The 72089-nt window shown below is 38.2% G+C and overlaps 5 protein-coding genes across 6 annotated transcripts; 4 read left to right on the plus strand and 1 right to left on the minus strand.

Annotated features, from left to right (window-relative positions):
- The first annotated feature begins 8332 nt into the window (after nucleotides 1-8332).
- On the plus strand, nucleotides 8333-13265 carry LOC126790768 (beta-glucuronosyltransferase GlcAT14B). The gene is made up of 4 exons (XM_050517112.1): nucleotides 8333-9085; nucleotides 9178-9253; nucleotides 9368-9483; nucleotides 12411-13265. The coding sequence occupies exons 1-4, from the start codon at nucleotides 8395-8397 to the stop codon at nucleotides 12923-12925; spliced, it is 1398 nt and encodes a 465-aa protein (XP_050373069.1). The 5' UTR covers nucleotides 8333-8394; the 3' UTR covers nucleotides 12926-13265.
- Nucleotides 13266-14858: 1593 nt separating this feature from the next.
- Nucleotides 14859-19475, minus strand: LOC126790776 (protein PAM71-homolog, chloroplastic). Its single transcript, XM_050517121.1, has 10 exons — nucleotides 19047-19475; nucleotides 18493-18646; nucleotides 17696-17879; nucleotides 17367-17414; nucleotides 17162-17258; nucleotides 16102-16265; nucleotides 15833-15898; nucleotides 15489-15539; nucleotides 15295-15399; nucleotides 14859-15204 (listed from the first exon to the last, which is right to left on the minus strand). Exons 1-10 carry the CDS (start codon nucleotides 19165-19167, stop codon nucleotides 15139-15141), a joined length of 1056 nt encoding a protein of 351 aa, XP_050373078.1. The 5' UTR covers nucleotides 19168-19475; the 3' UTR covers nucleotides 14859-15138.
- An 8756-nt stretch (nucleotides 19476-28231) lies between these two features.
- LOC126790786 (GATA transcription factor 1) lies at nucleotides 28232-29850 on the plus strand. The gene is made up of 2 exons (XM_050517132.1): nucleotides 28232-28437; nucleotides 28991-29850. Exons 1-2 carry the CDS (start codon nucleotides 28324-28326, stop codon nucleotides 29570-29572), a joined length of 696 nt encoding a protein of 231 aa, XP_050373089.1. The 5' UTR covers nucleotides 28232-28323; the 3' UTR covers nucleotides 29573-29850.
- Nucleotides 29851-31501: 1651 nt separating this feature from the next.
- Nucleotides 31502-38097, plus strand: LOC126790757 (uncharacterized). 2 transcript variants are annotated; one of them, XM_050517100.1, is made up of 5 exons: nucleotides 31502-32677; nucleotides 33300-33833; nucleotides 34985-35620; nucleotides 36385-37099; nucleotides 37238-38097. In XM_050517100.1, the coding sequence occupies exons 1-5, from the start codon at nucleotides 32064-32066 to the stop codon at nucleotides 37913-37915; spliced, it is 3177 nt and encodes a 1058-aa protein (XP_050373057.1). In that variant the 5' UTR covers nucleotides 31502-32063; the 3' UTR covers nucleotides 37916-38097. The 2 variants fall into 2 exon arrangements, with proteins under 2 accessions (XP_050373057.1, XP_050373058.1); XM_050517101.1 differs by having other exon boundaries at nucleotides 34988-35620.
- Nucleotides 38098-42221: 4124 nt separating this feature from the next.
- Nucleotides 42222-47311, plus strand: LOC126790755 (probable leucine-rich repeat receptor-like protein kinase At5g63930). Its single transcript, XM_050517097.1, has 3 exons — nucleotides 42222-42795; nucleotides 43257-46249; nucleotides 46702-47311. Exons 2-3 carry the CDS (start codon nucleotides 43312-43314, stop codon nucleotides 47103-47105), a joined length of 3342 nt encoding a protein of 1113 aa, XP_050373054.1. The 5' UTR covers nucleotides 42222-42795; nucleotides 43257-43311; the 3' UTR covers nucleotides 47106-47311.
- The last annotated feature ends 24778 nt before the right edge of the window (nucleotides 47312-72089 follow it).

Below are 72089 nucleotides of genomic sequence, written 5' to 3' on the forward strand. Positions count from 1 at the left end.
CCTAAATATTGAATTGCTTATGGTGAAAAAAATTGACCGAAAGTGTGCCAATATGAAATTTCACTATTTAATTTCAGAGTGAAGCTTCACTCTGGATAAAGAGTGTATATATATAGGAGAATTTTCAGGTGTTGACGACTGTACCTTACATAAGGTACGAATTCGCCGATTCCGGCGATGGCAGGCCGCAACAGCGGGGCGGACCACAACAACTGCATCCCTCATCTCTCGGCGGTCCCATCTGTGCCGGTCGAAGCTCCATCGGCGACCGGAATTGCGAAATCGCCGGAATCTGCCAAGAAACTTGATTTTTGCAGATTCTGGCCGCCGTGGGTCGCTGATGGAGCTCCAGTCGGCACAGACGGGATCGTTGGGAGGTGGGTAGTGCGGCTGTGCTGGTCCGCCGCGCCGTTGTGGCCTGCATCGCCAGAATCTGGACGTCTGCACTTGAAGATGCATGTATGTATATATATATATATATAGGTCATTACATTGAGTGATACTTTTTTGGTCTTTTAAAGGGATATGTCACTTGACCAACTTCTCGATCACATTTCAACATCTCTACCGTTTAACTTCTAGAGTTTAATATGTAGATCAACTTTGTAAAATTTCAACAAAATTTGTGATTGTTAAGGTATCTAACTTGGTGAAAGCAATAGACAAGAAACATTTGTCAAACCTGAACCGTTCATGCTTATACGGTTAAATCTCAATTTTGAATGTTTTAAACATCTCCATTTTTGCTGAAATTTTACATAGGTGATTTACACATTAAACTCTCTAGAAATTAAACGGTGGAGATGTTGAAATGTGATCGAGAAGTTGATCAAGTAACATATCCCTTTATAATACCCAAAAAGGATTCCTTAGTGGAATGACCTGATATGTATATATAAGAACAGCTTTGGTGACCATCCACCAAATATCTCAAGCAAGATACATAGCAGTATGGCTTTGTTCATCAGAAATGCTCTATTGTCAATGGTGTTTGCCTTGTCCCTAAGTAGCTGCAATGCAATACCCTTGATGATCCGCAAAGCGCATGTTAAGATCTTTAACAATATGAGTACAGAGCTCGGTGTCCAAGTCCTACCTAATTACGGGAGCATGCACGAGTTTCAATTTCGTCCGAGCGTATGGTGTACTACTATGTTCTCTTGTGGCTTCGCCTGGCAAGGTGCATTTCACTATTTTGATATATACGTGCAAAAGAGAGACCTGCCATTGTGTCATATTTGTCAATGGACTATAAAATCAAATGGTATGTGCATGTTCAATTATAAAACCGATCAGTATGACATTTGTAAGGAGTGGAACAAGGATGTACTACTCTGAAATCACATATATGCATGCCTCAACATGTATGAGAATGAACTTGTAAGGAATAAGGGGGGATGGAGCTAACTTTATTAATGTAATACATAAGGTCATGTAATGTACTTAAGTTGGGTCATTATGTATTACTAATGCACAATGTATTAACTATTAAAGCAAAATAAATTATATGATTACATTCCTTTATATTGCGAAGTGAAACGGATAGAATCAGGCTCGTTCAAATCAAGTTACGATTCATTTGATTGCAATGCATTGTATCAGATCGAATATATGTAGCAAATATGTTCCCTGTTTAATGATATTGCTAAAAGAATTATTGACCAAACAAAACTGTCATTCAATTTTATTGCAGAAAAATCATTCCAATTGGTTCTGTGTGTTAGCATGAGTCAACATACAACAACACAATCTCACCAACCAAATCCCTAGCCGTATAAATTGACAAATCAATCTTTGTGTTCATACTTGATAATTGATAGTTTAGAATGTTATAAATACCTTGTAAGTACTCAATTCAATATATAAGATTGTAGCATATTCTACTTGGTATCAGAGCATTGCTCTGTCTTTTTTCTGGGTTTTATTTTTGGTTGTTTACCTTTTTTTTTGGCAGAGCTCGGCAACGCAACGTGAAGTGCTCCTCCGCTGCTCCACTGCCGTGCTACTCAGCTGCCGTGCCCCTCCGCTGCCGTGCTGCTCCGCTGCCGTGCTCCTCCGCTCCTCCACTGCCGTGCTGCTCCGCTGTCGTGCTCCTCCGCTCCTCCACTGCCGTGCTCCTCCGCTGCTCCACTCCTCATCTAAACCCGACCGGACTCCCGCTGTCGTGCTCCTCATCCAAACCCGGCCCTCCGCGCGCCTCCGACGTCGCCATCGCCATCATCTAGCGCTCCTCACCAAGCACCGGCGTATCGAGATCCATACCTACCGGCGCTGCAAGCTGCTTGCTGCTCCGCCCCTTTCACCGCCACTGTGACCTCGTCGCCGTCGTACGCCTGGCGCCGCTCTCTGGACCCCGGCACCGCTCCCTCAGGCCAAGCCTGCCGCAACACGCTCGCCCTCTTCCTTCTGCTTCTTCCATCGCTCCGTCCTTATATCTGCCCCGCTCCCTCAGCCTCGACCCGCCCGGCCCGCAATCAATTTCAACCCGACCCGGACTGTGACCCGACCCGGACTACGACCCGACCCGGACTACGACCCGACCCGGATTTCAACCCTACCCGGATTGTGACCCGACCCGGATTGTGACCCGACCCGGATTTCATATTCTTTTTCAATGGGTTCTGGAGACGAAGCTGATGTTCCGAAATTTGAGGTATCTGTCAAGAGTTCTGATAGTGGGTCATTTGGGGGAACTAAACTCAATGGGACCAATTACCGCAAATGGAAGCGACTTATGACGGCTCACCTTCGAGGCATGCACAAGATGGGGCATGTAACCGGAATAACTAAGGCTCCTAGTGCAGATGATATTATTGCCTACACTAAATGGGACGACAATGATGGCCTTGTGATGTCCGTCTTGTGGAAAGCTATGAATGAAGAAATAATTGATTTGGTGGAGGCATGTGACACTGCGCAGGCAATATGGCTCACACTTGAAGGCTTATATACTAATGACTCTGATTTCATACAGGTTCATGAGTTAATGTGCACCGCTTTGGCGATGCAACAAGATGGGCAACCGGTGGCGCAATATTTCACCAAACTAAGAAATATTTGGGCTGAGATTGATGTGAAACGTCTTTGCATGATCAAACATCAGGAGGATATTATTTGGTACCAACGTGAGAAGGAGTTTGAGCGAGTTCACCATTTTCTGAAAGGTCTTGATACTAAACATAACAATGCGAAAGGGGAATTGCTCCGCCAGACCGAGCCACCTAGCTTAACTGCAGCTTTCACATATATCCGTAAGGATGAATCTCAGCAGAACAGCCTTCATCACACACAAGTTGAAGTTTCCAGCCTTACTATCCGTGCTCGATCTTCAGCACCGCCCCTTCAGCAGGCCATTTCATCCTCACTTCATCACCGAGGACCACCACCAGGCTTCGGGAATCAGCCCCGCCCTCCTTGCTCTTATTGTCAAGATACCAACCATGCTCGTGCAACCTGTTGGAAGTTGTATCCACACCTTAGGCCCCAAAGGCCTAATTATCGTCCTAAAGCAAAAGCAGCTATTCAACTGATCCAGGAACCAGATATTTATGGTGTAGTTGGACACGATCATCATACAGCAGGAGGAGTAACACCCACAGCATCAATAGCTGGTCGTGGTAAGATTGGTATAACTTTACATATTTCTCACTTTGGTAGTTTTGATACATGGATTATTGATTCTGGTGCATCCGATCATATGACTTATGACAAATCTTATTTTACTATATTATCTCCTCCACCAGTACCATATGTTACTAATGCTAATGGTGAGGCATTCCCCGTATTAGGTAAAGGGTCAGTTCGTATTACTCCCACAATAGAGCTTCACAATGTGTTATATGTACCTGCTTTATCTCATCATTTGATATCGGTCCCACAATTAAACACTGAAGCTAAGTGCTCTGTGACATTTTTTCCCATGTATGTGATATTTCAGGATCTTCTCACCGGGGAGTTAATTGGTCGGGGGTATCTACGGGGCAGGTTGTTTCATCTGGATCAGACATATGCGGGAGAAAAACCAGGGGCACAGTCCCGGATCGCTTTACTCTCCACTTCTGATAAGCTAAGTGAAGTTTGGTTATGGCATCGTCGCTTGGGGCATCCTTCATTTAGTATAATGAAAAAATCCATGCCTACTTTGTTTATTGGTGTGGATGAGTCAGTTTTTCGTTGTGAAACATGTGTTTTAGGCAAGAGTCATCGGTCTACCTATTCCCCTAGTATTTCTAATAAAAGTATCATTCCTTTTGAATTAATTCATTCTGATGTTTGGGGACCCTCCAAAGAGTCTACTATTTCGGGAATGCAGTATTATGTGTCATTTATTGATGATTGCACACGTCTTTCATGGATTGTCCTTCTGAAAACCAAAAATGAGGTTTTTTCGGCTTTTCAAGCCTTCTATACCACTGTCCAAACACAATATAATGCCACAATAAAAATTTTTCGTTCTGATAATGGGGGGGGAATATGTGAATCGTGTCTTTCAGGAGTTCTTTAACGCACATGGCATTGTTCATCAAACAACGTGTCCTTACACACCTGAGCAGAATGGAGTTTCCGAAAGAAAAAATCGTCATTTACTTGAAATGGCCCGGTGTATTCTCTTTAGTGCCCATATGCCTAAATACCTTTGGGGTGATGCTGTCATAACTTCTGCTCACCTCATTAATCGTCTTCCATCTCGTGTCCTTGAAGGCAAAGTTCCATATGAGGTGCTTGCATCCCATGTTTCCTTACCCTCTTTTCATAATCTTCCCGCCCGTGTTTTTGGTTGTGTTGTTTTTGTCCATCTTCCAAAACATCAGAGGTCTAAGTTGGATGCCCGAGCGGTTAAATGTGTGTTTGTTGGATACGGAGGGCATCAGAAAGGGTACAGGTGCTATCATCCACCTACCAGAAAGTATTATGTCACTATGGATGTTACTTTCTTTGAGGACATGAGCTATTTCACGTCTTCTGATACTGCCCTTCAGGGGGAGATTTCATATTTTGAAGAGCTGTATCATGGAAAGGGGGAGACAAGTCAGCCAGGAGATATGGTGACAAGTTCGGTTGAGATTACTGATGATTCTGGTATAGTCACTCCAGAGATTCAGGTACCAGAAGCTGAGAGTACAACTGCCCCTCCTGCCTCCCCTACTGTTGTTTATACCCCTGACCAACGTTCCCCTGGTACAGAAGATCACTCATCTGAGGTTAGTAATTCTATTGGGGCTAATACTAGTGAAGCTAATAGTAGACAATATGTCTTGCCAAATAGGTCTACTCGAGGTCAGCCAACAAAAACATATGAACCTACCCTTCAGGCTAAAGCTAAGTATCCTGTGGCAAATTTTATGTCTACCAAAAGATTGTCTAAGTCATATGAATCATTTGTGAATCAAATTTCTGCTGTATCAATACCTAACAAAGTGCAGGATGCATTGGGAGATCCAAAATGGAGAAAAGCGATGGAAGAAGAGATGGAAGCATTACAGAAGAACAACACTTGGGAGCTTGTAGCTCCACCACATGGCAAGAAGGCAGTGGGATGTCGTTGGGTGTTTACAGTAAAACATAATCAAGATGGGTCAGTAAGCCGGTATAAAGCACGCCTAGTAGCAAAAGGGTTCACCCAAACATATGGCATAGACTATGATGAGACATTTGCACCTGTTGCAAAGATGAACACTATTCGGGTATTGCTCTCTTTTGCTGCTACTTTAAACTGGTCACTTAGACAATTTGATGTTAAGAATGCATTCCTTCATGGAGAACTTACAGAAGAAGTGTATATGGATCTTCCTCCTGGATATGTGGCAGCTTCTCCAGATAACTTTGTATGCAGATTAAGAAAGTCTTTGTATGGTCTTAAACAGTCTCCTCGTGCTTGGTTTGGAAGATTTTCACAATTCATGAAGAAAATTGGCTACAAGCAGAGTAATTCAGACCACACATTATTTCTCAGACACCAACAAGGGAAGGTAACAGTCCTAATTATATATGTTGACGATATGGTAGTTACTGGTAATGATACTATTGAGATGGATAGTTTACAGAAGCAACTAGCTACAGAGTTTGAGATGAAAGACTTAGGAACACTCAAGTACTTCTTGGGCATTGAGGTAGCCCGAGGAAGTGATGGTATCTATCTATGTCAGAGAAAGTACATCCTTGATCTACTAACAGAGACATGTATGTTGGATTGTACTCCAATTGATACTCCTATTGAGCAGAACCATCGGTTAGCAGAGTACCCAGATCAGGTGCCTACTGACAAGACTCGTTATCAGAGGATAGTTGGACGCCTGATTTATTTATCACATACCAGACCAGATCTTGCATATGCAATAAGTGTAGTGAGTCAGTTCATGCATAATCCCAGTATGGATCACATGGATGTTGTTGTGAGGATTTTGAGGTACTTGAAGTCAGCTCCAGGGAGAGGAGTGATGTTTTCTAAACACAACAATATCATTGAGGTTTGTGGTTTCACAGATGCAGACTGGGCTGGAAATATTACAGATCGGAGATCCACATTAGGGTATTTTACCTTTGTTGGGGGTAATCTTGTTACTTGGAAGAGTAAGAAACAAAAGGTGGTAGCTCGATCAAGTGCTGAAGCAGAATACAGAGGTATGGCTCAGGGAGTGTGCGAGTTGTTATGGCTTAGAAATTTGCTACAAGATTTGGGTGTTAAGCCTAAGTGTGCTATGCAGCTGTACTGTGACAACAAGGCAGCTATTGATATTTCACAGAATCCTGTACAACATGATCGTACAAAGCATGTGGAGGTTGATCGTCACTTTATAAAGGAGAAGCTAGATGCTGAGACCATTAGCTTTCCTTTTGTTCCTTCAGAAGATCAACTTGCAGATATACTCACAAAATGAGTGTCTAAAAAGGTTTTTTATGACTCACTTAGCAAGTTGGGCATGGTCGATGTGTATGCACCAACTTGAGGGGGAGTGTTAGCATGAGTCAACATACAACAACACAATCTCACCAACCAAATCCCTAGCCGTATAAATTGACAAATCAATCTTTGTGTTCATACTTGATAATTGATAGTTTAGAATGTTATAAATACCTTGTAAGTACTCAATTCAATATATAAGATTGTAGCATATTCTACTCTGTGAACCTCATGCAATCTAGTATATAAGAGAACCTCATTGTCCCTAAGTACCTGCAATGCTATCACAGAAGGCATGTATTCTTTCGCCGGCAGGCGTATTCCCGTTACCATTGAAACTGTGGTTAGCATTTCGGAGTGTTAACGCGCACGGGCCCTTAGGATCATTAACAATTTCGGTACAAAGCTAACGGTCCACTGTAAATCCAAAGACGACGATCTCGGCTTCCAAGTCCTCCCTGAAAATGGTAGCTCCTACGAATTTCATTTCCGACCCAACATTTGGAAGTCTACACGTACTTTTCTATTGCAGCTTCGGGCGCTTGGCAAAATAAATTTTACCATTATATATATACAAGCAAGATAGTCCTTATGATTTCTGTAGTACTTGTTCCTGGATGATAAACCCAGATGGTCCCTGCTTGTTCAATTATGTAACCAACGAGTTCGACCTCTGTAATGAGTGGAAAGAAAATAAATCAGTCTGATCTGATGCGCACATACATGTGTGCTCCTATGTGTTATGACACTTTTTTTTTAAGGGAATGAATTAACTTCATTAGTCAAAAGTCTTTCCACGACTACAAATGATCAAATATAAGAGATAACGGACAATCTCTTATACATGTTAATCTAGACATTGCAGGGTTTTTTGCAAACAAGCCAAGCAATATGGTGCAATTCAGTGTTTCCTTTTATATGGGAGCATGAGGACACTGAGATCGTCGTGTACAATGCATAGCAAATCAAACTTATAGCTAGATATATCATGCACCGTTATACTGTAAATACGATGTTAGTATTTAATCCCCATGCTCGTTCCTACTATGCTTTTAGTTTTTATTTATGAATTAAGATAGCTTCTGGAACTACTCTAATCTATCCTATTTTTACTTCTCGAGTTTAGGACGTGAATAACTATTGTGTTTTTACTTCTCAAATTTAGGACGTGAATCTCACTTTGATGGACATACCACACCAATACAACAACAGTAAGCAACAATCATCGCAAGGAGTATTTTCCCTCGCCGATCTCAATACTAAAAAATTGCGTCGTATATATACACACACCGTGCATACAAAATTTTCTTACCACTTCCACCGTTATGCATACGAGAACTAGAGCCAAAATTATTTTACTCACAACAGACGCATAGAAAGTCCATAGAAAATCTGAGAGAGAGAGAGAGAGAGAGAGAGAGAGAGCTGACAAAAAAATGAAACACAAGTCATATTGAGAAACCAAACTCAAACCCCCGGCGGTAAGGAAATCAATGTTGTCGCCGTCGTCTTCCACCATCAACCATCACACTCACAGACTCACTCTCCAAGAAGCCATGCAACACTCCGATCCCCCACCACAACCACCACCACAACAACCACCACTACTTTCTTCCTCCTCCTCCTTCTCCTCCTCATTATTCAAAGACCACCCCACCATCTTCGCCTCCTCCCTCTTCGCCCTCCTCCTCCTCTTCATCACCCTCTCCTCCTCCCCTTACTCCTCCTCTCCTCTTCCCTCTCTCTCCTCCGCCACCCGCCCACCCGACCCTTTCCTCTTCCCTACGCGCCAGTCCCACCGCGTCGTCTACCACGACAACAACTCCTCCGATCCGACACCGCCCTCCTTAGCTTACCTCATCTCCGGCTCCAAAGGCGACTTGGGCCCCATCGTCCGCCTCCTCCACGCCACCTACCACCCCAGAAACCAGTACCTCCTCCACCTCGATCGCTTTGCTTCCGACTCTGACCGTGACAAGTTGGCCCTCAAGGTCATATCAGAACCCATCTTCAGAGCCGCTCAGAATGTCCACCTCATCGGTAAAGCTGACATTGTCTACCCCAAAGGCTCTTCTCCCATCTCGTTCACTCTCCACGGCGCGTCGATCTTGCTAAGGTTGTCGGCCAACTGGGACTGGTTCATTAGCCTCACTGTTAATGACTACCCACTTCTCAACCAAGACGGTAATGGCTTCATTTGGTTGGAGTTAGTTTGTTGATTTTGTTGTGTTTTCTAAGGTTGTTTATCTGATGTTGGTGTTTCTGGGTTTGTGTAGATCTTCTTCACATTATGTCGTTTCTGCCTAAGGATCTCAACTTCGTGAACCATTCGAGTTACATTGGCTGGAAAGAGTAAGTGGTATTTTGTGTTTATTGATGTTGTATATGTTGTTTTTGTGTTTTGTTGGGTTATTGGAATGTTGTGGTGGATTGGATGATCAAGTGTGTGGGGGTGGTGGTTTACAGGGCTAAGAGATTGAAGCCGGTTATTGTTGATCCGGGGCTGTATCGGTCTGAACCAAATGTGATGTTCTATGCAGCACAGAAGAGGGTGTTGCCTAATGCTTACCGATTGTTTACAGGTTGGTTTGTTTTTATTGCTTAGTTGCTGCTCAATTTTATTGGTTTACTTCGATTGGCTTAGAAATAGTGGTACTTTGGATGTAATATTGCCTAGTTTGTAACTACCAATTGCGTATGTCACGTAGTGAGCAAACGTCACTGTTTAATCTAAGTTATCCATGCCGAAAGTTACAAGGGATTTAGTCATCTATGATTCAATTACTTGATTAATTAGTAGCCTAATTTGGTTTGTTGAACACATTTAAATGGACATTGAAATGATGATGCTATTGCGTATGCTGTAAATTGGTAGACTTTTAGAATTTGTGTGATTAGACTACATTAGCAGTCCCAGTGATCTTATTATCCTCATGTAGTCTCTTTCCCTTTGTTGATGAGTAGTATCACTATGTAGTGGAGACATAAACCAGCCCAAGAGGGTCAGGCCGTATAGGGTGGTTCAGTTAACTAAATATCAACTGATAAGACCTTTTTTTTTTAACATGAACCTCATCAAGCATTATTTGATTTCTGCAATTGTTTAGGCTTGTGCTTTTAATGTGGTTCTGTACCGGCTACTATGACAACTGTTGGTGGCAAAGTGGAAAGTTACCACCTTTCATGTTTGTTTTTACACACTCAATAATAGTGCCAACATTGTTGAGGAAAGTGTTCTCAGTCTAGTGGTTTAAGAGCCAATGTAATCTTAAGTAATCTTAATCACTCTAACAGAATTCTGGAGTGCCCGTCGTCTGAACCATGCAGTGTGGAGTGTCTGAGTTTTCGCCCTGGTTATATCCATCAATGATACATGTGCGGATGCAGACCTAAAACTAGTCTAGTTATGAGTTACAGCATCTCATTTGTCACTTTTAACTGCTAGTGTAGTAATTTATCTTTGAAATTATAAACAATTCCAACAAACCTGATATAAGCTCTAGCTGCTGATACATTTCTTCCAGAGTAAATTAGTCTGTGTTCTAGATATAAAGGATTTTGTATTCTTTCTCTTTAGGGGAGGGGATCTAAGTATGCATTGTTGTCCTGCAAGAAAAAGCTGCTCTGCACATTATGTCATTATGGGTCAACTGCTAAGAGTCTAAAATGTCTTTAACTATAGAGTGATGGAAATAATCACAATACAATTTTTGTTGTTGGAAATGATTATTGTTAGCATAATCTTTTCAGTTTGATCCATTAAAATGAAATTTGAAAGTGTAAACTATTAGACTGTGATTAGACTACATCATGTTTATGACAAAGCTGGAAAGGAAACCCCTTTCATATTGTTTTTCATATGTCATTAGTGCCAATTATATCGAGGAAAATGTCTTAGTCTAGTCGTTCAAATCCAAAGTAACCTCAAGGGAGGAGGAACAAAAGTGTTAGTTCTGGATAACCAATCATCTGAATTATGAAGAGTAGAATTCCGAGTATTTGGTTGTGAAATACTTTTATATCAATCAATTAAATATGTGCAGATGAAGACCTAAAACCACTCTAATTGTAGTTCCCTTATAGCATACCCTATATGCCACTACTGCTAGTTTAGTAACTTGAGTTGATATTTGCTTAGAAGTTTATTTAAAAATACCAATTGAGTATGTTACACAATGAAATTAATTAGTGAGCGAACATCAATAACAAACCTGGATTATCTGGTCAAGTGTTTCTAGGGATTTATTTATCTATTGTTCTATATTTCTTGAGTAGTGAGCAGCTTAATCTTGTAATCTGGTCATCTTAACACATTAAGTTGACCTTTGAAATGATGTTGCTACTGAGTAAGCTCTAATGCTGTAGACTTTTAGAATTGTGTGATTAGACTACATTATGTTTGTGGCGAAGTAGAAGGGAAGGACCTTTTCTGTTTGTTTTCCAGTGTCATTAGTGCTAACAATGTTGAGGGAGATGTTAGTGTCTAGCTGTTTAGGAACCAAAATAATCTTGAGGAACAAATGCTTACCTTTGGGATGCCAGTCTGAGTTTTTGTTTCTGGATTATTTGTTATATCCATTGATGATACATGTGCTGATGCAGACCTAAAAGAAATCTAGTTCTAAGTTCCCTTATAGCGTATCCCATATGCTACTTTAAGTGCTAGTTTGGCAACTTATGTTTGAAATAATAAAAAATTGCAACGAACCCTGATATAATACCTAGCTGTTGATAGCTTATTCATACTTCTGATATGCTTGTGCGCTCCTCTCATTAATGTAAGTTAGTCTATGGTCTAGAAGAGGGATTCTGGATTCTCTATTTCTAAGGGAGGCAATCTAAGCATTGTTGTACTGCAACAAAAAGCTGCTTTGCACAGTTTGTTATTATGATTCTAACTATAAGAGTGATGGAATTGATTACCATATAATTTCTCGATGTACTGATGATTTTTGCACAAAATGTCTACTTGGTGTCCATTGTCTTTCAGTTGATCATCCACATTTGGCATTGAAGATTGTTCTGGCATTATTACTACTTTTCTGTGCCTTGGAGAGTGGATTGACTTTTGATCTTGATAAATTTTGTGATTGAAGTATAACCTAAGCAGTGTGGTTGATGTAAGTATCTAATATTCTTTAACTAACTATATGCTTTTCTACAGAAGAGTGTTGCCTATATGAGTTGCATGCCACTATTTGGAGTTTGATAGATACAAAATTACTTGTCTATATAGTGATTAATACACTCGTTTGACTTCACTGACTGGTATTCAACCTTTGGGCCTTGAACCAATTGATATATTCCAGTTGTGGGTACCATGAGCTATCCCCATGTAGTAATTGTTATGATATACAGTTGACTAGTAATTGCTCTGCGAAACTTGCATGCTATTTTCCTTGTTCTCCTTATCATATGGGTTTGATTTTGATATATTGGTGGTTGCACTTGCTCATGGACAGATAAAATTTTGCCAAACTAATTCTTTTTGATGATCTTTTTTGTGTAGGTGCTTCATTTAATATATTAAGTCGTAACTTTATGGAGTTTTGCATTGTTGGCATTGATAACCTCCCACGGACTCTGTTGATGTATTTTGCAAACACAGCGTCGTCCCTTTCTGACTACTTCCCTACCGTTATTTGCAACTCCCGGCAGTTCAATAAAACAATCTTAAACCATAATTTACTATATGCCAATGGTGACACACCCCTTAAAGAGAAGCCACCGCCACACAATTCCAATGATTTTGATGTTATGGTTCAGAATGGAGCTGCCTTTGCCACAGGATTTCGATCAGATGATCCAATACTTGACCGTATAGACAGAGAAATTTTGAAACGCCATTGGGGAAAAGTTGTGCCTGGTGGTTGGTGTTTAGGTGGGTTTGGAAATGACACTTGCTCAGTTTGGGGAGATGCTGATATTTTGAGGCCTAGTCCTAGAGCAAGATCACTTGAGAAACTGTTAGTTGGTTTGCTCTCAAATGGTACATTTCATTCCCGCCAATGTATATACGAGTAATCTTGGTTCAGTAGGTTGCCCTTTCACCATTTGGAATATCTTGGCAGAAGATTACCTGCTATGGGCATATGCTTTCTAGAACACTAGGTCTATTTAGTTCAGTTTAAGATTGTTGTAAAATGTATCATTGTGCCGCTAGAGTTGACCAACTTCCAGTTGTACGAGTGATCTTTCATTCTTTTCCACTTGCCCTCCACCCCATTGTTTACAGGAATAACAGGATCATACTGTGTTGAGAAACGGATGATTTGAGGAAGTTTGCATTTCTCTTGCACACGTCAGAGTTGAAATAAATGACATAACACCTTTTGAACTTGATGTGAGCTCAGAGCTCCAAGTCTGCTGTACTTGGTGGTGTAACGGAAGTGCCAGTGCTTAGAGTTGTGTGTTCTGAATAATTGTTAACAAGACTTTTTGCATACGTCAATATAGCCTTTGTGTTGGTTCTTTTTTTTTTTTTTGAATAGGTTATTGGTTCTAGTTCTATACATAACTTCAAGAATTAAGGTCATGAAGACTTGAAGTTTCCCCCATTTGTCCTATTCCACTTAGCACTGTTGCTGCCCGTGATAGACCTTGTGGTGAGCGAGGTTGTCCTTAATAATAACTGGAGATGGCCTTCTCTATCTCTGAGTTGTTGGAGATTCGAATTTCTTAGACCCAAATCATTCCTAATTGTGAGGTTGCTGATGTAGAAATTGGACTGATCAAATGGGCTATCTTCAACCTCTTCCATTTGGAACGCTCTTCGCTCTTCTAGGCATAGGTTCATTGGTATGGTGTAGTTTGATTTGGTAGTTGTGTTCCCATATGGAACTTCATAGATTAGAGAAGATTATCAACCAAGGACCATATTAGCCTTTTATTTCATTTCATGCTATCCCTGACTATCTTTTTGCCGTCCGTGACTCGCGACCATAATCTGTGTTTATTCTTCTAGCATTTGGACTCCACATTTGTTCCAACTGTGATGTGAATTCTCTCGGAATGATTTCATCCCAGGGGGTGCAAACTGGAGAGGTAATCCTATACCTGTTGCGATCAGAAATTTAGCTTTGGAAGCTGTGGTGTAGGCTATTTGGCACGAGGGAAATAACCGCGGGTTCACTCATCCTCGCGTAATACTAGAATCCTGATTAACTTCTCAGTTGTGCATTCTTTAGGAGGTTTTGCTTTCTGTTCTAGTTTTGTTCCCTCTTGAGGTTGGGGTTGTTACTTTGTAAGCTTTGTTGCTACTGCCTCTCGTTGTTTGCCTAAGCTTGTTTAGAGCCCGGGCCCTTCTATACATTCACTCATTTACATAAACAAAATGTTGCAGCTGATACACTAGTTTGGCTATATACATCCTATGATTTTGGGTGGTTTTACACAGTATTTTATCTGGTTCTTACCCCAATGTACTCTGGACTGCCTCTATTAGTTAAGGTTCATGTCTAGAAATCTTGTTCTTTTATACTTCAAACTACTCAGTAACGCAATCGTAGAGGTTTGGTTGGGAGGGTCGTCTGCTTTGGAGTTCAGGTAAGGAAACCCCATCCGACCATCTCATTGAAACAGGGAAGGCAGGCACCGTTCTAGATTGGCTTGCTTCATGCAAGTCCATAGTCTCATTCTCATTTTGCTAATGTTGATGTGGAGTCTAAAAAGAAGGAAGCTAGTAAACTTGCCTGTACGCTGATAGAGGATCACTGCTCGGCACTTCTAATCTTGGGATTAGATTGTTTGCAATTGGTTCAGGCCATGAATGGCATTGGTGAGGATCTGAGGATACATCAGACTTCAGAGATACGTAGAATGGTTGATGAGATCTTTTCTATTTTCTCTTAGCTGGTTTTATTCTCCCATGTTCATAAAGAATCTAATATGAGAGCTCAGAAGCTCGCTGAATACGCACTAGTTTCAGGTTTCTTGGAGTGGAATGCACCTCCTGAGCTTGGAAATCTTTGATGTTTTATCTAGTTCTGAATGAATGAATGATGACGCCGTCTCTTTCAAAAACATAGCATTATAACTTGAGAAACATCATAGTACAAAGGATCCCCAAAAGCCAGTGGGGATGATACTGATGACTGAACATAGCCACTTTTATACATTTAATTTGTTGAATATGAGCAAGTTCCTACAAACAATGCTCCACTTGTACATGCTTATCCCATATCTACCTCTCCAGTAACTAATACTTTGCCGTCTCGACTCATGGGCTAACCAGATTGTCAGAACACCCCAAAAAATGTAGCTACTGCGAAAACTAGAAACAAAGCACCACCAATGTAGCCAACCTGATTCAAGATTTCAAATATGAGAACTATGAGACATAACTGCAAGTTTCCGAGATTAATAATAGCATTGAGAAGTGTTGTGCTTCTTACCAATTTCTCAGAAATGTATTTGGCAAGAAATGCACCTCCTAGGACGGCAATGAAAGTAGCAAGTGCGTGTCCAGCAATTGCTCCACCCGCCACACCCCATGGAGACTGCAGTCAACAAGTATTAGAGGAAACCATTCACCAAGATAATAAACTTAATAGATATATGCGCTGACTGAAACTAAAAAAGGTTGCACCTGTGCAGCACCCAGAGCGATTGTCGCAAGCATTGAACGATCTCCCCATTCCTAGAAGAAATCACATTATATTCCAATATTATTGTCCTTCATATTACCAAATGACATGCTGATAGTATTCTAAAATTCCTTATTAACATATAAGAAGCCAGGGCTGTAACATTTAGCAAAGGGTTTTCTTGGGTACTTAAAGTGCATAATTACTCCATCGATGCCAATGGCATGGTGCCCAATGGAGTTGGTTTTGTTATTGCACACACCCCCCCCCCCCCCCAAAAAAAAAAAAGAATTTAGCATCAAACATGTCATGTCTCTCCAGATAGGTACACAGATTATACACTTACAGCAACAAATACAAGGCTGAACGATTTCCAGATAATTTCAAGTGGATTGGTGAGCCGCTTTGATGCCTGAAAAGAAAAAATTATAATATACATAAAAAGTGCATAATAACAGAATCGGCTAATATTGATTTTGGAAAATATGCATTACTCCTCACACATACAGTTATGGAGTTGTAAACAAAAGCTGAATACTGCACATGCCCTAAATTTTTTACAACAGTGTTAGTTTTTACATGCACAAAGGCTCAGAGCATGAATTACAAGACTACCTTCTGTTTTACAAGCTCCTCAGCTTCAGCATATTCATCAAGTTCAGGGCTGCTTTTATCACCACTCTGAACATCATTTGATGGAAGGTCCCAAGCATCTTTGATTGATTTGAGACCGAAGAATAGTAAAAGAGTTACAGCAGCATATTCTCCAATTGGCAAGGCTGTTAACATGACCACAAAATGAGGAAAAATCAGGATAACAAAATATATCTAAATATTCAAACTGTTGGAATAAAACATTAAACACAAATATTGACTGTTCTTTTGCTCTTTCTAGACATCTGCTGAAAACACGTGGCCATGGACGGAGTTTGGAATGAAAACTTGAGGACTAATTATCATTTTGCACAGTGACATACAAAACCATATAAAGTAATTTTAATAACTAATTGATTCAAAACTTCAAAAATACAGGAATATGAAGATCGGATGTGCAAGATCTTTCTCAATATATAAAGGTGGCCGTGAAGGTTTAGTATAGGCTGTGAGGCACCTTGACAATTTCAAACATGGGTGTCTGTTCTGGTGGTTTGGTACTAAAATTATCCACTAGCGGGGAAGGTATAAATCGAACCTGGTGTAGATGATGATCATTTGGCCTTTTCTTAACCCATGAAATTCTATTGAAATCCATCTTGTGTATGCAAGATAAACTTCTCTCAAAACGATCGTTTTTCATGAACAGATAGCCCCTAAGATTATGTCTATTGAAATGGTCAAGCAAGTGAAAATGCATTTGTTTTGGGAGCCACACCCAATGTTGACGATCAACCAGCTAGATACATTTCAAAAATAATCATAAAGATGAGAAAGATCAATACGATAATGATTTTAGGGTTTGGCTTGGGTTGGGGGCGGGAGTCCTTTAGACTAACTTCTACCCTTGACAAAAACCATTGTTGACCAGTTTACTGACTGGTGTTAAAAGACTACTTACCATATCTACCATCATCTAAAATCTACACATTATTTAACTGATAGTGTTGAGAACTTCTTACTGAAATGTGCAAATTAATATGAATATGATGAGTGAGACATGCCGAGAGTTACTACTTACTTGTTTGGAACTGAGCAGGCACTGAATTAAATATACGCCCAATAATGACAGACAGAATTGTCATAAGTGCAAGAGCGCTGATTGACCCCAATAGAACCTATTCAAATTGAGTTAATCAACACATGCAACCCTCAATTTATAAAGCAAAAGCATATTTGGAGAGAGAGAGAGAGAGAGAGAGAGAGAGAGAGAGAGAGTTTCATACCAGTCCTTTCTCATACTGCATGGCCAAGAGTGCGGCAATGAAGAATGTCTGCTCCACAGAGAGAAAGAGTCAGTATGGTCCCTTTTGAATTCTTTAAGTGTAGTTAGACAAAATTCTGGATAACTCCTGGTCTAAGAAACTAGCTTTATCATATAGTTGTCAGATTTCATATTTAACGAATTTCAAATGCTACTCCCAATGAAGAGCTCATATCAATTACTAATTTCCTATTTCAGTAAACACAATGATCAAAGGTTTACTGAAAATATGAGAGGAACATATAGAGAAAATAGCTGAAATAAAGAGAATAAGCTTCTGATTTTAGTTACCTTGTCACCAATTTCTGATACAAATATTAAAGAGAATGCAGCTGTGAAGCCTGTTTTTGCAATTGCTGCTAAAATTGTTGAAGGTCCTCCTCTCACAAAGGCAATCAAAGAAAACAGTAACCCACATCCAAGTAGAACAAGAGCTACAGAAAGAGGATAAGGGATTTGAAGTGGAGGCTTCTCACTGCCAAACCAAGAAAGTATGGTACATGAGAATGGTGAAGGTAGCCCGTGTGCAATATTATCTGTCTAACTTTTGATGACTCAGAGAAGATAAATAGATGAACAGAAAGATACTCAATACGATGGCAGCACTCCAACCAATAAGGATCATGAATATCTCTTCTAGATTGTTAAAAAAAACCAATTAAATTAAATTGAGTTATACAATTGCTTGTACAGATAAGTTCACTTAGCTGACCATTGCTTACAAACGAAATTTTCAAAATATATAATAGATGACATAATCCTTTTAAAAGAAAGAGATACAAAAAAATGAGAATAAGAAATCCCCTGGATCCTTACTGTTATTGAGAAGTCAAATATTCCATATAATCTAAATTTGTCTGATGTCATATGGAGAACCTACTGACATAAAACACAATTTTAAAACCAAAATTTATTTGTACCAACAGTGAAAATGTTGTAAACCTTCAATATTATCTGCTATACCAATTTATATTGACGGGTACTATGAAGGTTTAGTTTTCTCTCATATTATCTCTCATAATAACAATAGTAGCAATGGCATTTTAAACTTTAACATTCTATCATCAATGTAATATAATGTAACTCACACTTCCGATGGACTGTCGTTGTTTGCATCACTGGAAACAATTTTATGGTTCTTACTTTCCTCCCCGCCTTCATAGCCTCCAGATCCAACACTAACATTTGATGCTTGGACTCGGACTTTGCTGCCCGCCAATCGTGATATCTCTCTATATCTTACTGTAAACAGATTGGCACTTTGTTACTTCTTAGAACATGCTTAATCACAAGAATGATGGTGAATCCTATAACTGATTATTATAGCTTTAGATTTCTTTACAACTTGCTCGATTTAGTACCTTGGCATTCATGTCCACTACCACCACTAACTGAATCAACCATCCAAAACCAGAATCCCACACTAGTTATACACAAATAGTTACATTTACAGTTAAATTATGCAGGAGGTATCTTATTGAGTACCTGAATCTAAATTATCAAAACAAATTATATCTCAAATCCCAAAACTACTATTTAACACTTAACACCCAACACTACAAATCTTAAACTAACCATTATGCAAGAAGGATCCAAGTTCAAGCTTTTCAAGCAAAAATTGGATAAGATGTTAGAAGCTTACTTGAGGGTGTGATGGGCTTTCTAAACAGAGTAGTACAAGATGGTAGAGAATCCACCAAAGCCAACAAAGGAAGCTTCTTTCTGGGAATCAATGGTGTATGAACAAGCACCAACCCCTCCATTCTTTCCTTCCTAAAAGACCCACTTTCACAGTCTCATCTCCTTCCACTACAAAACCCAAAGACTCCTCCTTTTTGTGTTTTGGGTCTTCAAAAAGCAGAACAAGTTTGGGATAGAGCTGAGAAACCGTTGCCCAGTTGAAGAAGCTTGTGTCTTATAAGTGTTGGTTCTTCTCTCAAATGTTCCTAGTTTTGTGGGTGGGGTTTTCATATGCCGCCACGTGTTCTTCAGGGAGAGATAAAATTGGGAACTTTTCCAATGGGAGTGTGGCTGGCTGCCTGGCTTCTTCTTCTATCCAAACTACACACAGGTCGCTAAGAGTAAGAGAGTTGGATTATTAGGTCCTAAACAAGGTTTGGATGATATTAGTTAAACACTTTTAGGATGATATCAGAATCAGATCATGAATAGTTCCACAATCCACACCAATGTGACTATTTTTCTTCACAAAGTCGAGTAGCAATCGGGTGGTGCTGAGAATCTAAATGACTAAACTAATTCATTAACTTCATGCCAAATTTGAATCGGATAACTTTTTCCACATCATGTTCTACACACCAACTTGGTTGTTCATAAGGTTTTGCGTCACATTCTAGTTGGTGTTAAAATTGATCGATCTTAACTTCAACTATAGTTTTGACTAATTAAGGAAGAATTAGGCTTGTTCAGTGAAAGAAATATAAAAGAAATGGATTAAGGAGGTAAAATGGAGAATAGTGATTGACCGGTTAACAATTAGGAGCTAGTGTGTATGGATGTACATCCTGCATCAAATTTATCTTAAAATTATAAAGTACAGTAGCAATAATAACTATAATTAAAAATTTAAATGTTTCCTAAACAGTTGAGTTATCATTAAAAAAACTAAATGCTCTCTCCCAAAAGCGTCGTCTAGCAGCAATTGCCATAATCCTCCCGTCCGGTGGTGCTCCACGCCGGTGAGGCTTGTCTCATCGTTGCCAGGAGGCCACCTGATGGGTGTTGTTAATTTGAAGTTTTTTGGCTTCGTGGATCTGTGAGGCCTGAGAGTGTGATTGCTTGACCTGGCTTTCGTTGATTTGCCACGTCTTCGAGTTTGTACGAGTGTGGGTTTGGGTTAGGGTGCGGCCAAGAGGGTGCTATGCTATTCCCGGCGACGGATGCGCTATTTTTCTTCTTCGGAGCCATGGTGTTACTCTTGGGGCGCAAGTTATCTTTTTTGTGGAGTGCTTATGCTGCTCTTCGAGTCTCTTCTGTCTCTTTCAGGTGGGAAGGCATGCAACTTGTTCACCGAGATGGATGGCTTCTTTTGGACAGTCGGGGACATGGACGTGTGCGGTGGTGGTGCAGCAGTGGTTTGTGCTCGGAGAAGTAGTGTTGGGAACAAGCTTGGGTCAACTGTTGGGCTTAGGGTTTTGTTTTTCTGTGGACCTATAGATTTCATGTATTATGCTAGCACCTGGTTTTTTGTTTTCTCCAATAATGCTCCTCACTTCGGGTGGGTGTAATGTACCGGGTCTTGACCCTATATTTTTTTCTGATTTATTGTCTAGTTGTTAGTGTCTGCTTATGGGTGGCTTGTCACCCGTATGCATGATCCTTGCTCTCAGATTGGCTTTATGTCAAGTGAATTTGTTGCACTGTTTAAAAAAAACTATAATTAAAGTCTTAAAGTTGTAAATTTTATTTCTAGACGACAATTTGTGTAATTAATCACTTAAACTTAATAAAAAATGAAATGCAACAATAAAGAATCTATCGACTAATTGAAATCAGTCGTATATTTATATAAGAAAATGTGGTAGCTGATATAATTATCAATTTAGGCTTCACCAATGACACTTTTGATTGGTATGATAGTCCCCCTAATGCGCTGATTTAGTTCTTACAACATTATTACTTTTTTTAAAAAGAACCTAATTACCTGGAAATTTCTAAATTATCAGTTTTCATAGTATGATGATCTATTTTATGTTTCTTTTATCTTTAGGTTTTTTCTCCGGACAAAGTTTTAGTTTGATCCCCTTAGTTATGTATTTTATTTTATTTTTATTGATAAATAAAACTGGACGTGGGCTTAAACTCTAAGCTTGACAGGGATCCAAACCCCTTTACAAAAATTTATCGACTAATTGATGGGCGTTTTAGTAAGTCGATTAATTCAATGACCTAAAATTAACAACTCTCTGTCCACCCCTTTGCAAAATTTATTTATATCTAATAATATCTGCGGCACCTAATTTTCTCCAGTTGTTCAGCCTTCAAAAAACAATTAACAACTCTGCCCCGAGGGCAGTCAGCCAGTCACACTCACATGGGTTTCAACTTTCAACCATTCATTAATATAGATAGTACAATGCATAGTATCATCAATTCACTACCTGATTTTACATGATTTATGATAAGTTTCCTTAAAATGATGATTGATAGAGCATTAATTAAAACGTCTATAATAAACCCTGTAAAACATCATCGTTAGTATAGAATAAGCATGGATCGTTTTTTCCGGGGAATTGAAGGGAACTCTAAACTTTTAGTGTTGACAAATAATGGGGGATTTGTGATTGATTATTAACTACTAAAATAAAACCTAAATTACTATTTATATGATCGATTTCTATTTAACAAACTTAAACCAAATTTACCATTACACCACATAATTACAAGTTCGAACCTATTATGCATTCTAATTCGACCAATTACATGTTTTTTAGACACCAATACAATTAGAGCCTTAGGGGATCATCTAATCATGCAAGATTTCAATTAACATTTAGATTGACTTAGGGCCTAATCTAAATTTGCATGCAATCAAATTCAATAACACTTAGAGTAGAAATCAAACAAGATTACATTTAAGCACCAAATCTTTATTGGAGACATGTTTCATGTGTGGCGTCACCCACCATGGTTTCACATGCAAATTTTCAGAATGTTTACCACTTTTAATCAACACAAACTGAACCTACTTAGGGCATGATTCGATTTTGTGTCAATATGGTTGATGAAACTAGCACTCAAATACAATCTTAAGAACTGCATCCAAGCACTAAATTCATATGCACATATCTAAAAATTATCTAAAAATATGAGAAAGATAATTAGAACACAACAATAGAAATACAAACTCATTAATTATAGGAAATCATCAATTCGGCAAAGATCCAAAAATCCAATAAAACAATCTGAAAATTTTGATTCTTAATACAAAACAATAATCTCACACAAACATCATACTACAATCTTTATAGACAAAATATTGTAGAAAATCAAAAACGAACAAACTTGTGGAGAAGGGTTGCGAGAATCACACGTTGTAGGAACCGCAGAAGTGTGTCTTGATTTCGGTGGAGATGGAACTTGTATATGGGGGAGAATGACTTGCTGTTTTGGTGAAAAATGTTTGAGGTAGTATTTTAGTAGAGTTTTGGCTCTTGAATGTAAAGGAGAAGTGATGTTATTTGAGAGGTGAAACAATGTATATATAGAGGAAAGATGGAGGGTATGCTTGGTTTGAACTTACCTCTTTCTTCTTATTATAATGTCATGTTTTAATCTCCTTAAATCATGTCATATTTTATTCCATAAATCATGTCATGTTTTATGCCTTTAATGATCATATTCTATTTAATTTGTTGCATGACTTGGCTTCATCTCTTTTTCTTTAATTATCTCTTCAATCCAATCTGAAAATAATAAAATAAAATCATAAGTAAGAAATAATTAGTTTCAAAACCTAACAAGAATTCCTAGTCAAACTAGGACTCTAGATCAATTATGCGTTTTTAACTCATATAAGCACAAAAATGCATCTAATACCGCTCAAGACTCTTACTACGACTCAATGACTCAATAGTACAACAATAAGGGCTAAGCAAATTACAAATTGAGGTAAAAACATGTTAAGAACGTCGCACAAAGTGCTCATATCAACTACCCCACACTTGACTTTTGCTAGTCCCTTAGCAAAACAAAACTAAATAAGACACTATTGCCCCTAGATGATTGTCTCAAATTCTCAAAACACATAGCTTTCAAGTTTAAGCATTTGAATGTAAGCACATAAATTCCAAGTTTCATAAACATGCTTCATAGTATGAATAAGTCAGATATGAGACAATAAGCATTTAACATGTTTAGTCAATCAAATCCTCCTCACAATGCATACTCTCTTCTTTTCACTCAGATTCATGGTTATCATTCACACACAAGTGTATGCAAGAGAAATGATATTAAGACATCAAATAAGTTGCATATTTCAACAAATGAAAACACTTTGTGAATAACATAGGAAAACCTCATTTAGCAACTAAGTGCACAAATGGACCAAAACCATATGCTCAACTCTTGTTATCATCTCCACAAACCAAAATTTGCTCGTTTTAAGAATCATTAGGATCATTAGATAAGGTAACTGTTTAGACTTAGCTAAAGGAATGGAATATCACGGAATCACAAAGGTAATCTATAGACTTAGTAGAGTAAATATCATCCTAATGATACCACAGATCATCAGTGGCCGAATATAATAAGTTGGGCACAATCATCATTCTAACCACAAAGTGAACATGGGCAAAGGTCAAGTAAAATTTTTTAGATTTTCAATTACAACTCAACTCCAAATCACAAATGGAAGACAACACAGCATTTTTCTTTTCTTTTTCATTTCTTGCCGAGTTCATCATTCATTTTTTTTCTTTTTCTTGTTTTTTTTTTCTTTTTCGGAAATGCTTGCTTAGAAGCTTGTTTATTCTTTTTTCAAATGTCTTCCACCCCACACTTATTTCATGCATCATCACAACATCATCTCTATAGGACAAGGTAGATGTAATTATACTAAGCATAGAGATAACATAGGTGATGAAGAAAATGCTCAATATAGACTCAAATGAGGTTCAACAAAGGGGTCTCAAACATGGCACATATAGGGATACATGGTTGTTTGGCTAAAGTGTTGGTATTCCTAGAAATGATCCATAAATCCTTTTCAAAATCAGAGTATTTTATGACTTAAAAGTTTCAACAATCACAAAAGTGAGTTCTAGTAAATTCTAGAGTCCATTAAAAGCTATGACACATAGTTATTGAATATGCAAAGAATAGTGAGGTTCATGAACAACCACGAAATTTCATATTACATCTCATGAAGAAAGTACATATAGGCTCAAAAACTCACAGGTTGTTATGGAACTCACACACACGCGCGTACAAATATATATATATATATATATATATATATATATCTTGCATGCGCACATACATACACATATATATCTATATATTTCAAGCATACTTTCTATATATCATTTTTATTACATTTTAAAAGCATTTTGAAAAAAATAAATGATATAAAAAAGAACTACAAATTTTTTTACAATAATCTAGTGCCATTGGATTAACAAGGATAATATTGTATTTTCATTCAAAATGACATTTTATGATTATTGTAATTGCTGACATAACAAGGTGATATGACATGTCACGTGGGATTGCGGCGCCGGATCTGGCGCCATATTATGGCGCTAGAACATTTTCCTTTAAATTTTAACACATACATAGTTTAGCTAGAATTATTTTATCTCTATTTTCTAGCTATATATAGCTAGAGTTTCTATCTAAATATAAATCTAACATATAAATAACTAGTTTGATGAAGATCAAAATTATTATAAATTTTGTCAAAAAACTAAATTTTTTCATAATAGTTAGTCTCTTGGAGATGCCCTTATGTAGAGGATTTGGGATAAACCGATCAGTGAGATATCAACAACTGAGAACTATTTTTTGTTTGTTTTGTTTCTCTAACAGTTTTTTACGGCTATCTGTTAGGTCATTGAAGTTCGAGTAGTATAGATAGTTACTTAGTAACAGCAATCTCTTGTATGTTTGGGGTTGATAAAACCAGATTCTATTTTCTTCTGATCAGTTTTAAGCATTTGGATGCAGCTTAAGTGTATCCAGGCCATATGGATATCCCCATATTAAGTTGATTTCCTTAATTTGGTAACCTTACTAATATGCATGGCATGAAATATTTAACTGGATTGCTGGAGCACGGGAGACGCTAGTTCTCTAGCTTCTATGGGCGTTGTTTTTACCTGTTTAATATCAATGCATAAAGTCTAGTAGATGCATATAGTTAGTATTTTTAGTGGCAACTTCAAATGACTAATATATTGTGTAGTAGTTGTTTTTGACTATGGTAGGAGATTATCGAGTAATTTAAAGAGCATTACGTAACTAACCGCATAAAACCTAAATTTGCTTCTTATGTTGAAGAATTAGTGAAGTGATTGTTCATTAATAAAATAGTTTTTAAAATAATGTACATTTTATCCAACTCCAGGTAAATAAGTATAACTTACTAATATACAGAAAAATTGAGAACGCGCTTACGCGTGCTTGGGCATAAAGTAAGGATTTCGATATCCTGTCCAACGGCGAGCTCTATCGTCGTGGTTGGATGGGCAGTGTGGGTTTAGTGTGGGCCAGTCCTCTCGTTCTGAGGATGGATTGAATTGTTAGAGGTTGCTAGCAAGGGAGGAAGATCAGATTGGGGGTTGTGTTTGATTTCTTGCCTTGTTGAGCCGATCGCTGGAGGGAGTATGCAATGCTTGTACGGGGGCATCTTGGTCATGTTGAATCCATGGAGGTGTGATATGGATTGGATCGTTTTGATCCGATTTAGGTTATGTGATATGGGATCGGTTAGCGATGGGGCGGCGAGTATCTTTGTAGCGGCATGGATGACATTACGAGGATGGTGGCGACCCAGCAAAAGAATGTGGACGATGCTAATAATGGTTCACCGGTGGTGGTTGCAGCGGGGAAGGATCAGGCGTGGCTACCGGCGCAGTCTTCTGGTGTCTGAGAATAAGGTTAGGGTTTGGGCCCATTTGGGCCTTGACCCAAGTTCTTTATCTAATGTTTTTTGTTTTGTTGTTAATTGGCGCCTTTTGTGCGTAATAAGTTCCTACAATAGTGATGTAGGAGTAGTTGGGTTACGAGTTTGTGTGTGCATTCAATATGCCTTGTCTGCTCTAGGTAGGGGTAAGTTCCTTAGATCGTCAAATGGTCGTTGCCGCCTAATGGCAAGATGAGACTAAGTGTCGTCGGATTGACTTCCGGCCGCAGCATAGTTGGAGAGTTGATTTATTAGACATTAAGATATGTAACTGCTGCTTCATTATTGTTAAGGTCTCATATCTATTGCTCTTTTTCAGTATGTCACCATTTTTCAAAACAAATAGAGTCATCATTAGAGTAATACTCTTTGTTAGGTGGTGCTTTATTGAGTACTTATTTGTAGAGATCTCTGATTTCAAATTTTTGTAATTATGAGTTTAGCCTTCACGTCCCCCCTTGTATTCGGTAGTTTCATTAACGAGGCTTGAGGATAGCCGCACAAACCATCCATTTAAAAAATAATAATAATGTATATTTTAGTAATTATACAACTCCAAAACACTTTTAACATATAACTTATCAAACACTCAAAATTAATTTACGGTCTCACATCAATTTTTAAAATAATTTACCAAACATGAAAATCATCTTACAAAAGTTTCAAAAGTAATTTTGATTTAAGTGCCAAACTAAAACTAAGCCTTAATCCGGCTTGGAAGCTTCCAACGTTGGCGAAACCATAAGTTGCTCTACGCTGCAATTGCGGAGGTTTTTAATCACATACGAGATCTCCCGGGAGAGTCACGTGCGACGTGTGAGAGAGCAGAGATTCCCACAAATTCAAAAATAGTAAAAACTAATTGTACCAGGTGGTGCTCTCACATTGGTTTCATGACGTGTCCTTCTTGAATTGGGAGATTAGGCTTTGGTCACGTCGTCGGCAACCCCAACTACGTCTCACAAGTTACACCCACCTCCTTTCCTCTCTCCTATCATCCATTTATTCTCGTCAAGCTTCATATCCATACTTGCCCCAATTTTCATTTTTCCTAATAGTTATGGATTTGCTTCATCAACTATTTTTTTCTTCTTCTATAAAGCATCATAATATTTTCACTAGGCATTCTAGGTTAGACTCGACTCACGTAACAATTCAACTTTATAACATTGAAATAAAACACTCAATATATAATGTTTACAGTATTTTGATAAGAGTATTGTTAAATATACCAAATAAATTTCTATGTATACTCAACAAAATTTAATAAAGTAGAAAAAATATAATTAAATCAGTAAGTTGCCCAACTATCCATTTACTTGAACCTAGCAAATTGAACGTTGTCAAAAAAATTCCAACGTTAGGGTCTTGTTCTCAAACTTAACTTATGTGTTTTTCTTTTCGATATAAGATCTCGACTTCACTTGGACCTCTCATCTCCGCATAAATTCAATTTGTGGGATACAATGATGATAAGAAGGGAGGAATTCATGCAATTGAAATATTGTTGTTGCATGCAAAAAATATGATGAGGTTCAAAAGTAAGTAATGGTATATAATGATAGAATATAGGGTTATCTTCCCCTTTGATCTTCCAATCGAGCCAAGAATATAATAAGAAAATCTAATTTGTCGCCTGGTTTGGAGTTCGTTGCTAAGTTTGCCGAGTCAAAAATAAGGATACTTTGAGAACTTAATTAATTTAATTTAATTTATTTATATATAAATAAATTTATGAAGTATAGGTAAAAATTTATTGGATACATTTAGCGGCAATCATTCGATAAAACTTGAATATTGTAACCCACGACTTTAGAAAGATACGTACTTTCCACGTCTCTACTATTTACCATACAACGCTACATTCTCACCCATCACCGTACAATCAATTCATTGCATCAGCCCACGTTTCCAGGATACATGTTACGGATTCCAAACAATCTTAAGTACGAGCTACCATCTAAATTCACGTTCCCCGATGAATTTGTTTCCCTTTTTCACTCTAGTACGTTACCATACATGTGAAAATATAAAATATAAAATATAAGCAAAAAAGGGGAATTATTGAAAAAGGTTGAGAGACAGAGGAAATTTCCCAGCCCCTCATTCCCATCAAACTGCTCGAATTCGAAAGCCACCATCCCCATCGTGAATACGATAATACAGGAAAAACTCACACTCTTTTTCCCTTCCCTTCTCTCTCTCTCTCTCTCTCTCTCTCTCTCTCTCTCTCTCTAAAACCCCCAAACCCCTCCTTCACTTTCTCTCTCTAGAAATGGTACCACTTGACCCCTCGGCCTGCCTCGTCGACGACCTCCGCCACTTCCTCTCCGACGTCGCCGACCACGACGCCCGCCCCGAAGATCCCTCCCGCCCTCTAATCCCAACTGTAAGTCCCCCACCCCTTTTTTGTCCGGTTTTGCTTTCAGGGTTTTAGATACCCGAACCGGGTCGGGCTCTTAAACCCGGCCGGCGTATGTTTCGTGGCTGCCGGCGCGGTCGGGTTCGGGCCGATTGACTGTTGGGTCCAAAGTCCTGGTGTTGTTCTGGTCGCCGGCTTTTCCTGATTGGTGCAGGCCGTGCGTCTGCGGAACTGGTTTTCCTAATGACGGTTTTGCCCCCATTGAAATCGGGTGGTGTGGTATAGGAGACAGGGGTAGTTATGGTAATAAAAAAAATCGTGCGGATTGGTCTTTATCATAGTGAGCTGGTGCCGTTACAGATTCCACCCAAATGACCCAATTTGCTAACGCCCACCTCAGGGGTGTGAAAAGACAGTCTTATCCCAATTTAGATATTATTTGTCTGAACACCTGCCCACGCAGACGTGGCGGCTTTTTAGTAATTTTGTCCTCTTTTGTTTTTGCTGTTGCCGCCGCTGAACACTGAGTTAACTCTAAAACCCCGCACCGAGTTGACTCACTGGGCTCATATTTCTGTAGGAGGAAGCAGAAGAAGAGCTGGAGTGGATATCGAACAAGGACGCATTCCCGGCGGTGGAGACGTTCATCCTTTCGGAGCAGGTAAGCGGCATTGCGAAGAACCAGAGCCCGGTGTCGGTGCTGGAGAACAGCAGCACAAACAGCAGCAGCGCCTGTCTTATGAGCTCGTGCGGGGGGCTAAAACCGCCGCACCGAGCGCGAACCAAAGGCCGACGCAGGCGGAGCGAGATTCCGCCGCAGCAGCTCTTTTGGAACCAGGCTCCCATTGAGAGCAGCAAACCCAGCAGCAGGAGTGGTGGCAGTGGCAGTGGCAGTGCCAGCAAGCTGGATATGGGGAGGAAATGCATGCATTGCGGGACGGATCAGACCCCGCAGTGGCGGATGGGTCCACACGGGCCTAAAACGTTGTGTAATGCGTGTGGGGTGAGGTACAAGTCGGGGCGGCTGTGCCCCGAGTACCGCCCTGCGAGTAGCCCGACGTTCTTGAGCGAGATGCATTCGAATTCCCACAGGAAGGTGTTGGAGATGAGGAAGCAGAAGTATGGTGTGGGGATGGTTGTGAAGCCTGAGGACAAAGGTTAGGCTCTTGTGTAATAGTTATTTTCCGTTTTTTTGCTTGTTTAGTTTTTACTGCTAATTTTAGTGTAGTTGTAGGAGGTAGTAGGATTGTTGTAGCGGTGGGGGGTTAGGATTACTTAGATTGTTAGAAGAAGAACTTTGTTTTGTTGAATAGATCACTGCTAGAGGGTTTTTTTTTTGAAGTTATTGTGTTTTTGTTGTTATGTAGACCTAACCATATCTTTGAATTTTTCGCCAAATTTTGATTCTTTTTGCTCTGTTTCCTGAATTTGGATGTGATGGATTTGAGAAGAATGTGGATCAATAGATTAACGGGATTGGGGAACTTGGTCGTTTTGCTTTTCGACAATGCTTAGATCTTTCTTTACTAACAGCTCAACCCAAATGTATAGTGCTTGAAGTGAAAGCTGAATATGATGACACATTTTCTTTTAGTTACATATATAAAATTACAAAGAAATCTCCCTGGAATGTCATACGGTAGTTTGTCAATGATGTAACAGAGCTCATAGTTAGTTAATATATCAAACACAATTCTGATCATAATTGCTTCATAGTGATGCAACTTATCTGTAAGGTGCTTCTCGATAAACATGAGAATAAAAGGGATGGATCAACTTAGCTTCGAGGTGATGCCTAACTAATTTTTATGGACAAGTGCAATAAGCTATCTTGCTGTAGAACTTGTACAAATTTGATTCAGAATCCCCCTAAAATAACTTTAAGAATGGGGAAGAAGTGATGGCAAGGTGATAGTTTAGCTAAGCAGGGTTCATCGCTTCAAGCTATTATTACAGCACACAATTTCAGAATTGAAATCCATCTATAAAATTATTAGAGCTGGTGCAGGTAACACAATTAAAGAGAGAGAGGAAGATGTAGATGATAAGAGGGAGTCCAATGTATTGAACTTCTGCAGCTCAGGATGGCACAATTGCTGTGGACTCGACCTTCATATAGGGGTGTGTCAGTTCACCTTTTCATTGCAGCGCAGCATACCAACTGATATTGGTTTTCTTTCTTTTCGAAGAAACTCTTGATATTGGTTAGTTTTTCAAAACCATCCATGCCGACTCTTCTTGCATTAGTGGGCAACCCCTGAAAGGTTCAGGAAGTACCGTCTTTTGAACCCCATTCCAACTACGGCGTTGCTCCTCGTCGACATAATTTTTACCGCATTTCTTGAGCAACTGCACAAGCTACAAAAGTCTACATTACATTGCTCCAGATGCAGCAATTCAAATGAAACTGAAACTGGAATAACTCTTTAAGATTAAGTGGCAGCAATTTGGTTGGATTGCGACAGGCCTGAAGCAGATTTATCAACATACCATCCCTTAACCTCGAATTTGTTGACCTTGAACAAAAAAATTCAAGGTTTAAAAGTTTCTGGATTCCACTCTTCGTGAACGGGTCATCATGACTCCAAGCTCTTGCAGCAGTTCAACAATTCAAATCCAACGCCTTTGATTCCGGACCTGTTCTGCAAGACTGTCCATTCTTTGAAGACAAACATCATACAGGTAGCTGTCATTGCCAATGTGTTGAAAGAACTGCACAAACAATTTGGATAGAAGACAACAAATGCAATGCTATTGCAGCACACCGGACTCTTCCCAATTTAGATACTAGTCCAATCAGAAATCACATCACACAATTTTTTTTGACTGGTAAAAGTAATCAGACATAGATATAGCAAAGGCAACAAGCAACAAGCAGCAACCATAATAGTGAATAGTCTAACCAGTATCCCTAATTCACACAACAATATCATCAAGACATCAGAAACATTCCAATTCCATCTCAAGTTTCAAACTCCGCAACACTAGTTCAATCTTGCTCAACCAATCCTTCTCCAAACCCACAAACTAAACTAAGCAAGACATAACCACCCTCTCCAATCACATAATCAAGTTCTAAACTTCCAACACCAATATCACTAAAGATTTAACCTTTCCTCAACTGCTTAAGTTCCCATTACACTTGGAAGTCTGCTTCTGATTCTCACTTGGAGGAAAACAAACCACGTGCTCGTCACGTGAGAGTAGAAGATAAAACCCCAGCCTGAGTTTCATTCTCTCCAACCATAAACCCTTCCTTCCTCATTTGCTCTCTCTCTCTCTGGATTCTGGAAATGGTGTCACTTGACCCAGATGACTTCTTGGCCGACCTCGCCGACCTCTCGGACCATCCCAGCCGTCCGTTTCCCGTAAGTTCATCTCCACCACCGTTATGGGTTTTACTTAGGGTTTTAGCCACCCCCTTGTTCACTACTTGGCTGTACTTGAGTCTCTGTTTTTCATTTTGTTAAATTACAAAGAAATAGCCTCTTTCCTCTTTTGGGTTTGTCTAACTCGACTGAAATTATGTACTACAATCCAAAGTTGGGAACTTTTTTGGTTTTTGAATTTTTGTGGTGCAGGAGAAGCTTCCTGAGGAAGAAGAGCTTGAATGGATATCCAATATAGACGCTTTTCCGGCCGTAGAAACCTGCATGCTGCCGGAGGACCCGCTGGCGCAGCAGAAGACTGTTCCCAATGCCATGCAGGGGAATGGAGCTCTGTCATTGCCGCCAATGCCGGGCAGGAAACCAAATGAGGACAGTGGCAAAGGCAAGAGTATGAGAGGTTGCGCATTTTGCGGGGTTATGCAGGGCAAGGAGGGTCCCTCGGGGATGTGTAATGCGTGCGGGTTTAGCTACAAGGCTGGTAGGCATTGCGCTGAAGAAGTAGAGGATCCTGAAGAGCCGAGCATTAAGAGTGACAAGGTGAAGAAGAGAACTAAGAGTGATAAGGTGAAGAAGAGCATTAAGGGTGATGAGGTGAAGAAGAGCATTGAGAGTGGTGAGGTGAAGAAAATTGGGAGACAGTGTACACATTGTGGGATTACAAAGACTCCGCAGTGGCGGATGGGTCCTCTTGGACTTCAAACCCTGTGTAATGCTTGTGGGGTTAGGTACAAGTCAGGGCGCCTTTGCCCCGAGTACCGCCCTGCAAATAGCCCTACGTTCTTGCCGGAGTTGCATTCGAATTTGCACAGGAAGGTAATTCAGATGAGGAATCAAACATATGGGATTGAGGGAACGATGGCAAAACCTGTGGATAATTGGTAGGCATTTTTCTGCTTTTTCCATCTTATGTTTTATGTTGGTTAGGACTAGGAGCAGAGTAGGATAGGGTAGTGGGCGTTAAGATAATCGGATGGGAATGGAATTGATAGCTTTGATGAGAATGTGGATTGGTGGATTGATGATGATATTGGTCCTTTCATTGTTGTTACAAATTTTCATAAGGCATTTCTTTTTCAATTGACTAAGAATTTGATAATATTTCTTTTTTCCAATGTATTATCTTTCTTGACTAACTTGAGCCAAATCGATAGTATGTTTGGAGTTATAAACTGAAAATCATTGTCCTGTTTCTTGAATTTGGATTTGATGGACTACAAATGACTTAGGATTACTTGATGGAAAATTTCTGTATTGTTTAATGTTCTGCATCATCTCTGTTGATAATTTTTCTCTAACGCACAGTGTTTATAAAAATGTAGTTCTTTCTTCTTAAATTTGGATTGATTTACATATTTAGATAAATAATGATAATGGGGGTTCTAGGAATTTCTTTTCATAATATTTTGTAGATTATCGTACTATGCATCTTCCTAACTGATCTTAACCTCATTTGATTGTTATAATGGATTATCATAAATCCTATATCGTTCTGTGAAACAGCACAAACAGTGCTGCGACCACGGCAATAGTGAATATTTTGGAGCGGCCAAGAAGAAAGGTCATTGCTGAGAAGCAGAGCCCTGTTTCTGTGCTTGAAGACAACACAAAAAGCAGCTCCACCCTGGAGTCCCACCAACCCCCAAGCAAATTTTTGGGGCAGCAGCAGCAGTTGGTCAGTAACCAACTTAACAACAAGCACAACCCAGAAGACACTGCCAAAGTGGAAGTTGAGACAAACACCACCACCCTCATGAATTCCCATGGGACCATCAAGCTGTCCTATAAAGTGCCAAGCAGAATTTTAGAGCAGCAGCAGCTGTTTAGTTGCCAACCTACCAACAAACGCAGAAAGAAAAACACTGTCAAATTGAAGAATGAGGGAGCCGTTGCTACTCTCACGAGTTCTTGTGCGAACCTTGAGTCGCCAAATGAATTTCTGGAGCGGCAACAGCTGTTTAATGATCAACCTAACAATAACTGCAACAAGAAGCATACTGCCATAGTGGAGGTGACCGTGAAAGCTGTGGATATATGGTATGTTTTTTTTTGTCTTTGCCTGGTTACTTTAGTGTGGTTAGGAGTTAGCAAGGTTGTTGTAATGGGCCTAGGATTGATCAGATGGTAAAGGACTAAAGGTAACTTCTTTGTTTGGTCAGTAAGCCAATGGAATTTTAAACTTGGCATGCAATGCTTTATACTTGAAATTCATGTTGTTCTGTGATTCAAATCTTAATTTTACTCCTCTGCTGCTTGAAATTGGATTTGAGGGATATGAGGAAAGATAATTTATATTAATGCATTGAATGATGTGGTCTTCTTTTGTCCTTTGAAATATATTATACTGTGCATAATCTTTCTTGACTAAAGGTAATTTCTTTGTTTTGGCCAGTAAGCCAATGAAATTTTAAACATGGCATGCAATGCTTTATACTTGAAATTCATGTTGTTTTGTGATTCAAGTCTTAATTTTATTCCTCTGCTGCTTGAAATTGGATTTGAGGGATATGAGGAAAGATAATTTATATTAATGCATTGAATGATGTGGTCTTCTTTTGTCCTTTGAAAATATTATACTGTTTATAATCTTTCTCGACTAGCAACAGCTCAACTGAATAGCGTTTGGATATGGTCCAAGACTCTAACTTTAAGTTTCTGCTGCCTGAAATTGGACTTGATGGATTTGGGAGAATGTGGATCGACTTATTTATTTATTTCTTTCTTTCTTTTGTATGGGTTTTTCTGCTGACAAGCTTAGTTCTTTGCTATCTTGAATGTACACTTGAGTATGGAGATTTAAGGAGATTATGCATAGATGGATTTTGGGTTCTGGTAGTTCTTAATTGAGAGAATTGTTTCATGTGCATTATCTTTCTTGACCAAATTCATTCCTAGTAGATAGTATTTTCGTAGAATTGTTTATGTTTCTGTGACTCCGTTTATCGTCCATTTTGAATATTATTACTTGATCAACTTTACACGTAATGGAAAGTATACATGAGATTCAGAGATTCTAGTTTTTTCTTCTGTTTCTTGAATTTGGATTGATAACTTTGAATATATTCTTGAATTCAATAATTGTGGGATATTATAATGTTTTTGAATATATTGACGAGGGATTTGGGAGTTCATGTTTTATGCATCTTTTTTTTTACTGAACTGATCCTTACTGATAACTATATTGACAGCAGCCCCACTCTCATGAAGTCTAAGAAAGATTCATTGCCTGCTGTTGAAACATCAAATATCTTGGATCATTCAAGAGGCCATATTATTGCTGAACAGCGGATCCCTGTCTTGGTGCTTCAAAACAACACTAACAACAGTGCCACCCTCATGAGGGGTGCCTGTGAGACTGTTGAGCTGCCCCACCAGTCCTCAAGCAAAATTTTCAGGGAGCAGATGCTGTTTTATAACCCAGCTAACGACAACCCTGACAAAATAGACACTGCCACAGTGGAGATCGAGGGAAACATCACTTCCACAATGAGCTCCTGTACAACACCCACGCTGGCCAGCCAAGCGCCAAACGAATTCTCCAGTCAGCAGGAGCTGTTCTTTAACTATCCTAATATCAACTGCAACAAGAAAGACACTGCCATAGTGGAGATTGAGACAAAATGCCAGAACTGTGGGGCTAAACAGAGCTCCCAACAGTGGGAGGGTCCCATTGGACCCAAAATCTTGTGTCTTTCATGTGGGCTAGCCGGCATGGCCCAGAACACTGCTAGGCGGAAAAGAAGTACGCCTTTAGCTTCTTACAAAAGGTGCAAAAAGGAAGACATTGCCAAAGTGAAGATGGCAGTGAAACTTGGTGATAAATGGTATGTTTTTCTTTGTCTTTGCCTTGCCGTGTCATAAGTGTGGTCAGGAGCTAGTAGGATTGTTGTAATGGGATCTAGGATAGTCAAGCTATGGATGAGTTCTTTGTTTTGTTAAATAAGTTCATGCTATGCTTATTGAACACTTTTGTATTGATATTATTAGATTTTCTTTTGTTGATTTTTGCAAATCTGAATTCTTTGCTGTACTGTGTTTCTGTTGTGACCTTGTTATCCAAAGATTGAATCATCTGTCTTGAACAACTGTAGTTCAACAGTTGCATTCATTATGGTCATACATTAACTTTCTGCTTTGTTACTTGAATTGGATTTGATGGTTTAGTGGACTGTTGATTTGGTCTTTCAGTAGGATATCCTTAGTAGTTAAGGTTTTGTTTCTAACTTACTGTTTGCTATTTTTATTTTCCATTTGAGGATGATTATGGAGGATTTTGAAATCACAGGATCGAGTGTTTGCAGTTTTTTTTTTTAAAAAAACTTCCCTGAGATAATCTCTTTATCTTTTCTGGATACTGCATTTGAAGATATTAAATATATACTTTGTTTCCCTCTTGCTTGAGTTTTCATTTGGTGGACTCAAGGTGATTGGGTTAATGGATTAATGTTCTATCTTTTAATCATCTCTCTTAGTTCTAATTCCCTTTTTTTTTATCTGTATCACTAAATGTGGCAAAGCATGTCAGTATATGGATGGGTTTTGGTTCTTTTTATTGACTCTAGCTCTGACAGTTGTTTGTGATTTCCAGCACAAACGGCACTGCTGCCCTCATGAACTCCAAGAAAGACCCCTTTATCGATACATTAAATATCTCAGAGAAACCAAATGTCGTTGTCATTGCCGAGGAGCAGACCCCTGCCTCTGTGTTTGGATACAGCAGCATGCCCCTCATGAGCTCTACTCCGACCATCAACCCCCTCAACCAAGCCCCAAGCGAATTTCTGGGCCAGCAGAACCAGTTATGTGACCATAAGAATCACAAAGAGAAAGATGCTGCCACTGTGGAGACTGAGGGAAACAGCTCTACCCTCATGAGGTCCTCTGGGACCCTTGAGTTGCCCAACCAAGACCTAAACGAAATTTTGGAGCAGCAGCAGCTGCTCTGTAAGAAAGCTAAGAACATCCCCAACAAGAAAGACACTGCTAGAGTGGAGATCAAGGAAAACAGCACCACCCTCATGATCCCTTGTGGGACTTCCAAGGCGCCCTACCAATCACTGAGTGAATTTCTGGGACAACAACAGCTTATTTGTAACCGAGATAACAATGATACAAACAAGGAAAATGCTGTCAATATGGAGAATGAGGGTAAGTGCCAAAATTGTGGGGAAGAACAGAACCCACGATGGTTGGGAAGTTGCCTTGGACCAAAAACCCTATGTCATGTCTGTGGGCTGGCTAAGTTCACAGCCCTGCAGCAAAGCAGTATTGCTATGGAAATGCCCTGTCCATTACCTGCCACTGTAAGTTTTGGACAAACATGTATGGTCTTATGAATTAAGAGTTTGGAGTTACCTATTCGGCTTATGTGTTTGTGACTTAAGCTTATTCGGGTTCATTTACTGATTCCACTGACATTTTTCAATATCTGTATGTCGCAGAAACCAAGTGTTATAGCCAATGGCGAGCACCAAAAACTTTTCTCAGCTCAGGAAAATAGCACAAAGAACAGCACAGACCTCATGAGCTCCTGCAGGATAACGATACCCCACCGCGCCCGAAGCAAGGGTCACTGTAGAAGAAGAAGCACAATTCCAAGCCAGCAAGTTGGGATTGGAGAAAAATGTGTGCAATGCGGAAAACAGACAAATAGGTGGCGGATGGGTCCCCTCGGACCCACAACCCTGTGTAATGCCTGTGGAAATAAGTACCTGCCCTTGTGGGGAATAAGCGAAGTGACAGTGGACATCACCAAGTGTCAGCATTGCGGGTCTAGAGAGGCGACACAATTGCTAATGAGTGCCCTTGGAGCCAAAACCCTATGTGCTGTATGTTATCATTGGATTAAGTATGGGCGGCAGCAGTTATGTAACCAAACTAACAACAATTCAGACAGGAAAGCCATTAGTAAAGTGGTTACTGGAAGAAAATGCCATCATTGCGGAGTTGAGGAAACCGCACTTTGGCGGTCAGGTCCTATGGGTTCCAAAACACTATGTAATGCATGTGGGCTCCGGTGGTACAAATTCGGGGATTTTTGCCGTGACTGCTGTGCTAGTATATCAATGCCTTCGATTTGTCACAGGAAAGTGCCGACATGTAGAAGCAAGAAATTGTAGGAATGGGAGTAAGAGCCTGCAAATAGAAACAACACTATTGGTGAGTAACCATTTCCTTTTTCTCTGCAGTGTAGTTAGTAGCTAGTAGGATTAGCGGAACTGTTGATATATGGTAGTTGGCTTGGCTGCTTGAATTTGCATTTGATCAATGAATCAAGGGTGAATATGGAATTGTGGATTAAGATTTGAATTGTCCTTTCTCGACTTACTTACCCCTGATTAATAGCGGTAGAAGTGAATATTAGTTCATTGCAAGTAGCATCACTCTTTAGGTTGCATCTTCTGGTGAAAATCTCCTATGAATATATATGAATTACAGCAAGGGATATTGTAGTTGTGTCACATGTTTGTTTCTTTGTTTTGGATGTATGGAATTTCCTTGTTACTTTGTGGAAGCCCTGATGAGCTCTCTTCTCAAATATGGATCTTGGGCTTGTAAACTGTAATGAGAACTGGACTCAAGCAACTGGGAAATGCTGATGCACTATTTCTTGTCCTCTGAAACACAGACTATATACATTTAAGTTTAACCTAGACACTAAACTCAAAGATTTGGTAAAAAGCCGATGCTCCGATCTCTTTATGATCTTGCTCAGAATTCAGAAGCACTTTAGTTTTGTTTAATTTCATAACTTGTTAAGGGTGAAGATTTGTCTGCTGTAAAGTACTGTTTCGTGAGGCAGATGTAGTGTTTGAATGCATATGGGATGGAATGTCTTTCAGCACATCCATTTTTTTTTTTGGTCTAATTTTAGCAGACTTGGACTTGATGAATTATTTTGGTTGCAGTAAACTTTTTTGTCCCTCATTCTTCGGAAAAAAGCAATTCAAGACTTACATTCGCGTTATCGCCAAGTCTTTTTCTTCTTTTGCCCCCTTTTCTTCTTGCATTTCTATGTTCATCAGTTTTTATGATGACATGTGATATCCCAGATTACCAGTTACAGTAAACAGGCCAGATTCAGGGTTGTTAAAAGATGATGCAGCATTTGCGCTCAAATTTTTTTTTGGACCAAGTGCTCTTATATTTTGAATGTTTTTTTTTTTGGAAATGTTATATTTTGAATGTTAAAGAGCTGTGATTGTGTTCTTATGCCTTGTTCTCTGGTCATAAAAGATGTCATCCCAGTATACATGGTTAATGCTCCTCTGAATCTGGTTAGGATTTCAGGTCCTCTATGGTACGAGGATGTATACCATACAAATATTTACAACTGAATAAATAAAATTACCACATTAACAACAATTTCATTAAACTAAATTATGACATTGACAACAAATTATCACTTTACACATTTACATATAATTGAACAAAATTACTATTATTATAACAATTTGTTTAAAAACTTGTAAAATATTGTAAATGAAGTAATTATCTATAATAAAACTATATTACTTAAATAGTTATTTATTTTACCACAATGACGACAAATTTATAGTCATATTTGTAAATGTGGGTACCATATATATGCTGGTGTGTACCTAAGAAAATTCCGGATCTGAGAACATATTAGCCAAAAAGAAGCAAGTCTATCATTTTAGTGTTGCTTTAGATTGTAAACTCTTGCAACCATACTCCATGTCAGTACATAGACCTTTTCTTTAAGTGATGATGAATCAATTTAACTATTTCTCCACAACTTGTTCACGTTCTTCACCTCAGCAAATCCACATATAGCTTTGCCATCTTTCCTATCAGAAAATCACAGTATTCACGGACGAAGATAATCTCATTTTTTCTAAAGGATGCCTATTTCTATTTCTCGATCTCAATTACATTCGAAGCAAAACTTTAGCCAAAGAAGAGGTGTACAACGAGCTCATGAACAAAAGACATAATTCAAGATATAACATCATTAACATGAGTCCGAAAAATTGATAATCTATCTCTTTCAATACCAAGTATAACATATACAAACAACACAACAGAGAGGAAGATAAAGAATTCGACAAATGACGCAAAGCTATACACAGCATGCATGCATCATCTATTACGTTAATGAGATTCAAAGTGGAGATGTGAAATTTCTTTCATTAATAGTTTCTATTGTTTTACATCTCAAAATTTTATTTCATTTGATAAAGGATCTTTGACGGTGGAGTTAATTAACATTGGCAGGAATGGCAGATGAGGCTCCTAACTTCAAGATCAATGCTCATTAAGTAAATATTAAACCCCTAAAAACTAGAGTTTTCTGTCTAACTAAGATTAGAGAGGCTCTGAAACCCATAAAGCAGCAGTGCTTCCAATCAAAGCAGAAACCGATCTTGTTTACCTTGTGTTGGAAAATATTGTTTCTTTTTCTTTTCCCAGTTTAAATATGAAGCTCTCAAATTGAAGAATTGAATAAGGGATTCTATATTTCTATTGCAGAATGGTATAAAGGAAGGCATCATTGATGTTGGTCCTCATTGCAATGATAGATTATGGCCAAGGCATGTGCGCAGTAGGAAAGAAATGCTGATATAGAGAAGACTAATTAAGCTCATATAAAGGGAGCTAGGTAGTGGGAATGGTATGTATGTATCATTAAAAACAATAAAAAGATCAAAGATCAAAGATTCACGATTTAGCTATGAACAAGATGGTAATTCATAATGTAGATTAAATGTTTTATGAAAATCGCTTTAGTGGTGGACAATTAGCCGATAAGTTCGAAATTTAGGGGCTCCATGTCCCCCTTGTTGTAAGTTTTTAGTTGATAAGGTCCTGTAATTTGAGATAGAAACATGCATGATTGAAGAATAAGACAATTTCTTGGTGATCATTTTTGGCAAATACTTTAAGGACTTTTTATGAAAACCTAAGCCAGTGTGTTATTCAACAAATTACGCTCTGAAATGAATGAAGTAAACTTTGAGGTTTGAATGCATATATCGCACACGAATTTTGAAAATTATTGATGGAAAGATCGAGCAACACAAAGTCATACTTAGATGTTCATCAGATACATCAGGCACTGAATTTAGTGAATTATATTCCTTATATTTGAAGTTACTCCTTTGAACCGAAGACCTGCGAGAATGGCAATTAAGAGCAAACATTAATATCATCATCATAAGCAAAAGAAACAAAGAGATGGGGTTCATTTTCCCAATTGATCCTCAATATTGTACCTACCAAAACTTGATGGTGACTTTAGTGGAGATGAGCCAATCCTCAACATCTTCATCCATCCAACTCAAGCCTTTGCCCTCTTCTGCATGTTATGCTCTAATAGTCATCAACATGTTGTGTGTATTTTCTCATATTCTTGAATTATCTTGTGGGACTCTTGGAGTCACTTTTCAAGATTGAATGATTTAGTAGTCGGACTCATAAACCATAGCAATGGACCAATTTGATATAGACGTAAAGCCGATAGTGCCTAGTGGCCGGTTTGGCAGCTTAGAGAGCTTTTTATACCTATATGAATTTACAAGGTCCGTATCCTTGAGATTTGTGGACCATGTACACACACTGCCTAATTCGTAGTTTCATTTCCCTCATGTCTATTTTCACCGAATTAGCCGAAAGTGAGATGTGCTATGAAGTAGGACTGAGAACGATCATCCAATAGACTTCAAGTTACTCATTCACATTAGTGAAATGCAAAATGAAGCTTACAAGTTGAAGTCACTTGCACCTTTTTCTTTCTTTTGTGAAAGGAGTTGCCACACATCTGGTATAACAAGGCTAAGCAAATCTGAGGCTTCTGAAAGACCCCAAGCTCCCAGGAAGTGTAGGAAGATGTCGCAGAAAATTGAGTAGGAGGACAAACTCTCTCTACGTATGGTGGTCATGTAAATTAGGTTAAACTTTCAATTGTTCGGATAACCTAATAGTATGAAGTTACTGTTGTTTTTGGAGCTTTCTGTAGGGTAGTTTTACTTAGGCAGCTTAATTTATGGCTATTTAGACACTGATACAATTATGTTTTGCCCTCCACAGATGGTCATTGTGTAACAACCTACATTTACGTTAGATGGATTAGCACAGAACTAAGATGTTAATTTTTTTGTTAGAATTAAGCTAGATACTCTCTAATGTAACAAAAATAACAAAGAGATGTTCCTCAAGAAATAATTGAGTTTACCGCAAAACTGCAATCTAAATTATGTAATTTGACAACCGATGTGACATCACCTGAGATTTAGGCATTTAGCCTGAGATAAACAAGTGAAAAATACTTTGCATTAGCCTAGCACATAAAACAATATAATAGTGAAGACAAACACTGATACAAAACAGAATCTTGCTTAAGTGCCTAACCAACCAACTCAGATCAACAAAATCCCAGAAAGCCTTTTGAGTTTTTCTTCCTTTCTCCCAAAAACTCACAAACAATAAAAGAATTCAAACTTTTTTGTTGCCAAAAAAGATTGCCACAGTTCCCCTCCCTACTTTTCCAAAAGGCACTTCAAAAATTGAGAGTCCCCACAACTCTCTTCTTCTTCTTCTTCTCCTTCCCAGCTTCTCTTCTCTTCTCTTCTCTACACAGGGAGCTCACATCAGAGTGACAGCAGCATCACCAAAGCATGCTTTGTCGGCCATTAAAGCTTCACCCAAAAGCTCTGCCACCTTCATTTTCCTAATTCATTCACACCCATCATTCCTAAAGATTAAACCTTTATCAATTTTGGGTTCATGGGTTTATTGCTATTTGGTGCAATATAATATACCCAGCAAGATCTCTATCTCTTTTGGTTCTGTTTCACACTTTGCATTCTTGAAAAAGGTGCGGCCTTTTTTGCTTCAATCTTGGCCCTTTTGGGTTTTTTTTGGGGTTCATGATTCCTTGGCTTTCAGCTTGTCATTTCAGCCGACTCAGTTGCCCAAGTGGTGGTGGCCTCTTGCATTTTCTTTCTGTTTTCGATGAAGTGATCATGGAGTTTGAGAGGTATGATGCTTAAAGCTTCAGTCTCTGCAGTCATTGGTTTGTTTTCAGTTTCACTTGTTCTCGGGTTCATGAAAAAATTGATGGATCACTCTTTTCTATTATGTTGGTTTCAGTTTCACTAGTTTAATCAGTTCATCAGTTTTGTGTCATTTGGTTCCTCTCATTTCTGAAACGTTTAGTTTATCTATTATTCTTGTGTTTATTGTGCTGTTCTTTCTGTTTAGCAGTGTGAATTTAACTTAAAGGTGCTCTATGTTGCTTATCTATTTTAGGTTGTATTGATATGTATATGGTGAAGTTTGTTTTGTCAAATTGAATTGATCTCTTGAATGTGTTTGGATCTTATATTCCGAGACTGGCAAGAATTTTATTCATTGTGTAAATAAACAGTATTGTAGATGATGCTAGGGAATCGATTTGGTTATACTGCATTGTGATCTGAAGTAGCCATCGATTTGCAGGTGCTAAAATATCATAGTTATGAGGTAGTTGTGATCCTGATTGAGGGTTACTAAGATGTCCAGAAAGTTTGTATCTCGGAGGGCTTTGGAAGTTGACTTTGTGGGAATCTTGCTTGCTGTCTTATTACTTGTTTGCACTTCGGAGGGATTGAACTCTGAAGGCCTTTACCTTTTAGAGCTGAAGAAGAGTATTTTGGATGAATCAAATAATTTGGGAAGTTGGAACTCTGCTGATCAAACACCGTGTGGATGGATGGGTGTGAATTGCACTTCTGGTTATGATCCAGTGGTTCAAGGTCTTCATTTGAAATCCATGAATCTATCAGGAACCCTGACCCCTATTATTGGTGGTTTGCTTCACCTAACTTCGCTTGATCTGTCATCAAATGGTTTCTCTGGAGGCATACCCAAGGAGATTGGAAACTGCTCTAGTTTGGAAAACCTGTATCTGAATGATAACAAGTTTACTGGCGAAATACCTGCTGAATTGGGTAATCTGTCTAAATTAAGAAGTTTGAATGTCTGCAACAACAAAATCTCTGGCACCCTTCCAGAGGAACTTGGGAACTTGTCTTCACTTGTTGAGTTTGTGGCATACACCAACAATATTACTGGCTCAATACCTTCTTCTTTTGGGAATCTAAAAAATCTGGTAACTTTTCGTGCTGGGCAGAATGCTATTTCTGGTAGCATACCAGCTGAAATAGGTGGATGTCAGAACTTGAAAGTGCTTGGTCTTGCTCAAAATGTTATAGGAGGGGAGTTACCTAAAGAGCTTGGGATGCTTAGGAGCATGACAGATCTGGTTCTGTGGGATAATCAGGTTTCAGGGTTTATTCCTAAGGAGCTTGGTAATTGCAGTAGTCTCGAGACAATTGCTCTATATCAGAACCAACTTATGGGGGCTATACCTCCAGAAATTGGGAACCTCAAGTCATTGAGGAGATTGTACCTCTACAGGAATGGTTTGAATGGAACCATTCCCAGGGAAATTGGAAATCTTTCGTATGCTGCTGAGATTGATTTTTCTGAGAACTATTTGATGGGTGAGATACCTTATGAGATAAGTAAGATTAGTGGTCTAAGCTTACTGTACCTTTTCCAGAACCAGCTCTCGGGTGTGATTCCAAATGAGCTAAGTAACTTGAAGAAATTATTAAAGCTTGACCTTTCAATCAATCAACTTGAAGGTCTTATTCCAGATGGGTTTCAATATTTGACCGAATTGAGCCAGTTGCAGTTGTTCGATAACTCTCTAAGGGGGAGCATACCTCTGTGGCTTGGTAGTCACAGCCGACTTTGGGTTGTTGATCTTTCAGATAACTTACTAACAGGGAGGATACCTCCTTACCTTTGTCAGCGTTCCAATCTAATCTCGTTGAACCTGGACTCTAATGATCTTTATGGAACTATCCCGACTGGAGTTTTGAACTGTGAATCATTGGTGCAGCTTCGCCTCGTTGGAAACAGGCTTACTGGCAGCTTTCCTTCAGAGCTATGCAATTTGGCAAACCTTTCTGCGATTGACTTGGACAGGAACAAGTTCACTGGATCAATTCCTCCAGAGATTAAAAAGTGCCAAAAGTTGCAAAGGCTTCACATTTCAGACAATTACTTCACATCCGAGTTGCCTAAGGAAATAGGATATCTATCTCAACTGGTAACTTTCAACTTATCATCTAATTTTCTCACTGGGCAGATTCCTCCTGAAATTGTAAACTGCAAGATGCTTCAACGACTAGACCTCAGTCGGAATAGATTCAAAGGTGCTTTGCCAAATGAGCTGGGAACGCTTTTGCAGTTGGAGCTTCTGAGACTTTCAGAAAACAGTTTTACCGGAAATATACCAGCAGCATTAGGAAACCTTTCACATTTGACAGAGTTGCAGATGGGTGACAACTTGTTTTCAGGTGAAATACCACCTGAATTGGGTTCTCTTTCAAGCTTGCAGATTGCGATGAATCTCAGTTTTAATAATTTAAGCGGGAGAATACCACCAGCACTTGGAAATCTTATTTTACTTGAATTTCTTCTGCTCAATAACAATAATTTGACTGGTGAAATTCCCAGCACGTTTGAAAACTTGTCAAGCTTAATGGGTTGCAACTTCTCTTACAATGACCTTTCGGGATCTTTACCTCCCATCCCACTTTTTCAGAACATGGCAATAAGCAGCTTTGTTGCGAACAAAGGTCTTTGTGGTGGGCCTCTCGGTGTTTGCGGTGTAAATTCATCTCCAAATTCTGTTCCATCTCTGAACAGATTGAATACTTCTCGCAGTAAAATCATTACAATAATTGCAGCTGTTGTGGGCGGTATTTCTCTTATCTTAATTGCTGTTCTCTTATATTTCATGAGACGTCCAGGTCAAATGGTTCCCTCCATGCAAGAAAAGTATTGTTTGCCTCCTGATACAGATATTTACCTACCTCCAAAGGAGGGGATCACGTTCCAAGACCTGGTTGAGGCGACAAATAACTTTGATGAGAGCTTTGCTATTGGAAGAGGAGCTTGTGGAACAGTTTATAAAGCAGTAATGCGATCTGGACTTATTATTGCTGTTAAGAAGCTTTCAGCTAACCGGGAGGGCAATAACATTGAAAACAGTTTCCAGGCTGAGATTTTAACTCTGGGAAATATTAGGCATAGGAATATTGTGAAGCTCTATGGATTTTGTTATCACAAGGGTTCCAACCTACTTCTTTATGAGTACATGGAAAAGGGTAGCTTGGGTGAAGTTCTTCATGGTGAATCTTGCAGCTTGGACTGGCCAACTCGTTTCATGATTGCTCTTGGAGCTGCTGAAGGTCTTGCTTACTTACATCATGACTGCAAACCGAGGATTGTCCACCGTGATATAAAGTCCAATAATATTTTGCTAGATGAGAAGTTCGAAGCCCATGTTGGTGATTTTGGTTTGGCAAAAGTGATTGATATGCCTCATTCCAAATCAATGTCAGCAGTTGCAGGATCATATGGATATATTGCTCCTGGTAAGCTTTACTTTTTGTTCTTTTTATGTGATTATTATTGGCATGGATCACTATATTCATTGGAATCCCAAAGATCAGCGGTTTAATTTAGTCTCTCTAAAATTCATAGTTACTGATACACAGTTGATATACTCTTGAAAAAATTAGGATACATTTAACCTCAGGACGCAAATGGGGCATGAGTTAAGAACAGAGGCTGTGCACAAAATAAAAGAAAATGAAGTCTTGGAATTTCTAAGGAGCTCTTTTTTTTTCTTGATGAATGCATAGTGGTCATCTACTAAATCCCCCCCCCCCCTGCCTAGCTGTCAATCATTGAACGCATGCATTTTGAGCTTTCATTAGTTTAGTAGACTTATCTCTGCAGTTGCTTTGTTCTTCATTGTTTTTTCTTTTAGAAATCAATGATTTATGGAATGATTGATTGATATTATGACTCTTCCTCATGGCAGAGTATGCGTACACCATGAAGGTTACAGAAAAATGTGACATATATAGCTACGGGGTTGTTCTATTGGAACTGCTAACCGGAAGAACTCCCGTACAATCACTGGATCAAGGAGGTGATCTTGTCACTTGGGTTAGGCACTATATCCGAGACCATTCTTTGACAGCTGGAATACTCGACGGCCGGTTGAATCTTCAAGACAAATGTATGGTTGATCACATGCTTACTGTCCTGAAAATTGCTCTGATGTGCACCAGTACGTCTCCGTTTGACCGACCATCAATTCGAGAAGTTGTGTTGATGCTTATCGAGTCTAATGAGCAAGAAGGAGACTATGTTCCATCTCCAACTTATGATCTCCCATTGAAAGGTGATTCAGATCTTCCATTGAAAGATGATACTCGGTAACAGTACATGACAGATAGCTAGATTATAAACTCAGATGATTTTTTGAGGGTGCCGATTCTTCCTCATTATTTCCAACAACCGAATGGTAATATGCTGTACATGTTTGAAGTTGATTTTGTCCCTATAAATATGAACTCTTTCTCGATCAAACTCTATTTTGTTCTGCATTGTATACAAGACACAGTATAGTAAAAACAAAAACCAGTGTACAGTTGGTAGTTTACTGCTTGTGCTCATTTCTAATTGTCAAGTAATGTTTCTCGTTAGCTCATAACCAGGTGAGTAAATTAGTAATTGCATTTCAACATATGTTTGAGTTGAGCCATCTCCGTTTTCCTATTCCTTTGTGAGGTATACTGCCGATTTTCAGATATGTGAGGTACGCTGTACTCAGTGTACTGTATCTTTGTGAGCAATCTACATTGGCGGATTTCTTTGTGATGTACGCAGTTAATGGTCACATTTCGACATGTTTTGAAGAAGTTAATTTAGTTCAGATATGTGAAGCTGTGCAAATACAATCTGAAATGCCACACCGATCAAGTTTCAGTGATTTAGCAAAGGACTGCTAACTGGAAACACTGATTTCTAAATCTGTGTCAAACTGATTGAAACTTTTGCATCCGGACATTAGTAGTCCATCACATTCCTAGCCAATGTGATGGTCTTTGAGGGGTTTGGCCATTGAAAACACTTCCAACCAAAAGAACAAAGGCCAAGAAAATATACAATTATCCTTGCTTGCTTCGTTGATACGGTAGGAATGAACTTTAAAGCTGCAAATGAGGTACTTACTCACCCTTAACTCAAAGCTCTCCCCGGAGTGGAATTACTTAACCAGTAAGTAGATTATGAGACTTGTCCTTGTCTAAACAAAAGATTGTGAACCTTGCAACGACCCTTTTCTACCAATATCACATGATGGCAGCCTATATTTCAATAAGTTCAAACTAGGTGTGTTGCTTCTACAAATCATTACAGCCAAACCACCAATTGGATTGACGCATCACGTAGAGCGAGCCCTCGAGGAAGGAAGAATCAATGATATGCTTGATCCTGCTGTTCCTGATTGGCCAGTTGAGGAAACCATGAAGTTTGCAAGGCTTTCTTTACAGTGTGCTGACATGAGGAAGAAAGACCGACCGGATCTTGGGATGGTTGTACTGCCTGAGCTTAACAGATTAAGAGCCATCGCTGAAGATAGCTTGCAATGTTTTATGTTGGCGGAGCTGGATCAGTACTCTCACCAAATCAAAGCTCAAATTCTACATCACAAGTGAGTTGCATATCACGAAGCTATAAACTATAGTATCTGTAAACCTCGAAATATATATATTTTAATTATTATGTATGCATTCAAATGTATACTAGTCTCTTTATACGTTTTACGTGCGTATTAATTTACTTTCAAATAAATTAATAAAAGAAGAGAAACATGATAGATGACCTGTGGTTAGAAGCAGTGGGCAAAAAGTGGGTTGTGGGTAGTGGATAACTAAGAGAGAGGGAGGAATTTATCTAATTTCTTTTTAACTTTTCTATATTTTTTATTTTTTGATGTTCAATTCTAAACATTTTCTAATATTATAAACTATTTTGGAGCTTTAATCTATAAACGGTAATTATGGTATTTTTCGGTTTGACGGTTCCATAAGAAGAATTGCTTTAATTAATAAAGATTCCACACTGTTAATTCTAAAGAAAAAGTTTAATATTTGGTACTAAAAACGATCAATAAGAAACCTATTACACAACACCCGGTTTACTCTTTTGGTCTCTTTGAACCATTTATGGGTGTGCTTATTTAAATGAAGATAGGAATGCTATTTTGCAATTAGCTATGAAATATTTGATTATGCAATTTCACGTACAATCGATGAAGAATTTACGTCGGGAGGGTTCCATTCATAACATATATCATACTTCTGAGTTTTGTAATTGAACATGCAAGGACCTTTCACTGTTATGCTCCATATGCACACATTGCAGAACTTCATATCCCTATTTTCTATGTAAATGTCGAAATAATGGAACGTGTATTTCCATTCCATACTTCACCAGTATTGTGTACGGGATCTCGTGGGTGCCTACCTCTTTTGTTTTGGATTTGCAGTGAATTTTGAGGTTCAGGTCAGGGCGTAAGTTATTGATGATACGAACATGTGCCTTGGGTATCTTCAAACCGGCCTCACTTGCAGAAACGAGGAAGGAGAGCAAGAACAGCAGGTGTAGCAACACATGCCTCGTTAATTCGCTCATCTTTGTACGTGATTGAGGTTTAAATGTTTAATTTGTGGTGAGCTATTACCAATATATGTTGTATATTCCCCCTGATCAATAATCTGACTTTGCTTTATCAAAGTGATTGAAGAATTCATATCATTCAGTCATTCAGATATATATGCCATAAGTATTTGTCATCTTGTTTCAATGAAATATGGCGTCCATGCACGTAACTAGAATTTGATCGATATATGCGAGCACTTTACTGGATTTTGAAGGCGTAAAATTCAATTTTCTTAGGAAAATACTGGATCCGTACCAGTATAGACGTGTGCGTCCAAACTCCTTTTATTTATATACATTTGGTAGTTTGAATATAAAATTTTAACCGTTCAAAAGTTTTTTTAATCAATAAATATCAGTTTTGTAAAAAATCAATGAAAACAAATATCATTTGCTTAGTCAATTATATCAAACAAACAGACGGTTGATTATGAGACTACTAACTTTCACAAGTACCGTTCATTTTTTTGATGTAATCGACTTAGGAAATAATTTTGTTTTAATTCATATTTTATAGAGATGATCCCTATTAATCGATTAAACTTTTGAACGATTAATATTATGAAATCACACTACTAAAAGTAGAAAAATAAGAGAGGGTATGGACGCACATGTCCATAATGGTATGGACAAGTATTTTCCATTTTCTTATTTATTATGCATATAAAAGGAACAGCTATATATAGATTTCAGATCTCATGTCCTTAAAGGCTTAAACACTGAAGATGCTAATATGTAATAAATAAAATATATACTCCCTCCGATTTTTAATATAGGTCGTTTTAGGTTTTGTTTTTCGATTTTTAATATAAGTCGTTTTAGCTTAAAATCTATAGTATTTCCTAATTTATCCCTGAGCCACAATAATGACATGTATAAAATTATACAGTAATGAGTAGTAATTGAGATTAATGAAGTCTTAAATAGGGTTAAATTATTATTAGAATTGTTTCTTAATTTGTGTGCAAACTCCTAAAACGATCTATATTAAAAGTCGGAAGGAGTATGTTGTAGGTGATGCATAATATGGATAATACTATTGTACCTAGAGCTTTTCTGATTCAAATTAACCCAAACACTTAACGTTAAATTGGACATTATCGATGGTATGATGCAATGGTGAGTTAAGCCACACTTGTCATTATTGAATAACTACAGCAAGAACATTTTACTACTAATTAGCTGGAGACAGTATTATTGATAATACAAAGAGGAACTACAATCATTATCGGTAAATTGATCCGGAGACTAAACTTTCACTCGCGCCACAAATAACATTGCTCTTCCTTTTTGCCCTGCAAACAAGGGCCAACTTCTCTCAAAGTCCAAGTGCAGGCAGTACAATCATCCCTCTGATTGTCATTGACATGAAAATATTTCAATTTTCCATTCCACTGAAAATTGCAGAAGAACAACGTAGAGCCAATCCAGGTTACCCCAAACCTAAATCAGTAGCTGTTCCCGGGGTGGAGCAGGTGTTCTCCAAGATCATCGTCCTTAGATTTACAGTGGACCCTAAGATCCGGTAGCTGGGAAGAGTGTTTGTGATTGTGACTGTTATTTTCCCCTCGAATGGTGTTGTAACATAAACTACTAGCAGCATCATGAGCGCAATAAGAACATGAGAGATGGATAGTGAACTCATTTTCGCCGGTGAATGTGAGAAATTCAGGTGAAATGTATCTCTTATATTAGTTATATATAATCCGGTTATTTAGAATCATTCCCTAAGAAAATTTAGAATCAAAAGTGGACTAAGAAAATTTAATTGTCTAACTTAGCCAATCCATAATACTGATACATTAATTCATTAGTAGGTTTCCAAATATGCATCTTATTCATGCTTGACCTTTAAACGTTTTCATTTCTTGTATTATTGTAAGGTTTTATATCATTCATATATTGTATGGTAGGTTTTAATTTGATTAGGTGCGGAGATTACGTAAGGTTTTATATCATTCTGTGATTTCTAAACACTGTGATTTAGCAAAGGACTGTGCTGACGAAGTAAATACCAATATACCATTGCAGTGGTATAAATAATCCTATAGCTAAGCACGCTTTGCGTTGCAGAAAGAAAACTTGAGTCAGAAATATGGTGAAGGGAAAAACAGTGTTTCTTGCTCTTCGTTTCCTTTGCCATTGTCCCAAGTATGTGTACAGTTATTCCTTTCATAAAGCACTATGTTCGCCTTGCTAACAGATTAAACAACGAACAACTAGACTACCATTGCCACTCCAATAAGGATGATCTTGGTCATCGTACCCTACCCTCCAATAGGGAATGCGAGTTTGAATTTCGGGTATTTTACGGTACGAAATTCAACTGTAAAGCGTGGCATTCAAATTTCAATTGCTATGTCAATTTCACGGCGTATGAAATGACCGATGCTTATGATGATGCCTGTGGTGGAAGACATTGATGATGAATTTTGTAGAGGATGGAGTTTATGATGATGAACTTACTCTTTTTGCTTCTTTAAACTAATTTTTCACTTATTTCAATCCAACATACATCAAACAATAAATTATGTTAACATAGACATTTTTAAGAGAATAATTTAGCTATATGAGAGAGAGATAACATGTTAAGAACGGGCATGTTTCGTTGGTTATTATAAGCTTCTATTAAATTATGTATTATAAGCTTCTATTAATTATATCTTAATGGTTATTAGTGTCATCACAATCGAATTAATAACCAACTTTTTATCCAATTTTACTTATATGTTTTTTCTTTAAGAGCGCATGTTCATCCATCAATCGATCGAAATAGAGAGTACAACAAAATACAACCCACCTAAAGTGGCCTGGATACGACAAAATCGAACCATGCGAAATTACCTAGGTACCACCTAAGCAATTTCAATGTTGTAAACTAGCATTAAATCACATCGACTAACCAAGAATTGCTAGACAAAGCTAACATTCAAAGTGCGTAGGACCACCCTAAGCAAAGGAGGCACCCAGGACACCCGAAATCCGACATCTTAGGTCCTACATTCGAGTCCACCACTGAGGGTTCGTAAGAGCCAAAAACGAAAACATAGATATGCCCACACCAACCCAAACCCACTGATGGATGTCCAAAACTGCCCCCAGCCTAAAGTTCAATAGCCAACTCCTCCACTCGAGGACCACAGTGACCCGAGCCCTGTTGGTAGTGAAATATTGATTGTTGAGAGGATTGTGTTGCATTTTATATAGAATAAAATAATGGTCACTACTCTAATTTTTAATAACTCGACAGTTTACTCTTTTAAGATTCAATTTCGACTAATCACTCCTTATATTTTCTAAATTCGAATAATCTGGTTCTTCCGTCATCTTTTAATCAAATTTGAGTGTTAAGTTATTTTTTGGGTAAAAAAAAATTGGATGGACTTAACACTCAAATTGGATGGAAAAATGGTGGAATGACCAGATTGCTCGAATTTGAAAAGTATAAGGAATAATCAGTTGAAATTGAAACTTGAATGAGTAAACTGTCGAGTTTGTGAAACTGTGAGGAGTGATCAATATGTTATCTTTTTATATACTACCAGGGGCATGCTTATATAGCCGGCCATGGCCTAGTTTTGTATCTAATTATAATTGAACATTGCACTCTTGATCTTCTTCCTATTATGGATAACATCTCCTACATTTTTATCTGAAAGTTGTGGGTTATTTGGATTCTTTGGTGTTTAGCTATATATGTTGGGTTTACTTTGTTGAGTGAGTATGGTGTGGGGTGAGGTTGTCCATAGATAACTCAATCTTGACCTTTTTCTTCGAGTATGGCGTGGGAAAAAATTGTCGGCTTACCGCCTTAAAGTCATTGAGTTTGGGCATATTTGTAAATTTGCTTTCGACATTGTATCTAGAGTTCAATCTTATAGCTCGTTGCAGCGTGTATATAGTACACTTTTTTTTCCTTTGTGCAAATTGTTCTCGTATTAAATTTGGACTAATCTTTACATGTGATATATGGTCAGTAAGACATTAATATTGGTACGAAGATGAATTAAGGCATCATTAGATACATTATTTAATACATAAGAAATTAAGAAAAATAATCGACAGAAGAGAGTGAGAACACAAACTAAAAATTATATATTAGCAAACATGACCAATGTAAAGCTTATAATTTTGCTCCCACAGTCTCACGGAAAGCTTATAATTTTGGCAATGTGTAGCGGCTGTTTTTGGTGGAACTATGGAAGCAGGGCCAGGCTAAGGGCAAGACAAACAAGGCACAGGACTTAAGCCACAATTAATTAACGGCTGTTTTTGGTGGAACTATGGAAGCAGGGCCAGGCTAAGGGCAAGGCAAACAAGGCACAGGACTTAAGCCACAATTAATTAACGGCTGTTTTTGGTGGAACTATGGAAGCAGGGCCAGGCTAAGGGCAAGGCAAACAAGGCACAGGACTTAAGCCACAATTAATTAAAAGTCATCTTCTCTCTACATCTCATATATATATATATATATATATATTATATATATATATATAAAACACACACACGAAGCGGATTAGGAGCGGACGTCCGCAAGTGCGGATCTCCTGATTTTGGCGACGGCGAGGTGATGCGGACCGGCACAGGCGGACTCAGGACAGTGGGGCGATCCCTTATGTGTTGGCCATAGCTCCATTGACGGCTGAAATAGCAAAGTCGCCGGAATAAACCCAGAATTTGTTTTTTGCCGATTTCGGTCGCCGTGGGTCTTCGATGAAGCTCCGGCCGGCATAAACAGGATTGCCGGAAGATAGGTAGTGTGCCTGTGCCGGTCCACCGCACCGCTGCGCCTCACCATCACCGGAATTGGGACGTCCACACTTTAACGGCAGTTACGGACGTCCGTTCTTGATTGGGCTTATGTATCTGTGTATATATATATATATATATATATATTAATTAGGGCACAAAAGAAAATAATCATAAATATACGAGAACAAGAAGTCATTTTCTATTCATAATATTTTAGTTTCTCAATCTAGGATTAGCAGAAAGAAAAAGCCTCAATAGTTTCCTCAGTCTCTCACTAATTTGGGAATAAAACGACTCTAAGCTCTCAAGCCAAACGACAACATCTTGGTTCCAAATTCATATTCGTACAAGCTATTGAGGCCTCAAGTTTCATATTTTATAGCTATTGTATTGTTCTCATATAGTTGTTTTAACATGTTTATATTATATGATTCTTAAATGTTATTACGTAGTGTAATTTATTTATTCTCTATGCAACATTTAATACATATTGCTTTGTAATATTTGTGAAATAAAAAAATCATTTTTATTTTTCTAATAGCTTATCTTAATTTTTGTCTTAAGCCTCATTTAGTCATGTGATCGGTTCGATTACTCGAGATCAATATTAACCATGTAAGCATCGTTAGTAGTATAAAGCAAGAGGGTATCGTTCACAAACCGGGGATCCAACCAGGGTAAAAAATCACAAACATTTAACAACGAATTCATAAGAGTTTAAAAGATTTGAGATATATTTTGGATCAAACAGAAAATAAACGTAAACTAATATATACATGTGATCAACCAACCAACACATAAGTAATTACCAAACAAATAACATAAGAATAAAGGGAACGAAATCTAATCTCATTTAAGTTCATGCCGTAAAGTTCATTATACATCCTAAAATCGGTAATGTAGTTAAGTTCCTCCCAAGGTTCCTAACTCAATGACACTTTAACACATTCGAACTCAGCCCCAGCCTCATTCGAAATCTAACATACCAATTCATCATGCAATTACGTATCACATAAAGAAATTAACATATTCAAAGGCACAAGTCTAATCAATCCTAGGCAATAACCGGTGAACGTGACAAAAAACAAATAATTAATCAACTCCCAAGTATCAAAATTATTTATAACTTTGGATTATTACACATGCAACGTCAACTTCCGGATATCAATCACACACGTAAGTAAGAACACATCGAAAATCATTTAAATAAATAAACAGAAACTCATGGCATAAAACCTAAAATCATTGAATAAAAATCGAAATCTTTAATTCATCATGTCATTCGAAAATTACAAATATGTCATAGACAAGAATAAAAATAACTTTAACAAAACCTAAACATAAATCATCCAAGAACAAAAACATAAAAACACAAAAACTAAACATGAAGATCATAGGGTTACACTTTATAATTCTCCTCCCAAGGTTCCTTACAAAGGTAGCACGCAATCTTCAAGTGTAATAACCCGAAATTTCGGAACTAATTATCGAGTAATTTCAATTTTTTAAATTTGTGAAATTACTTCAATATGACAATTGGTGGTTCGCGACTTTTCGAAATGAAAACGAAAACGTTCTCGGAACGTTTAATTAGAAAAACGTTATGTTTCCGTAACGTATATATCGACTTTTATTTCGTCGCTCGGTTGCGAAAACTTCCTTCACGAAAGTTGTAGGGCTCGTCGATACGAGTTCGTGGACGCATCACGCGTTTGAATCGGACGTCGGACGTGAAAGTTATTAACGATAGAAGTTAATTTCCGATTTAGAAAGGGGTATAAAAGGAAAACTTATCAGTTTAGGGTTTCCAAAATTGGAAACCCCCTTCTCTCTCTCCAAACCGCGCCTCCCTCGAGCTCTCTCTCCCTCCGAATGACCCCGTCGGCGATCTCGCCCTTCAGCCCTCCGTGGCTCGCACCGCCTAGCTCAGAAGGATCGCGCGACCTTCCTATCCAAACCCCGAGCTCGCGACGCTCTAGCTCGCCGCCGAGACCCTTCTCTCTCTCCCCGAGCCTTTCTCTGCATCGCACCGCGATCTCCGCCTCCAAGCCGCCGTGTCTTTCACCGCCGGTCCCTGGAGCACCGCATGACCCTCCGCTACAACCCTCAAGCTCACTGAGCCCCGCACCCGCTCGCCACTGCTCGAATCGACGTCGCCGGTCTCTCGCATCACCGACGACGAATCGAAACCTCCACCATTCGATTTAGGTAAGGATTGATGAAATTGATTGTTGTGTGTGATTGTGTGATGTTTGGGATTGATTGGGAGGATTGTGGATCGATTGGGAGGATTTTTGGAGGAGGATCGGAGCTGTAGATGGAGAATGGAACATCGCCGCTTAGGCGGCGCGTGTGAGTGCGTGAGGAGGTCTGGAGGTGGCCTTGGGCCGTGCAGGGGCGGAGGAGAAGGAGAGGGGGAGAAATGGGGCGGCGGTGGCGTGATACGCGCCTTGTTTGGTGTCGGCGCGTGTGCCCCACGCGCGGCCTGCCGGAGGTGGCGCGTGTACCGCACGTGCGGCGGCGCGTGCACAGTAATTTCAAATAGTAAATGGTAAAATTTATTTGTATGACGGTGAATGTAAAAAGGTGATTTACGTACGGTAAATGTAAATTTTATTTTTACGTACTGTAAATGTAAATGTAAATTACATTCAGTAAATGTAAAAAGGAATTTTAGAAGGGTAATTCAGTAATTATTATTTACTGAGACAGTATGTACATTTTAAATAGTATTTATACGTATGGAAATACATAAATAGTATGTACTCGTACAGAGATGCGTAATGGATGGGCATTTGTACAGTAATACATGAATAGTAAATACGTGAATAGTACTCAGTGAACAGTAAATTCGTAAAACCAGAAATTGCTGAACAGTAACAGATTATTACTGTTTTGGTATTTAAAGGTTTACGAAACGTTTCTAAATTATTTTCTTATTTTTTCAAGATGACGAATAAATCAAGGAAAAGAATTATCTTCGGAAATTGTGGAATTACGCTCGAGTCGATAAGGTGAGTAAAATCTCACATATTTACGAATCTACCCTTGCGGAGATTCAAGATTTTGCAAGAGTTTTAAATATTGAAATACGACATGATAATGGAATATATATATATTTGTATAAATGGTAAATAAATACATATATATATAGTTTGCTATATTATATACTGTTATGAATTCATTGTGAATATGATCACAGTGGTGATGAGAATTATATATTGAGCATGTGATGCGATTTGTACAAATAATGAGTAAATTATTGTACGTGGTTTTAACGTTAAAAATTGTTAAAACGTTTTGTCTTCGGACGTGTTTATGAAATATGACATGTATATAATAAAGTGGATTATATATATATATATTGTATAAATGGTAAATAGGTACATATATATATAGTTTGCTATATTATATACTGTTAGAATTCATTTGTGAATATGATCACGGTGGTGATGAGAATTATATATTGAGCATGTTGATGCGATTTGTACAAATAATGAGTAGATTATTGTACGTGTTTATGTCTTCGGACCAGTCTTCGGACGTGTTTGGCATGTCGGAACCTAGCCTTTGGCCGGACGAAAGTTACGATACAGTTAGAGCTCTAGTCTGTCTGCCGGAGTACTGCATGTGAGGTAACAGATGGGTTATCGGCTCATGAGTACTCATATTTTTGGACGTTGGGTAGCGAGGAGGTTGCCCAATGTCGGCGGTGTACTACTTGAGGGGTAACAGAGGTGTACCAGTGCTCATTAGTACCCGTATTATAAATGCATTTAGGTAAACAGAGGGGTTGCCCAATTTCTCATGAGTACTTTGATTTTCATATTTTTGGGACAACCAGATGGGCCGTCCATTGACTCATGAGTGCATTTATATTTGTTGTTTTGTGGATTGTCGTATATATTGAGATGCGAATTATAATTGTTTTATTTTACTCATACGAGCTGTAAAACTTACCGGGTTTGTGTTTACAATCCCGGTGTACCAATTCAATGGTGTAGGGGATACTACTGCAGGTGTCGATTAGTGGGAATCGAAGGACAACTCTAGGGACTCGAAGTCGTTCATTATCCTGCTTGTGGTGAGGTTTCTATTATGGGTTTGTGTGAGGACTTGTGAGGATTTATTTGTGGGTTATCTGAGAGATTGTGAGGATTATTACATTTCCATTTTTATGTAATATTGAATTATAAATTTGGTTTGTAATAATTGGTTTGTCTGAGTTGTATTGAGAACTCAGTAATGATCCGCTGTGGCATTTAAAATGATTTCGATTCATTGAGATTGTTTTGGTGTTTCACGACTTTGAAATATTTGAGTTTTTATACTCGAAATTTTGGGGTCGTTACATCAAGAGTATAGTATCCTAGGCTCCCAAGCATTGGACAGAAAATATGGTGAATGGTGGTGAATTCGGATTCTATGGTTCTTGGTGAATTAAAGTGTTTGGGCAAAGCTTTAGCTATACTTGTGTGCAAGGTTGATGATCATTTTCTGTGAAAATGAGGTGCTATATATAGAGGAAGAAACCCAAGTGAGGCTGGCCACAAAGTCCACAAAGTTGAAACCAAATTGGTTGAGGTTTCCAAGATTTTCTCAATTCGGCAGATATGACATTTGTGCCTTGTTCTGACCATAACTTTCTCTAGAAAATAGATATTGAGCTGATTCCAATGACATTTGAAAATAGACTCACATAGCTTTGCATCCATATATCATTGTGAGCTGTCTAGGGGAGCCCGTCAAAGTTGGATGACCTGCACTGCCAGAATTCTGATTTCTATAAGGATTGGACATTAATTGCATATATTCTTCCTCCTTTAATGCTGATTTCTTTTACACAAATTTCTTCCTTTGAATTAGGGAGCCAGCAAGAATCTTAATTGTTGCAGCCATGTTTGATTTTTGTTACTTCTTCTCATTAATTTGCTGCATGCCTTCTTTGATATTCTTTGGTGTATGAATTTATGGTGATTCTGATATATATATTCATGCCTCTATACATAGAAGAAACAAGGTCCCAACTTTCCCTCACAGCCCTTGGATCAAGAGCAAATAATGGCTGAGATAATTCCGCCTAGTTCACTGGACCTCCGAGTAATGATTCGGTCATATCTCCTTGTATGAATAAGATATTAATTTGATTCCAAATCCTACAGAAACTAGACTCACACAGCTTTCTATCCATAAATTCTAATTCGATCGGAGCTATCCAGGAGACCCCGTCGAAGTTGGACTACGAATCTTGATAGTATTTTGATTCTTGCATGGATTGGGCTTTTAAGTGCATATCTTCTTCTCTTTCCTTGTGGAACTAGAATTGATTTCCTTCTCCAACATGGATTTATATTTCCTAATAAGAATAAGTACGTTAGAAACAAAGAAATAGGAAAGGATAAATCCTACTCGAACAAGGAATCATATCTCAACAAGGACTCTTAACACTTAGTACGATTTCATCATCAATTCACTCATAATCGATATAAACTCTACCTAGACAATTATTCATATAAAAAAATTAAAACATACTAAATAAGAGGTAACAAAGAGTAAGAATATGGCATAAACGCATTAAGAACGTCACACTTTGTGCTCATATTATTATGGGACGACAATGTATGGAAGAGACATAGAGATGAATAAAAGGTGATTTGACATGGAAGTAAAAACATTTTCTTTAATTTTTTAAGCCTCTAAAACCAGTCATACTCACTCATTATTTCTAGTTCCGCCCCTGCTTTGTGTAGTGAGTTGTTTCAAGATACGCAGCTTTGGACCGCGTTAGTTATGTGACTTATGTCATAAGATGGTTCCATGGTAATTGCAGATGGTTCAAGTTCTTTGGTGGCAAGGACTATTGAGAGGTCCCAGAGAGCAAGAAGAAAGAGGAAGGGAGGAGGAGTAGAGAAAGGCAAGGTGTTAATCTAGGTTTAAATAAAAATAAAAATTCATTTTTCTTTTCAAATTGACTAATAGAGGAAGACAATAATTGTCTTTCAATTACATGTCACGTGTGTCACCCGTGCTTGGCATGCCATCATTTTAAATAAGCATTAACAGAAATTGGACAGAAGTATCATATGTGGAAATAACATGTTGATTTTTCTCTTGTTAATATTGCATCTAAATAAGAGTTAGGTATATATGTCCTAGTTCTCATATATATGAGAGTTATTTTAATTGGAAGTATTGAATAAACGACATAAAATATTTGGTAATGTATACATATTATATTATGTAGAAGGAATGTATTAAATTAAAAAAAATATATGATAAATTAATTAATTTTTTTAATTGAGCTATGTAGATTGCTGAAAGAGCTTTGAAAATGGAGTGAGCTCTGCTTTGCTATGATTTTCGGCCTCCGTGCTCCATGAGGCTATAGAAACTAGTTATAGATGTTAGTATGGGAATGCTCCTATGAGAGTCACCCTTTGATGTCCTCTCTTTAATGTATCCTTATTGATAAATAAATATGAATTTCAATAAATAAAACGATAATGTAAAGTTATAATAGAGTCTGATGCAGCTCTTATTTTTCGTGAAAAGCTGAACATACTCTTTAAAATAGTAAACAAAATAATAATATAGAATCTGATAAAAAAAACTTAAATAGCCGGAGATTTAACTAATAATGCTTTTCTTAATTAGAAGATGACGATCTCTTATTGTTACTAAACAAATAAAACTATTGCACAATTGCAAATGTTTATCTTCTAATTAGAAGATGACAATTTCTCTTATTGTTCCTAATCTAAATAACATAACTTTCCATCAACATTATTTGGTTACATGAAAACATGATCAATTAATTGATCATTTTGACCAAGAATAACAAAAAAGAGCATGAGCATCGAAGTTGTGCATGCATGGCCCTGGTGGAGTAATGATCCACGAACAATTTTTACACGTATCTTTGTTGTGATCAAATATTTTATACCAGTGAAGATTACCTGTCCACTCAAAACTGCATGTGAATTTTGTATCGATAACAAAGTGATGTCGAAAACTGAATTCAAAGGAGGCATGAAGGGGGAGGACTCGGACACCTAGATCATCGTCTCTGGAATAACAATGAGCATTAAGGACCAAATCTCTACCCAACTCATTAGCAATTGTAACATGGATTTTGCTAAAGTATGAAGCTGCACAGGTACTTAGGAATAAGTAAATCAGTGCTAGAAGAACACAAATCCTAATGCACGAAGCCATATTTGTCTTAGAAGCAGTCGCTTCCTCTTATCTAGAGGATTGCACATTCAATATATATTTTACCACTCATTTAGTACATTTGTTTAATAAAATATATTTTTGATGAGGTTCATTGCAACAAGAGTGTTATGAACGTAGATTTTTTGCAGGAGATTCATATAGGCCTTTAATTAGTTACTATATATATTAATAAGGACCAATTAAATGGTCATTGGATCAGTTATATTACATCATCCTATATATGGATGTACAATAATGTTGATAATGTTAGTTTTTTGACCAAGGAAGTTATTGTATATCTACATTCTACAGTAGGGTATTCTAGTTTTTTAATAAATGAAGAACTTAATTATAGGGTAAACAAAGAGATTGGTTAGGGTGGCAATAGCCGCACCCTATAAAATATCACAATTCATGCTTTTATTTTATTGTCGGATAATCCATAGATATGTAACATTGCAATTTGAACTCATCGGAGAATCTTATATAGACTAGCCTTCCTACATGCGCGTGCGGAAGGACGTGGTCTCGCGTGCATAATGTTTGTTTCATATTCGGCTTCCGCATATTTGGTGCCCGCTAGCAATTCAGTTGAGAACAATGGTGAAGGTGTGTTCTAGTTTTCATCTCCCATGTTTTTAATCTTTTCTCATTTTTCTATTTTGTTTTTCAGTTACACTAGATTAACTCTTGTAAATATTATTTATTTGTTCCTATTATTTCTTTAACATGGGCATTCTAAGAATTAATTAATTTTTTGTGAAATTGTTGACATCAAGTGCGACTTTTCAATTATAATTGTGGAGATATGACATACATGTCACTTGGTTAGGGCCTAGGGCCTAGGGCCTGAAAAGAAATAGGAGCTTTTTTACATGTAAATATAAAATTGAAATGTAATTAATTAATAGGTTCAATATAACTCTTTCTTCCCATATTCTTCATTTATTTATTGAAAAATTTAATAGGTACTCCAATTACCAGATTTTGTGGGCTAAATCATGAATTTAATAGGTATTTCATTTATTTATTGTTTTTTCTATTTTTATAAATCTAATTTAATATTCGACTTTTTTTTTGAATGAAACAAAAAAATATTGAGAACAACTAGGCCAAAAAGCCACTGAGGTCATTAGGAATAGTCTCATACCAATGATAAGAACATTAGACTGGAAAGCCAAATTAGCAAGTTTATGAGCTAAAGTATTGGCATCACGCGAAATGTGAGAAATCATAGAAGACTGTAAAGAAACTAATAAAGACCTAATGTCCCCAATAACTGCACCAAGAGCCGAATCATCATCCTCACTCTGAATTGCCTTCACTACCATCAAACAATCCGACTCAAAAGATAAAGGAGCCAAACTAAACTCGACCCCTAACTACATTGCTGCACGACCAACCATAACCTCAACCATCTCCGCCTCTGTGACATGACTAACCGGAAAACACACACCACCCACCACAGAGGACTCTGCATCCCAGTTCACAACCCCAACTCCTCCTGTCTAACTAACCCGATCAAAAGCTCCGTCTAAGTTAGCTTTGAGCCAGCCCAACGACAGAGGCACCCACGGTCGGACCACGTGGCCTTGGACCCGAGCAAGAGGCCGACATATCTTCTGTAAACCCATAAAACTATGAATCTGGTAAAAGAGCTGAGAACAAGAAAGTTGTTCTCATTCCTCTCGTTCCAACCCCACTAAATCACAAAAAGAAGGAGATCAAAACTCTCTTTATTAAGCATCACAAAACACGCTGCTATGCAGTCAATCAAAGACATTGGGTGCACTAGAACTATAAACACACACCTCAACTCAGGAAAACTTTTCAACAGTTCCTTATAAACCAACAATCCCTATAAATATGCTCCAACATCTCATTCTCCTCATTACAAAACATACAACTCTGATCAATATACACCCTCCTAGGACGTAAAGCTACAACAGTAGGCAATATAGAGGAACATACTCTCCACACATGCACTTTTGCCTTCCCTGGGATCCTAGTGAACCACACCTTCTTCCAAAACCCTGAATCAACAGTTTCAACAGAACCAGTATCATTGCTCAACTGTCAAGCTAAAATATTGGCTGATTTCGTTGAAAACCTTGTTGGAAAATGGTTGGAAAAACCATTTAAAATCAAATTTTAATTGATTAATTAAATTAAGTTAAACTTATAATTAATCAAAGATGAACATAGATTTGAGTTCTCCATAATGAGGGCTACAAGATCATATGTTTGTTTGTGTAATTTGGTTTGTGGGTGAATAAGAAATTATCATTCAAAGATGGCTACTTAGAATGAGGGAAATGTAATTGTCCCGCATTGGAAAAGAGAAGTGTTGAAAAGCCTTTATATAAAATCCATTTTGTATGGATTGTAAAGTGTGTAAGTCCCCTTATACCCTCTCGCGCACGCGCAGGAGGGGGTGCAAATCCTAGGTCGCAAGGGAAACCCGTGCGACCTGCGGACACGAATGCAACACCGAATTGAGGGTCGGAACGCAGATTCTTTTTACATTTCCGAAAATTCAGTTTTGACTTTTCAAATTCTCTTGACTGTTCAAATTCTTCTTTTGTAACAACTGAGTTATTGTGTGTTATGGAGAATCATAACAGAATTGAAATCAATGTTTGTAACATATGTAACTCATATATGTTATGATTTTTTGATTTCTATAACAGCCATCTTATTAACCATCTTATTAATTGCTTATTGCAAATCCTCACAGTATAAATAGCCACAATCCTTTCATTGTAAGATTATCCCATTCGAAACACATTTCTCTCCCACTCTCAAAGTTCTTAGTTCTTCTCTGGTGATAGATAGAGGTATCTTTCGAGTTCGTTGAGGGTTCTAGTTAGTAGTGCAACTTTCTAGAATTGTTTAGTCGTTATATCCTGGGAGACAAGCGCCAAACATCCTTGCACCGGTAGAGGAGGCGTAAACGTCTTAAGGACAGTGTGGTATCACACACGTCTCGACTATCTTCCATCACAAATCGTTCGGTATTTTTGTTGAATTTCTTTTCGTGTTCTTCATTTCTGATTATTTATAATTCAGCTTATTAAATTATATATGCAATATATCACTGTTTCTTACAACAATCTTAAGACGTTTAATTTTGATATTGCTTATATAATTTGTATTCGATATTTATCTGAATCTTTTCAAGTAAACTTACACCTTGTGTGTGTGCTTCAGTTTCTAAAAAATGACTAACGGAGAAAATTCTGGAAATGGCAAGGGACTTTTGGTGCCAACTGTGCCTACTGCTCCCGTTGTACCTGTCTCAGTATCCCATGGGGAAAAACCTGAGAAGTTCAACGGTTTGCATTTCAAGAGGTGGCAACAAAAGATTATGTTTTATCTGACCACTCTGAATCTGGCAAGATTTTTGACGGAGAATGCTCCTGAGTTAAAGGAAGATGACCATGGCGATCAAGCAAAGATTGCTGCTGTGAATGCATGGAATAATTCTGACTACTTATGTAGGAATTATATCATGAATGGTCTAGCCGACTCATTGTACAATGTGTACATTAGCATGGGAACGGCAAAGGAGCTATGGGAATCCTTGGAGAAAAAATATAAAACCGAGGATGCCGGCGCCAAGAAGTTTATCTTGGGCCGGTTCCTTGATTATAAAATGGTGGATTCCAAAACTGTGATGAGTCAATTCTCTGAGATTCAGCTAATCCTGCATGAGATTCACGCTGAAGGAATGCAACTAGGTGAAAGTTTTCAAGTGGCATGTGCTATTGATAAGTTACCACCTGCTTGGAATGACTTCAAGAATTATTTGAAGCACAAGCGAAAGGAAATGACCATGGAGGATCTAGAGGTTAGACTTCGCATTGAGGAAGACAACCGAGGATCCGAAAAGAAAGCATGGATCAATGATGTCTCTGTCAAGGCAAACATGATGGAACATGGTCAAGGTTCCAAAAACAAGAAAGGCAAGTATCATGGGTCCAAACTGGGGCCGAAAAGAGGCATCTCCAAGAAGCCAAGGTTTGAAGGCAAGTGCTACAACTGTGACAAGACTGGTCACAACTCTGTGGACTGCAACAAACTAAAGAGGAACAAAAAGAGAGAGGCAAACCTGATTGAAGCCGTCACTCAGGAGGTTGCAGACATGAACCTCTGTTGTATGATATCAGATGATAGCATGAAAAAATTCAGTGATTATGACTGGGGACTAAATGACTTAGAGCTATGGTATGACCAAGCCAAGTTTTAGGATTGATCTGTAGAACAGAACTGAAATTATCGAATAAATTGATGTATGTTCTTAAGGGTTTTATGAGTATAAAACTCCGTGTTGACAAATGTGTTTTGTCTGAAATTGACATAGAGCCATGGGTGGTGGATTGTTTATTGTCAAAAACTAGTTATTACACCTATATGAGTCTTCCTAATTTATGGTAGTGAAGAATATAGTATATGTCAATTAACATGCACAAGTGTGAACTTGTGTAGAGACAAAACTGATTAGATCATCTTCCAAAGTATTGAAAGAAACAATGAACCCCTTGATCTGATTCATACAGATGTGTGTGATTTAAAATCAACGGTATCTAGAGGGAATAATAAATATTTTATTACCTTCATAGATGATAGCACAAAATATTGCTATGTGTATTTGCTAAAATGCAAAAGTGAGGCCATAGAGAAGTTCATTCTCTATAAAAAGGTTGAGAACCAACTCAACAAGAAAATTAAGGCACTAAGAAGTGACCGAGGGGGTGAGTATAAATCGTCATTTGCTGAGACTTGTGCTCAGAATGGAATTATACATCAAAGGACTGCTCCATACTCACCACAATCAAATGGTGTAGCAAAACACAAAAATCATACTCTAAAGGATATGATGAATGTTATGCTACTCAGTTTTGAGATGCCACCCAACATGTGGGGAGACGCGATTCTCACGGAAAATTACCTTTTAAATAAGGTGCCCAAAAGGAAAGAAGAGAAAAACTCCGTATGAGTTATGGAAATGGAGAAAACCATCCTACAAATACTTAGAAGTATGGTGATGTTTGGCAAAAGTGAAAATTCCTAAACCTAAAAAGGTGAAGAATTGGCCTAAAACAGTGATTGCATCTTTATTGGATATGCACATAACAGTTCGGCTTATCGATTCCTAGCCCACGATTCGAATATTCCTGAAATTCATAAGGATACGATAATGGAATCGAGAAATGCATCTTTCTTTGAAAATGTAATTCCACGAAAGTCTAGAGAGGAATTTAATTCTTCTAAACGGGCACGTGAAGACAACCGAGCCGAAACTGATGATGTTCAGGGTCAAGAATCTGAGTCTGAGGTTGGACCTAGACGAAGTAAAAGGGCAAGGACCGCAAAGTCCTATGGACCTGACTTCTTGTCATATATGGTTGAAGGTGATCCCCGTACCTTCAAAGAGACAGTGAGCTCTATTGATGGTCCTCTATGGAAAGAAGCAATCAAAAGTGAGGTTGACTCCATCATGCAAAATCACACTTGGGAATTAGTGGATTTGCCACCTGGATGTAAGCCTTTGACTTCCAAGTGGATTTTCAAAACGAAATTAAAAGTTGATGGGTCAATAGACAAGTACAAGGCTAGACTTGTTATTAAAGGCTATAGGCAAAATGAGGGTTTGGTTTATTTTGACACTTATTCTCCTGTGACGAGAATAACATCCATACGGATGGTACTTGCAAGTGCAGCGTTGCACAAACTTGAAGTACACCAAATGGATGTAAAGACGGCTTTCCTAAATGGAGATGTAGAAGAAGAAATCTACATGGAACAGCCAGAAGGTTTTTCTGCTCCTTCTCAGAGTAAGAAGGTGTGCAGATTGGTTAAGTCATTATATGGCTTCAAACAAGCACCAAAACAATGGCATGAGAAATTTGATAATGCCATGATCACCAGTGAATTTAGAATAAATGAAGGTGATAAGTGTGTATATATCAAAGACACTGAAAATGGATATATCATTTTATGTCTGTATGTGGATGATATGCTTATCGTTGGGAGCAACGATAAGATGATCAAGTCTACTAAAGACATGTTGAATTCTAAGTTTGACATGAAAGACTTGGGACTTGCTGATGTCATTTTTAAATTAGGAGAACATCAGAAGGGCTAGTGTTGAGTCAAACACACTATGTGGACAATATTCTTGGGAATTTTGTGGACAATATTCTTGGGAATTTTGACAAGGAAGGTTCTGGAATTGTCAGAACTCCTGTAGATTTGAATCTACATTTGTCCAAGAATAAAGGTGAAAGTGTTTCTCAATTAGAGTATTCAAGAATAATTGGGAGTCTAATGTACTTAACAAGTAATCCTGCAGCTATGCATTGGCAAGCGATTGGAAGAGTACTCAAATACCTAAGGTATACTCGTACCTACGGGTTGCACTACACATCATACCCAGCTGTTATAGAAGGGTTCACTGATGCGAACTGGATATCTGACATGAAAGACTCAAAGTCTACTAGCGGATATGTATTTACACTAGTGGGTGCAGCCGTGTCCTGGAAGTCCTCAAAACAAACAGTTATAACTAGATCCACAATGGAGTCTGAGTTTGTAGCACTAGACAAATGTGGGGAGGAAGCAGAATGGCTACACCAGTTCATAGAGGACATTCCTAGATGGACAAAACTTGTGCCTGCGATTAGTATACATTGTGATAGTCAATCTGCAATTAGCAGGGCATAGAGTAAGATGTATAATGGTAAGTCTAGACACATTCGTCAAAGACATAATACAATTAGACAACTACTCTCAACTGGAGTTATCTCTATAGACTATGTAAAGTCTAAGGATAATGTTGCTGATCCTTTAACTAAAGGGTTAAACCGAGAGTTAGTTGAAAAATCATCGAAGGGAATGGGACTAAAGCCCATTGGAAATTAAAAATCACTACAGTGGATACCCAACCTAGCTGACTGGAGATCCCAAGATCTAGGTTCAAAAGGGAAAACCAAACTGTAGAGATTAGTTCGGATCACTGTGGGGAGTTCCCCAAGTCCATTCCTATGATAAAAAACCAGTGATACCCGTAAGGATGAGGTTAAGCTAAAACTTTTAATGATTCTTATGCGTCGAGAAATCGAGCAGAGTAATGCGGGCTACTCTTAATTAAGAGATCACCTATGCAAGAGAGAAGTGGGGCCGCTTCTAGGGGAGTTAATAAGGGCATAACTCTTATCAAACTACTTGCAGAACCAGGCGTGTGTTCCATGGCCAAAATGGGCACAAAAATGAGAACCGAAGTGTACCAGGGAGACTCCTGTATAAAGTATGTTATCATTTACACAAATGACGAATAGTTCAAAGACATCGCGTCTACTATTTAGTTAGTAAAATAAGCATACTTTTATAAGGGAAGGTTCAAAGGGTCAAACCTACCTATCCTATGCAGGTTTCAACCGTAGAAATCTATCACCAAATTCTATCAAGTCTTTGGTGGCCAATTTCATTCATGTGGGGAATTGTTGGAAAATGGTTGGAAAAACCATTTAAAACCAAATTTTAATTGATTAATTAAATTAAGTTAAACTTATAATTAATCAAAGATGAACATAGATTTAAGTTCTCCATAATGAGGGCTACAAGATCATATGTTTGTTTGTGTAATTTGGTTTGTGGGTGAATAAGAAATTGTCATTCAAAGATGGCTACTTAGAATGAGGGAAATGTAATTCTCCCACATTGGAAAAGAGAAGTGTTGAAAAGCCTTTATATAGAATCCATTGTGTATGGATTGTAAAGTGTGTAAGCCCCCTTATACCCTCTCGCGCACGCGCAGGAGGGGGTGCAAATCCTAGGTCGCAAGGGAAACCCGTGCGACATGCGGACACGAATGCAACACCGAATTGAGGGTCGGAACGCAGATTCTTTTTACATTTCTGAAAATTCGGTTTTGACTTTTCAAATTCTCTTGACTGTTCAAATTCTTCTTTTGTAACAACTGAGTTATTGTGTGTTATGGAGAATTATAACAGAATTGAAATCAATGTTTGTAACATATGTAACTCATATATGTTATGATTTTTTTATTTCTATAACAGCCATCTTATTAACCATCTTATTAATTGCTGATTGCAAATCCTCACAGTATAAATAGCCACCATCCTTTCATTGTAAGATTATCCCATTCGAAACACATTTCTCTCATACTCTCAAAGTTCTTAGTTCTTCTCTGGTGATAGATAGAGGTACCTTTCGAGTTCGTTGAGGGTTCTAGTTAGTAGTGCAACTTTCTAGAATTGTTTAGTCGTTATATCCTGGGAGACAAGCGCCAAACATCCTTGCACCGGTAGAGGAGGCGTAAACGTCTTAAGGACAGTGTGGTATCACACACGTCTCGACTATCTTCCATCATAAATCGTTCGGTATTTTTGTTGAATTTCTTTTCGTGTTCTTCATTTCTAATTATTTATAATTCAGCTTATTAAATTATATATGCAATATATCACTGTTTCTTACAACAATCTTAAGACGTTTAATTTTGATATTGCTTATATAATTTGTATTCGATATTTATCTGAATCTTTTCAAGTAAACTTACACCTTGTGTGTGTGCTTCAGTTTCTAAAAAATGACTAACGGAGAAAATTCTGGAAATGGCAAGGGACTTTTGGTGCCAACTGTGCCTACTGCTCCCGTTGTACCTGTCTCAGTATCCCATGGGGAAAAACCTGAGAAGTTCAACGGTTTGCATTTCAAGAGATGGCAACAAAAGATGATGTTTTATCTGACCACTCTGAATCTGGCAAGATTTTTGACGGAGAATGCTCCTGAGTTAAAGGAAGATGACCATGGCGATCAAGCAAAGATTGCTGCTGTGAATGCATGGAATAATTCTGACTACTTATGTAGGAATTATATCATGAATGGTCTAGCCGATTCATTTTACAATGTGTACATTAGCATGGGAACGGCAAAGGAGCTATGGGAATCTTTGGAGAAAAAATATAAAACCGAGGATGCCGGCGCCAAGAAGTTTATCGTGGGCCGGTTCCTTGATTATAAAATGGTGGATTCCAAAACTGTGATGAGTCAATTCTCTGAGATTCAGCTAATCCTGCATGAGATTCACGCTGAAGGAATGCAACTAGGTGAAAGTTTTCAAGTGGCATGTGCTATTGATAAGTTACCACCTGCTTGGAAGGACTTCAAGAATTATTTGAAGCACAAGCGAAAGGAAATGACCATGGAGGATCTAGAGGTTAGACTTCGCATTGAGGAAGACAACCGAGGATCCGAAAAGAAAGCATGGATCAATGATGTCTCTGCCAAGGCAAACATGATGGAACATGGTCAAGGTTCCAAAAACAAGAAAAGCAAGTATCATGGGTCCAAACTGGGGCCGAAAGGAGGTATCTCCAAGAAGCCAAGGTTTGAAGGCAAGTGCTACAACTGTGACAAGACTGGTCAGAAGTCTGTGGACTGCAACAAACCAAAGAGGAACAAAAAGAGAGAGGCAAACCTGATTGAAGCCGTTACTCAGGAGGTTGCAGACATGAACCTCTGTTGTATGATATCAGATGATAGCATGGAAAAAGTCAGTGATTATGACTGGGGACTAAATGACTTAGAGCTATGGTATGACCAAGCCAAGTTTTAGGATTAATCTGTAGAACAGAACTGAAATTATCGAATAAATTGATGTATGTTCTTAAGGGTTTTATGAGTATAAAACTCCGTGTTGACAAATGTGTTTTGTCTGAAATTGACATAGAGCCATGGGTGGTGGATTGTTTATTGTCAAAAACTAGTTATTACACCTATATGAGTCTTCCTAATTTATGGTAGTGAAGAATATAGTATATGTCAATTAACATGCACAAGTGTGAACTTGTGTAGAGACAAAACTGATTAGATCATCTTCCAAAGTATTGAAAGAAACAATGAACCCCTTGATCTGATTCATACAGATGTGTGTGATTTAAAATCAACGGTATCTAGAGGGAATAATAAATACTTTATTACCTTCATAGATGATAGCACAAAATATTGCTATGTGTATTTGCTAAAATGCAAAAGTGAGGCCATAGAGAAGTTCATTCTTTATAAAAAGGTTGAGAACCAACTCAACAAGAAAATTAAGGCACTAAGAAGTGACCGAGGGGGTGAGTATAAATCGCCATTTGCTGAGACTTGTGCTCAGAATGGAATTATACATCAAAGGACTGCTCCATACTCACCACAATCAAATGGTGTAGCAAAACACAAAAATCATACTCTAAAGGATATGATGAATGTTATGCTACTCAGTTTTGAGATGCCACCCAACATGTGGGGAGACGCGATTCTAACGGCAAATTACCTTTTAAATAAGGTGCCCAAAAGGAAAGAAGAGAAAAACTCCGTATGAGTTATGGAAATGGAGAAAACCATCCTACAAATACTTAGAAGTATGGGGATGTTTGGCAAAAGTGAAAATTCTTAAACCTAAAAAGGTGAAGAATTGGCCTAAAACAGTGATTGCATCTTTATTGGATATGCACATAACAGTTCGGCTTATCGATTCCTAGCCCACGATTCGAATATTCCTGAAATTCATAAGGATACGATAATGGAATCGAGAAATGCATCTTTCTTTGAAAATGTATTTCCACGGAAGTCTAGCGAGGAATTTAATTCTTCTAAACGGGCACGTGAAGACAACCGAGCCGAAACTGATGATGCTCAGGATCAAGAATATGAGTCGAAGTC

Source organism: Argentina anserina, chromosome 4, assembly GCF_933775445.1.
Source record: "Argentina anserina chromosome 4, drPotAnse1.1, whole genome shotgun sequence".
Taxonomy (NCBI): domain Eukaryota; kingdom Viridiplantae; phylum Streptophyta; class Magnoliopsida; order Rosales; family Rosaceae; genus Argentina; species Argentina anserina.

Coding starts and splice junctions, on each gene's coding strand:
- LOC126790757 (XM_050517100.1), top strand. CDS start 32,064: ATGCTGCCGGAGGACCCGCTGGCGCAGCAGAAGACTGTTCCCAATGCC. Junction 33,834..34,984: donor GTGAAAGCTGTGGATATATG/GTATGTTTTTTT, acceptor CTATATTGACAG/CAGCCCCACTCTCATGAAGT. Junction 35,621..36,384: donor GTGAAACTTGGTGATAAATG/GTATGTTTTTCT, acceptor TGTGATTTCCAG/CACAAACGGCACTGCTGCCC.
- LOC126790786 (XM_050517132.1), top strand. CDS start 28,324: ATGGTACCACTTGACCCCTCGGCCTGCCTCGTCGACGACCTCCGCCAC. Junction 28,438..28,990: donor CCCGCCCTCTAATCCCAACT/GTAAGTCCCCCA, acceptor ATATTTCTGTAG/GAGGAAGCAGAAGAAGAGCT.
- LOC126790776 (XM_050517121.1), bottom strand. CDS start 19,167: ATGGAGGGGTTGGTGCTTGTTCATACACCATTGATTCCCAGAAAGAAG. Junction 17,259..17,366: donor TGCAGTATGAGAAAGGACTG/GTATGAAACTCT, acceptor CAATTTGAATAG/GTTCTATTGGGGTCAATCAG. Junction 15,899..16,101: donor AGGAGCTTGTAAAACAGAAG/GTAGTCTTGTAA, acceptor TTTTCTTTTCAG/GCATCAAAGCGGCTCACCAA.
- LOC126790768 (XM_050517112.1), top strand. CDS start 8,395: ATGTTGTCGCCGTCGTCTTCCACCATCAACCATCACACTCACAGACTC. Junction 9,254..9,367: donor AGTTACATTGGCTGGAAAGA/GTAAGTGGTATT, acceptor GGTGGTTTACAG/GGCTAAGAGATTGAAGCCGG. Junction 9,484..12,410: donor TGCTTACCGATTGTTTACAG/GTTGGTTTGTTT, acceptor TTTTTTGTGTAG/GTGCTTCATTTAATATATTA.
- LOC126790755 (XM_050517097.1), top strand. CDS start 43,312: ATGTCCAGAAAGTTTGTATCTCGGAGGGCTTTGGAAGTTGACTTTGTG. Junction 46,250..46,701: donor ATATGGATATATTGCTCCTG/GTAAGCTTTACT, acceptor TCCTCATGGCAG/AGTATGCGTACACCATGAAG.